At 51.0% G+C, this 67,396-nt stretch overlaps 4 protein-coding genes and 1 long non-coding RNA gene across 14 annotated transcripts; 4 read left to right on the forward strand and 1 right to left on the reverse strand.

Moving 5' to 3' along the window:
- Positions 1–2,190: 2,190 nt before the first annotated feature.
- Positions 2,191–12,904, reverse strand: MFAP3 (microfibril associated protein 3). Of its 3 annotated transcripts, XM_067304990.1 has the most exons (5): positions 12,820–12,904; positions 12,137–12,287; positions 7,733–8,194; positions 5,153–6,304; positions 2,191–2,442 (listed from the first exon to the last, which is right to left on the reverse strand). In XM_067304990.1, exons 3-4 carry the CDS (start codon positions 8,010–8,012, stop codon positions 5,559–5,561), a joined length of 1,026 nt encoding a protein of 341 aa, XP_067161091.1. In that variant the 5' UTR covers positions 8,013–8,194; positions 12,137–12,287; positions 12,820–12,904; the 3' UTR covers positions 2,191–2,442; positions 5,153–5,558. The 3 variants fall into 3 exon arrangements, with proteins under 3 accessions (XP_067161091.1, XP_067161092.1, XP_067161090.1); XM_067304991.1 differs by lacking the exon at positions 12,137–12,287 and having other exon boundaries at positions 12,820–12,851; XM_067304989.1 differs by lacking the exon at positions 12,820–12,904 and having other exon boundaries at positions 12,137–12,740.
- Positions 12,905–12,914: 10 nt separating this feature from the next.
- FAM114A2 (family with sequence similarity 114 member A2) lies at positions 12,915–24,343 on the forward strand. 3 transcript variants are annotated; one of them, XM_067304988.1, is made up of 15 exons: positions 12,915–12,930; positions 13,587–13,899; positions 14,459–14,670; positions 14,896–14,995; positions 15,464–15,559; positions 15,855–15,967; positions 16,928–17,062; positions 17,229–17,387; positions 18,010–18,133; positions 19,114–19,193; positions 20,001–20,126; positions 20,348–20,487; positions 21,270–21,342; positions 21,911–21,964; positions 22,707–24,343. In XM_067304988.1, exons 3-15 carry the CDS (start codon positions 14,461–14,463, stop codon positions 22,806–22,808), a joined length of 1,512 nt encoding a protein of 503 aa, XP_067161089.1. In that variant the 5' UTR covers positions 12,915–12,930; positions 13,587–13,899; positions 14,459–14,460; the 3' UTR covers positions 22,809–24,343. The 3 variants fall into 3 exon arrangements, with proteins under 3 accessions (XP_067161089.1, XP_067161087.1, XP_067161088.1); XM_067304986.1 differs by having other exon boundaries at positions 12,926–13,007; XM_067304987.1 differs by lacking the exon at positions 12,915–12,930 and adding an exon at positions 12,936–12,993.
- Positions 24,344–27,334: 2,991 nt separating this feature from the next.
- On the forward strand, positions 27,335–31,355 carry LOC106493612 (high mobility group nucleosome-binding domain-containing protein 5-like). 4 transcript variants are annotated; one of them, XM_067304995.1, is made up of 5 exons: positions 27,335–27,691; positions 29,524–29,583; positions 29,721–29,863; positions 30,619–30,675; positions 31,202–31,355. In XM_067304995.1, the coding sequence occupies exons 2-5, from the start codon at positions 29,565–29,567 to the stop codon at positions 31,244–31,246; spliced, it is 264 nt and encodes an 87-aa protein (XP_067161096.1). In that variant the 5' UTR covers positions 27,335–27,691; positions 29,524–29,564; the 3' UTR covers positions 31,247–31,355. The 4 variants fall into 4 exon arrangements, with proteins under 4 accessions (XP_067161096.1, XP_067161094.1, XP_067161093.1 ...); XM_067304993.1 differs by lacking the exon at positions 27,335–27,691 and adding an exon at positions 28,689–28,914; XM_067304992.1 differs by lacking the exon at positions 27,335–27,691 and adding an exon at positions 28,922–29,094.
- Positions 31,356–31,661: 306 nt separating this feature from the next.
- LOC136993346 (uncharacterized) lies at positions 31,662–34,174 on the forward strand. Of its 3 annotated transcripts, XR_010885642.1 has the most exons (4): positions 31,662–31,724; positions 32,502–33,068; positions 33,477–33,593; positions 33,999–34,174. It is a non-coding gene; the product is annotated as an uncharacterized lncRNA (long non-coding RNA). The 3 variants fall into 3 exon arrangements; XR_010885641.1 differs by lacking the exon at positions 31,662–31,724 and having other exon boundaries at positions 32,136–33,235; XR_010885640.1 differs by lacking the exon at positions 31,662–31,724 and having other exon boundaries at positions 32,136–33,068.
- Positions 34,175–41,732: 7,558 nt separating this feature from the next.
- On the forward strand, positions 41,733–58,802 carry LOC106493578 (LON peptidase N-terminal domain and RING finger protein 1-like). The gene is made up of 12 exons (XM_067304692.1): positions 41,733–42,096; positions 46,411–46,529; positions 48,366–48,488; positions 49,303–49,446; positions 50,118–50,253; positions 50,812–50,911; positions 52,624–52,738; positions 53,393–53,514; positions 53,900–54,058; positions 55,254–55,416; positions 55,915–56,061; positions 58,020–58,802. The coding sequence occupies exons 1-12, from the start codon at positions 41,733–41,735 to the stop codon at positions 58,215–58,217; spliced, it is 1,890 nt and encodes a 629-aa protein (XP_067160793.1). The 3' UTR covers positions 58,218–58,802.
- Positions 58,803–67,396: the final 8,594 nt, after the last annotated feature.

The following is a 67,396-nucleotide window of genomic DNA, read 5'->3' on the forward strand; positions in this document are numbered from 1 at the left end:
ACATGGAACAACAACACCAGCCTCTTTGCAGACTCATTGACATGCAGCAGAAACCCCGGATACCGTATGGAGCATCCAGGCAGATGGATGGACATATGTATAATCTGTGTGCATCTCTGCTGATGTAAATGTCCCAGCGCAAGCATTAACACTCAAGTATATGGTTTGCATTTGGGGCACTAGAGAATTTTTCTCCCATAAAATAAATAAAATACATTCTGAGCATCTTGGGATAAGTATAAGGCCATTCTAATCGTTTTATTCTTTCCAAAGGAAAATGATTCCATATTCCGGGCACTGTACAAACAATTAATTAGCCTAATGAAAATGAAAGGTCTAATTGCTCAGTGTTATTACGATCATTGGCAGCCAGGCGTGACCAAAGAATAGGTACTGTCCTACCAGTGATAAAGCTCAACTTTCTGGCTTTTCAGGCTTTCTTGACTTAGGAATATCCAGCCAAAAAAAAATTTTTTTGGAATGATGATGTAACTCTCCCTTCCATCTGCTCAGAAACTGGCAGTATTTGAAGACATCTGAATGAGCTGTCATATAATAAAAAAATGATACCCAGCTGGTGTGAGATGACCTGGCTAAACAGAAGTGAATAAAGCTGCAAGTTGCCTGAGTTGAATGGTATGGTGTTTTCTCCACTGTGTGTCTCCTGCTGGAGACCTGACTCACAAGATGAGAGTGCTGCAACATAAAAGTTGTCTTTTGCAAAGAACAAAGTATGATCATCCTTAATGCAGCTTCCTCTTCAAAGATCTGTTGTTATCCAAATAGAAAAATGCTTTAAATTTATGCAGAGGAATTTGTTCACTGTGGTTAGGATCACGAAGAGTCAGATTAAAGCAGTGTAAGGAACAGAACGAGCATCATTCCTGCATACCCTGTAGCAGGGAGATAGAAAGCAGATGCTGACTGAACACTGACCTAGCCCAAGAAGTATGGGTCCAATCACTCTTCCTTTAAGCAGCTGATTCTCTCAGGAAAATCCCCTGCTGGGGAGAAAAAGATTCAGCTTTAATGCTATTATCTTCCTTGCACAGAGACCGGCAACTGAAGACTATTGTTTAAAAACAATGTGGGTGACATCTGCTCTCATTTATGCCCACACAACCCCCTGACTGTATCATAGAGGGTTTCTCAGGAAGCCACGACAGCAAATATTTTGGGGGGGATTAAAGTTTAAACTTTATTAGGGGCACTTCTACCCTGTGCTCCAGGCTAGCACCCAGAGCTTCAGGACATGCCCACACAGAAACCAGTCCTTACCATCCAACAGCAGGCATTCACATGGGAAATATGGCTTAATGGTAAACCAGGGCTGGTAGGTAAGTTCCTAGCTTAGGGGCTCTGGATCCTCTTCTGGCAGAGTTTAGTACCCTGAATTGACAGCAAAGGGATCAGGAACCCAAACCTGGTGACCTAAGCGAGGGGGGATAGCCCCCCCCCCCCACTCTTAGTATGCCAGCTGTACAGCACTCCAGGGATTTTACTCCCTCCCTGTGTAATTTAATAAACTGCTGGCTAGCAAAGAGCAAGGGTGGGGTTAGACCTGTTTCCTCCAGCCCCAGGGATGCGGAGTGAGAGCAGCCCACAGGCTTCCCCAGGGGCAGGAGTGGAAGCTTCTTTACGCCATCGCAGCAACTCACTGGAAAAACAGCAACACAGACTCAGCCACTTGAAGGTTTTATATACTCCAAATTCATGCTGTGTTAATTGGGTGTTGCCTTTCCAGAGATAAGATGTAAATACACTGGATTTTGAGGGAAATAAAAAAAGAGCAGATTACAATATACGATCCTGTAAAAAAGCTAAGACCAGAAAATACAGACTGGTGGCTGAGGGTCGCTGCACTGTACAATCATCTTAGCTGCAAAAGCGAAATGAAGAAGAGTGCATAAGCCTTACTGAAACCATTTCGGGTTTATAACCATTCGTTTATGCAGCTGGTAAGAATTATTACGGATGCTGCTGAGGACTTTGAGACATTAAATATGACAAACCCAAAGATGGCATAGCATGAGCTGTCTCTCAGACAACTCAGTGTCCCAGTAGCCTTTATCGGGGTGGCTAACAACGTTCTGCTTATTTGAATACAGCTTCTCTTTAACCTTCGATAGACTGCTACTCATCAACCCTTACTGATAAAAAAGAAAACCCTAACAAAACAAGTTTTTTTTTTTTAAATTTATTCTGCAAATCTACCAACTCATTTTATGAAAGTATGAAATCCTACGTGGTTACATTAAACAGTTACAATACAACCTATATAATACAAACATCCACTACAAAGTTATTTTTAGATACTCTCTTGAATAACAAGTAGACTTTGCATTATTTAAAAAAAAAAGTTATAAAGAAGAGATAAAATAGCCTTGTGATTGTCAAAGACTTTAGTTTAAACCAGGAAAACCTCTGTACAACCTTCTTGTCCTACAAAAAGTTAGAGAGAAACAATGACATTTGCATAATTGTTCCATGTTAATTTTCAATTAGTTGCATCAAACAAATTTAAGCGCACGTGTCTATTCAATACAACAAGAATAGTTCACAAATTGTTTAGAAATCAGTGTCAGGTTTCATTCTCTGGAAATTACACTTACCGTATAACATCACCATCATCCTTGCTTTCAGATGCATAAAAATTCTGTAATATAGTTTGTAAAATGCACCAGAGCTTCAGATCTGCTCTAATTGAATTCAGTGGGAGTAGGATCAGTTCCTACATTTAATAAGTACTACTGATTTACTGAAATCCTTACAAAACAGCCTCCTTCCCAGGAATGAAATTAATTTAGCAAACAAAATAGTATATTAATTCAGTAAAATTCATAGTTTTACTATACAGCAGTTGACACAGCAACTGCATTTTTGAGGATCTTTATGCATGACCATTCTTTCCTCTCAAACAGAAGAAAACTGGACACATGAAGACACAGTAACTGTGCTTAGTTAGAACTCAGAGCTGTGTAAATAAAATGTAAAAATCAAAGAACAGATTGAATTACTCTAGAAACTGTTCTCCCGACACCCATCTGACACACCTCTAGTGTCATTTTGCTGCATGTAAGCTGCCATTTCTGATGAGACATCTGTCAATCTCTATTGCATAACTGCTTCTCAGGAAGCATTTAAAAGGAGCTCTGATTTTGTAGCTGCATCTCCAAATTGCATATGTCACATGGGGGCAAAATGTCAAAGATGCTATTGCCGCATGCAATGTGACAGTTTCCCAGAAGCCAAGACAGCTGTTTAGAGGGAAAAAAGGCATGAGCAGGTACAACCCTGATGGCTGGTGGTGCAAAGAGATCACAACAGACCATAATCTCTTGCAGCCTTTGTCTCTCTGAACTAGGACATTCAAAATGGTATAAACCCCCAAATCTCCACTCATCCATGTGCAACAAACCTGTAGAGCTCACTGCAGCACACAAGTGAGGCCAGGAGCATCTCAGCAGAGCTTCTAAGAGAACTAGGCATTTATCCACAAGAGTATCTTTTAACACTGAACATCAAAAAAAAATTAAAAGAAACCCGAGAGGTAACACAGAAATACACAAACTTTTCACCTGGACATAAAGTGCCATCTAACTGCGGAGGCTAAAAAGAAGTTACGGTTGAGGGCAGTATCTAGTGTAAGTGTCTACAGCAGGCTTTACTCCCCTGAAGCAGATAATGCTGGCTACGTCTTGGAAATGGTACCAAGCCGGTCAGAGCATTCCTATGACCAAGGCTGGCAATTTTTCCTCTTCTGGACAAACATGGCTCTTATCAGATGTGCCAAAGTCTAGTAGACTGCATTTACTGGTGGCTGACTACAGAACCTTCCCCAAAAGGTATTTTAAAATGGTAATGGATGCTTCAGCTTCCTGTTCTCTGATACAATATGATAAATATAATTTGTTCAGACCCTTCATTACGAGGATGCATTACCACAGAAGGCCCCACCCTGTTATTACCACTATGCCTTGTTTTCCATTTCATGTAAACGTAATGTCAAATCCTCTTAACAATCTTGAGCAGCCTTCCAGAATCACTTGTTCAACTGACATTTTTGTAATAATAAGGAAAAGAAAAAAGAGTTGTGGGAAATTGAATGGTGCTCCTGTTGCCAAGTTGTTAAAATTATATGGCAATATGCTTCCAGTAGTTGTACGAAATTAATTTGTGGAGTGCTTACAAGCCTTACGTCTACTAAATCTCAACAGGATATAAAATGCTATTTAAGTGATACAACTTATAAATGTCAAGGAGAAAAAAAATCAGCACCAAGGAGTGAAAGAGGAGACTAGATTCTTTTCTGCACTCTGATTCCTTGAGGCTGGATCTCTACAGCTGAGGAGCCTGCGTGGGAGAATCCTTGGTTAAGAACGTATGGATGTGTGTCAGCACCTGCGCCTCTCCTTTCTGCCGCTCCTCTTCAGCGGATGGGAGAGGGTATGTTCGGAGAGTGACTCCGCTCCTGTAAACAATGGCTGGCAAACAGCAGAACCGGGGGCTCAGGCAGCCCCTCTGCGAAGCCCTCTCTCTTCCACTGCTTTCTGAAAGTACTAGCCAGAGCTAAGTGAGTAAGTGTCATTACTTTTCCTCTATTATTTTTTTCAGAAAGAACTGCCTGAGATTTCTAATCCGTAGATTACTTAATTCATTTTTAAACCTTGCCACTGCATGACCACTGTGTCATTCCTTTCTCACAACAACGTAAAATACAATACAATACTTTGGATTTTCAATAGTGCGTAAAATCAGCAGTCAAAAGACAGTATCAGCAATACTGACTTACTGTTCCATTCTGTAAGACAGAACCAGGGTAAGGCGCTTTGGCAATCAGCACCAAGTTTAAGTGACAAACTCTGCAACAGCAATTTGCTTTCCACACACTAGAGTATACACAAGTTTTCTGCAGGTGTGTGGAAAACTGAGACCCCCTGGTTGTTCTCTGAGCTGCTTTGAAACTACAACAATTCATTTAATTCAGCAGCAGACCCTGGTACTATTCTTTTTCTAAGCACAGTATATTTTGATAGCAACACAGAAGCACACTACACAAAACAGATTTGTTCAAGCTCACCATGGTTCTGATGGGCTACACACATCAAGAGGCAATTCAGAAAGAGCACACAATTCATCAGGACAACATTACCTAAAAGGAATTCAGGTTTCACTTTGCGAAGGAAGAAAGAGTTCACAAAGGAAAAGATCTTATTGCAAGTTGTTTTGCTCAGGTTGGCCACTTCTAATATAGTATGAGAAGCTACCAAGGAGTTGAGGACAAAGAATTCCTGTTTGTAAATATTTTCAGTATACTATGCTTTAAAAAAAGCCACTGCACAATATTCCAAATGGCCTTTCCTAACAGACTTGAAATCATCAGATCAACACTGAGAAAAACTGACGGAAAATACAGATTTCAGTAGTAGTTCTGGCACCTTGTATTTTGGAAAAGAAAATTTTTGTGCATATGGGACTGAGGCAGCTTTTTTGCAGATCTCTTTCTTGCAGTATCCTAGAGTCACCTGCACTTCTTTCACCACAGCGTATCACCGGACTCAGCAGGTGCCTTCCTCAGAAGGAGCAAACTGGCAGCTGTCATGAGAGACTGTGTCAATGCTCTGTACTTCTGACTGCAGGTGAATGGACACCTGAACGGCTATCTCTTGGCCTTGTTCATTCATGGACCCATCATCTGAATCCCCAGCTGGTGAATCGCTGCGCTTGATCTCCGGGTTGATGGGATATATTGCAGCTTGGGCACCACAGGCTTGGGTTTGTTTCACCTCCTCACCAACTTCATCGGGATCATCAACTCGCACTGCCTCAAAGATCTCTTCCATGAATGCCCTGCAGTTAAGGATCAGTGGTGGAAGGGGAATACTTCTGGCAAGCTCTTCAATGTATCGAGCAAACTCCATGGTCTTAAACTGAGTGACTTTGGCCAACTCTAGTGTTTTGGCAGATGTAATGATAGGAATACGCTTGGCTATCTCAAAAGCCTTCTGAAGTTTCTCAGCCCCCTCTGTCCTGAAGAACTCATTAATAGCCTTCTCTGTTTTGCGGAGGTGACTGCTCATCATGCACAGACGGGTAATGTTTAAAATGAGGGTGATGGCGAAGGCAACTAGGCATACAATCATGTAGTAGATACTCATGTCTCCTGAGGTGAAGATAACCCTCAGGGTGACTGTGTAAAACAAGGTGTCATTACGATTAACAGCTGCACATGTATATCGCCCCCGGTCAGCAAAGTTGACCTTTGTGATGTTAAGGGAATTATCAGCAATCCACCACCGTCCACCTAGAGATTCAAAAGAAATAAATTGAGCTAACAAAACCAAAATAACTAGGTAAACATGATGCATGGTGTTTGTTCCATCATTAGCAGGCAGAACTTGGAAGCAAGCAGTCCATTTCTAGCACAAAACAAAGAGTCCACCCAAGGATGGAATCTTCCTTTTCATGCTTATGGTACAGAAAAGTACAACAGAAAAGTACAACTCAGATACCAATCCTACTGCTTTACGGTAAAGATTTCTGTGCACATGCTACTCTCTTTATTCTGCTTTCTATCATCTCTGCTTTTCTTGTGAGTTTCTTGTTTTGGACTGCCAATTCTTTCTGACAGAGAATCTAATTCTTAGCTACCATGTTTCACCCATTGTATAACACTATGTTAGAAGACTCTCCTCTATAAAGTCTAATTTTCCATATGTTCTGATGCAGCAGTCAAGTGACCCATGAAAAGATCACTCTGTAAACGGTTCAGCTGGCAAAAGAACCTAGGATTTTCTTGAGACATAGCCTTCTGCTGAGCACACAGTGCTGATATACAAAACTCATGTAAAAAGAAATCAATAAAAGAAGCTAGCTGTATGAAGTATTTCCTATTTGTTTATAACTTAGGAGAAAAACTGCTTCCATAGCTTGCACTTCTAATTACTGTACTTCGAACTAATTTCCAGATGGCATTTTATCTACAAAAAGGTTACTGAATACTCTTAAAGCAGTAAGATGGCCTCTGAGAAGATCCTACCAGTTAGCTCAATGACTTCATTAATATTCCTATAGTAAAGGATACTCTATGGAACCTCTAAAAGACATTATTTTCTGAAAATTAAAAACTAGATGGACAGAACTGTAAGAGCCAATAGCTAAGAAAATACATTCTCCCTCTGTATGAAAGGGTTAAATAGAATGTATTTCATCCTTGCCCATTACAAATCGAGTTGGTTTCCATGCTGGCATTGGTGCATAAACCAGGAAACAAATGTAATCAAGTCACCTCAAGCTTTTAAAAATTCTGTAACGAAATTAGAGCACTAACTGCCAGCTAGAAAAGGGCACAAGTTGTGGAGAATTGTGTTTAACATATGTGTTTGGAAAGATAAAATATTAATCAGATCACTAATAAATAAAAACATCAATTAGTGTCTGGTAGGATGCAGATTCAGTTCTTCCATATTGAATAATGTGATTTTGCTTGAACAAAACAATTCTCTAGGGCACTGTAACAGCGAGGATGGGTTAGTGACAGACAAACTCAGGTACAATTCCTGCTCCACCAGATGCCACATGTCTGTGGGAAAAGTGCTTGGTCTTGCTCTCTCCCAATTTCCCAACTGTAAAAAAGGGAGGATAGGAGGAAAAAGACAATAAAGTCTCAGAGGTTTTCAGAAACTATATAAAAGGGAAATGCTGAAGTACCTAAAATAGCAGGAAAGCTCACCTTCATCTTTTTGTTCAAGCAGGTGTCCTCTGGAGTTATACCAAAAAATATACTCATATTGGCTGGTGTTCACTTTACATTCAATTAAAACACTGGTCCCCTCCTTGGCTATGATATCATGGTGTGCTGGAGAGCTCACTAGAGCTTGAAATACTGGATGAAGTGATGTATTGAAGGAGCCCAAAACAACTGTCCTGTTAGAAACTACATTTTCCACGGTAAATCCAATCGCAAGACCAACACTAACAGTCAAAATTAACAGACAGTAGCTGAGCTTCATGGAAGGCTAGAAAAAATTCTTTTTTCATTTAATTTGAAGAAATGAGGTCATATGACATTAAGCTGTCTGTATTACTCTGGGATAGGACAGGAGGCTCTTGATACGTTCAGCGACAGAAAATGTCTTGGATCCAAATGCACTTTCAAGATCATCAATATTAAGCATGGAAACTGGAAATCCAACTGAAAAAAAAAGAATTAAGTTTATTAATAATAGCAAGCTTACGGCATATTCAAATTTCATTTCCAGTAAACAGATCTTGATTAGCATAATATAAACTGTCAGCCAAGAGGTTCCAAATCAGAGCTTTGCTCAGAGCACAGTAACGAAACGAGGGTAAGAAGGCATTAGCACAACCCTCAGTGCTCTAGATGTTCATCTTCCCATCCAAAATAAATAATCTCAGGAACAATAACCACTAAGGGAAAAAGGATTTAAAAAAAGAAGAGAGAGTTCACATTACTTGAAATGCATAACTACCTCTAGTCAGAAAGTGAGTTTTGCATTTGTTAATTGAGCAAAAGTATTTTATAATACAGGAAGAAAAGCAAGAAAGAGGATATAATTTCTGCCTCCCTCCCCACCAATATCAAAGTACTTTTAAGTCCTGCTTTTCCAGTGTTAGTCCTTCATTTAGCATCTAGAAAAAATAAAGCACTCATGCACCTGATTTTTAGCATTTATACTTTTTTTTTTTTTTTGATTTTAAGGCAAAATCAGTGTTAGATGTCTAAATAATGTATAATGTGCTTATAGGTATTTATGTTAGGAAAATTCTATTGGCAGTTATCTACAAGCACAAAGGAGAAGTCCCTTTCTGAATATCAGGACCTTGATGTCTAAATATCCTTTTTTGCAATCTCTCTTGCTGCTGCTGCATTATCTGCCCCTTTTTTTTCTTTTTTTTTTTTAATTATTTTTGGTAGGCTCCTATTGAAAATCTATTACCTTCTGCTGCCACATCTCAGTGATCATATCTTATCATCTTCACTATGCCAAAATCTGCCCCATATTTCACAGCAATTTGAAAAATTGTTTTGTTTAGAGACAGGATCCAGACTCTTAAAATTAATGTGTGCACAAGATTTTTAAGACATTAGGATAAAGCCCTTATTTTGATGTTCTTTGCACACAAGGATTTTTCTGCTTTAAAATCCAGACTAAAACCAACTTGTAACAAGAATAAGATGACACCGATAAGAGAAAATATGTAATCAATTTTCCTGGAAGCCTGACTCAACAAAATTTCTAATCCAATATGCATTCCCTGAAGTTATGATTCCATCTATACTGCTCCAGAGCCATAAAAAGCAATTTACAAAGTATAGAAGCCACAGTCTAAAACAGTTATTTTAAAGTGTATCTTACGTCACCCCATTGACTATGTGACTTCAAATTTATCATCTTTTCTTCTACCAATAACAAATGCTAGAGGAGTTGCATTTCATAAATATCACAATACAAAGGAACAATTTTTGTTAATAAAAAATGCAGACATTTCTTCCAGAATCACTAATTGACACTGCCTAAAGCAGAGAGATATCTAATCACTCAACAAAAATAATTTACTATGAATACATATAGCTGATTTACACTAACTCTCTTTTTAGCAGAGGCAAATTAAGCCTATTCAGGAACGGGAAAATTTGCTGATAACACACTACCCGGACTATGAATTTCTTCAGTTAAAGATAATCTGTCCAAGGACAAACCAGACTGCAAATTTGACATCTGAAGAGAATATACATATGACCCATTTTTGTTGCAGCTACTGCCAAAATCAGTTTAATGAAAAAGGGAAAGAATATAGCTGTGTCCAATGTCCAACTTTCCTTCAAGCTTGACTAACCAACTCACCCACGAAAACCTGCAAGGAAAACTTGAAAACAGGTCCTGCACTTTTTCTTTGTAAACAACAATCCCTTCATCTGTTTTTTTTTTGTGTGTGTCCCTACCCTTTTTTTCTATCTTGCTTCTTGCCTTTTCCTTTAAGATGAACTCAGCACAGAGAAGAACTCAGTTGTACCACTCTGTTGAATAAGCTGTCTTCCCTTAGCTAAACAGGTAAAAGAGTACTAAGTTTTCTCGTGTTCTTGTTCTCCACCAGTTATACTTTGGGGAAAGTGTTACTGAGTTCTGCCGCCTCTGGAGAAGAGCATCCCAGCCGCATCAAGTGCCTAAGTCTGAAAAAATAATATTAAGTTTGCTGCTGACCAACAATTATTATTTTGTTTGCAGCACTGGTTTTAATTTTTTTTTGACCCCTTGTATTTTCAGAGCGAGATACAGACATTTTTATAATAAATTCAAGGCTGCTGACAACAGATTTGCTTTTCTTGGTAACCTTTTGCAGATTTCTTAAAAACAGGCTGTGGATTGCTAGTGGTTTGTGGACCACTACTTGAAAACTCTGACATTTGGACTACTAGAGCTGTCATTTGAGCATCCATCATGGCTTGTGTCATGTCATGTCAGGGCAAGTGAGGAGCTGTGCTTCTCAAATCTTCAACATACATCACTCAAAAACCCACTGTCTTGAGTTAAAAGTGCCACTGACTCCAGTTAATGTTTCTTTGTATGCAGTCAGGGCTTGATTTTACAGTGTTTAATGCAGTTATAACAATGATAGCTCTGAAGTGAAGACAAATCGTCATCCTCATTATTGAATCAAACACACAAAATAACTTCCAATCTTCCAAAACAATAATCTCCTAACTAATAATGTTTTAGATTTATTAGAGAATAATTCCAGTACCTCCTGTACTTTGTCTGTGTTATTTTTGTCACTTTAAATTATTAAATTTAAATTATTAGATTTCCAAGTGTCCGTGATACTCCTTCTAAAATGACCTTAGAAACCTCAGCCAATTATTTAATGCAAGAAATACTGAGCAATGTTTTCCTTCATAACAATAAGACAATTATCTTTAGTAATTGCATATGCTCTCCACGATATTTGCACCAAGTGCATAATGTATAAAACAGTGGTGGTGATGGGTCATTGCATTTTACCATTAAACTCTTCAAGGTCTGATTTATTATAAATTGTTTGTCACATTTTGCTTTTGGAAAACCCATTATTGTTAAGCAGACAATGATCTCTCATTGCTGAATGCTGGAAAAGATAATGATCTGCAAAACACATATTATTCAACCATCACACTTATGCAAAACAGCTGCTGGAGCTGATAAAGGATCAAGAAGGATAAAGCGTGAGCAGTGCCAGCATTACAGATTTTTCAAGAAGGTATTAAATTCAAGCAAGATGAAATGTGCAGAATAGAAACTGGCTATTTTACAACTAAACCTGAAGTTGAGCTCAATATATTTAACCTTTATTAAACCATAAGTTGTAACAACAAATAGTGGTGGAAAGATAAAAATACATGATGCATACGCTTCTGTGAGTCATCTTTGGCTCTTACCCTGAAAACCGTACGTGTGTTTAACTTAAAGCACTATAAGTAGTCCCACTGAGGTCAACAGAAGTACTGATAGTACTTAAAATCACACACATTTATACGCCATTGCAAAACTGGGGCCCAAGAGGTTGCAAATTATATAGCTCTACATTCACTGGCTATAACATCATTTCATATCCGCAGAAACGGAAAGCAATAAACCAAGATACACCTCACAAACCATAGACTGTTCTGACTAACTGCTACTTCTGACAAACAATGCGGAAATGTATTCTGGCATTTGTAATGATTTCAAAACAAGCTAATCTGTAGTAATGTGCATATTAGTTCTATTTGATCAATACTTTTTGCCTGCAGCCCACCAGCCTATTTGTAGTTTGGATCCTTGCAGAAATGATCATCTTGCGAGTCCCCATCTTTCAAACCTGGGGACAGATCTCAACAGCATTTAACAGAGTCCTGAAGGCCTTAAGTCCTGGCAAGTTTGCAAGAGCAGGCAGCGTGGTGTTAAAGGCAGACATTACGAGTGATCCCAGCACAGGACAAGCTGCAGAGAGATTCCACCCTCCCTTGGGCACCAGAGACCGCTCTGCAGCAGGAGCAGCTTCAGTCAGAGTTCAAATTACATAGTTCTACATTCATTCACTGGCTCTGACATCATTTCGCACCAGGAGGAAGGGAAAGCGACAAACCCAGACACACCTCAAACGGCAGATGCAAACCTGCGGCTCCCAGGGCCACAGCAGCACGGTGCTTTGCCTCTGTACTCGAAAGTAGTCTTTTGCTCTATACACGGTGCTTCGTCTGTCTGAGCCACCTTCCAGGGATAACGGATGCAGGGTGACGGAACTAGCTGCATGTGAAAACGGCTGTTTTTCCTCAAATGCTAGAAACGATTATGCACAAAAACTGACGAGGCAGCCCAGGGAAACTGACCCCTGCCCGTGGACAGGCCTCAACCCTACCTGTGCTTAGGGCCACCGGGGACAAGACCCGACTGAATCGGGGCTGCTGGAGTCAGTGAAAAGAGGAAACGCATGAACGCTGCCAATGCTGTGACCCAGGAAACCCAGGCAACATGACGTCACGCAGGCGTGACGTCACGCCCCCCCCCCGACAGTGCTTCCATGCCAGAACACCGAGCTACGACACGGGTCCCCGGAGCCTCCCGGGGGAGCGCGGAGGGGCTGCGCGCAGCTGCGCCATTCCCACTCTACGTCACGCCACTGACGCCACCAAAGCAAAGCTGGCGTCATCACCACGCAGTGACATCAGAGCGCACCGCTCCAGGCCCGAGGAGCGATCCCGCCCCGCCGCCATCCGCCCGCCCCGCCGCAGCCTCCCTGCGGTCCCCCCGCAGCCCCGCCGCCCGGGCACCGACATACCCCCGCCGCCGGCCGCCGCCACCCGGACGTGCTTCTCCTCGCGGCCCTTCCGGGCTGGCGCCGCGCTTCCGGGGTCAGCGGGCCGGGGCCGCTCTGCCCCGCGCCTCGATGGTGCGCTCCGCCTAGCGGGGTGTTGGCGGGGGGAGCGCGGCGCTGACGGGGCGGCGCGGCCCGGTGCGGCCCGGCGGGTGAGGCGGGGGGGCCCGGCGGGGGCGAGCGGCCCGCGAGGGGGGCAGGGAGTCCCTCGGGGGTTGTGGGCCCAAGGAAGTCCTCTGTGGGGCAGGGAGTCCCGAGGGGGGGGGGGGCCCAAGGGGGCCCGGGACCTCCTGGGGGAGCAGGGGCGCGGGGGGCTCCTCGGGCGGGGGATGTCCCCGAAGGGTGCCCCGGGCGGGGGGGCCGAGGGAGCCCGGGGCCTCCTGGGAGAGCAGGGACGCGGGGGGCTCCTCGGGCAGGGGATGTCCCCGAAGGGTGCCCCGGGGGGGGGGGCAGGGCCGCGAGGTCCCGGGGGCGGCCCGGCTCGCCCAGGGCCTGGCCTGCCCAGTTGCTCCGGGGTGAGCCCCCCCCCCCCGGGTCCTCCCCCTCCATCCCCCAGGGCTCCCCATCCCCCCCGGGCTCCCCCAGGGCTTCCCCCCCCCCCCCCGGGCTCCCCACTAACCCCTGCGAGGGGCCGCAGGGAAGCAGGGTGGGGGGTCCCTGGCCGCTGCCGCAGAGCTGCCCTCGCAGCAGGGGCTGGTTTCATCGTCCTTAAACACGTAACTGCCCTTTAGGTGACAGGAGCTGCCCTGATTGCGACTGCGTCAGCAGCCACTCCTGGGGCTGCACGGCTAGCCAGGCCGCGCAGCCACGCTGGACCGCGAGGCCGTGTCCGCGGTGTGTAGCGACTGTCCGCAGTGTGCAGCGCGCCGTCGCCCTGCCTGCCTTCGCCTCTGCGCTTCTCCTTCCTGGCGCAGAGCTGGTGAAAACTCCCGCCGAGGAGCCAGCGGGAGGGAGAAAAACCTCCCCTGCGTGGAGCCACGCGCAGGCCTCGGCCTGGCAGCCGTGTTTGTGTGCATCCCGTCGGCTCCAGATGTGTGGTGCCAGGTATGGTTGCTGTGGCAACCTGAGCATGTTTCAAATTCCAGATGGTTTGAATGCCCTGAAGAAGCTTGTCCCTAAAAATAGAAGCAAACCAGTCGCTGCCTCTGTACCTGCCCAGCTTTCCAATAGCTATCCCTGTTGGTATCTGACATCCTTCAAAGCAGCCATTCCAAACAATTTGTTTTTGCTTTTTTTTTTTTTTGTGAAGCAAGCTATGGGTTAAATTATCCAAAGACCTTTTGTACCTTCAGTTTGCTTTTCAGAATTATCAGTCTGTTTGTCTCCTGTGCAGAGGGTGTGCTAGTTAGATAAAGCCACATGTTTCTGTGGGACTTTAAACTTCCAAGTGTGACACTTCTAGTTAGGTATAACTCATTGTACAAACTCACTTAAAAATATGACCTGTTTATGCAGGAATAGGGAATATGAGTCACAAGAAGAAGGGATTTCTGTCTTATTTGTGTTTAATTATTCAAAACACAAATATGATGGTTTTGAACTAATGTTAATGAGTACAAGGGAGTGATTATTTTATCTGCTTTGCTTTATTTGAATGTTGTAGTCATGTCTGAAAAAGACAGTAGCGAAAATCTGAAAGAGGAAGCCTCTCATGAAGATGAAAATGAACAGAAACCTGAGGAACTTGGCTCCACTGAGAGTAGTGAACGGGGAGAGCAAGAGCGTGGACCTGTGCCTATGACTCGGAAAAGACCTGAACCTAAACCCCCAAGTCAGCCTGCTGCCACAGAGAAAGCAGCAGCTGAAACACTCAAGGTACATTTCTGTGCTAGCTCTGAACCACATGACTTCAAGTTTCACGGTTTTATGCACAGAATTCTGACTGTAAGCCTTGCTCCCCTCTGAAAATTCACACTTCTGTTTATCTGAGGGGGAAAAAAAAAAGCTTCAGAAAAATCACACGTCACAGACTGCCTGTGTTCCCCTTCTCGCCTCACCATACATACATGGATCTCTGTTTTCTGCTTTTCTTCATTAAAGGTCTCGGATTCTCCTGCTGCAGCTCAGACAGGGTGGGGATACTGGGGAAGCTGGGGGAAATCACTTCTCTCCACTGCATCTGCTACTGTTGCTACTGTAGGTAAGGCTCTTTCTGGTACTTGATAAATATTTTATCTATACTTCAGGTCTCCAGCTAGTGCTTTTGAGCTTGTTTCAAGACAATGGGATTTCTGCTATATAAGCAAGCGCTGGAAAATTTCAAGAGACCTGCCTAAGTAATGGGGAAAATCAGTACTAAATAGTAAAATGAGACTAAGGAGATGTATACAACAAAAATTACTTTTAAGATTTTAAGATGTTTGTGTAATTTTCAGATGACATTTAAAAACTCTTGCAACTTGATGTAAAAGCTGAGATGAAACCTGAATTCATTACACTGCTGGACAGCAGTAAGTTTTAGTGCTGGCCAACTGTGCTTTGAACAGGGGGAGGCCAGAATAGTAAAAATGGATATACAGCCGTGATCATCCTCTTGTTCTGCTGAGGGATTAAAAAAAAAAAATACAGTTGTATCTAATGATTAAAGTAATATTACTGTTCTCTCTAGGTCAAGGCATTTCAAATGTCATAGAAAAAGCAGAAACATCCCTTGGGATCCCTAGTCCTAGTGAAATCTCTTCAGAGACTAGAGATGCTACAAAAGGTCAGTTTTTATTATGCAAGAACAATACTGGAATGTTTCTCACAACATATCACCCCCCCAAACAGCACCATCTTACTCTGCTTCTTGCATATTGAGGTAGATACCTCTTTATGTGCTAATATGATATTCCATTGCTTACTTCTGCTAGCCCTGAAAAGTCTTGCGGATAGGAAAGCAATCCCAATTCTAGCGCTGCCCCTGGCTGACATGTGATGTTTGTTAATTTTCTCCACTCTGCAGCTGAGAGGATCTTTCTTGGGGAGTGAGGAGGTTAACTTTCTTCCTTCTGATGCAGGAAGCGAGAATCCTGGTGACAGCAGCACAGATGCAGTTGATGATGGCACTTCCTTTCCTATTGCTGGGGCTCTTGGAGTTTTATCAACCATCTCTACTGCTGTCCAAAGCACAGTGAGTGAGTTGGGAAGGGAGGAGCAACAGGGTTAAGAGAGCTTTGGGTTTTTTTGCCTTGTTTGAAGCCTCATAACAGGAAACCTTTAATTCTGGCTTTTGTGGGATGATTGGTGAGAGGCTCTCTGAGCCTTCAGACACTCTTCATTCTGTGTCTTGCTTCTAACTGGCACCTTATGTGTAAATTGTCTTGAATTTTGGTAATTTTGAACTAAATAACAAAGAAGGCCAACAGAAGAGAGTGTGATGTTGTGTGTATTTTCACGCAAGTCACCTCTGTACTCTCTTATCTCTGACCTTTTCCTTTAACATATTAGCCCAAGTGCAGAGTCAGACTAATTCTTGGAATAATTCCGCTGACTTCCACAGAGCTGTCTAGCAATAACATCCATTCTCCTGTTCAAAAACTTCTGTGAAACTAGTCCAAATTGCTTGAAAATCGGCTTGCTTCTGTGACCATGGGAAATGCACTTCAAAGGAACCCATTATCCATAGAAACTGCACTTTTGTGATCTGCTCTCTTGTCAATTTGCCCGTGAATCTGAAAGAGATACAGATGGAAAGCTTGCTTCTGTTTCTAGGGCTTGAAGAAGAGTTTAGCAAGCAAAGTCCACAGGTCTAGTGTTTTTTCATTGAATTGTGTGTAAATTTAGGATGACTCATATTGCTGTGCTGAGAACCAGCTTGTTCAGAAAATAAAATGTATTTCCTATCAAATTGCTGCAGCTGTCTGAGTGCTACATTAAACTGTTAGATGATTGTGTATTGTAGCTCTTTTCATGTTCTCCTGCTCTCTTTGTAGTGATTAGGGTTGAATTTGGGGGTGACGAGGTCTGATTTGACTTCTGTGTGAGTCTCTGGCCTATAGCACTGCCAATATAAATCCCCCAATTTAATTTCTTCAGCTGTATAGTCTTCTGTGACTTATATGCACTGTCTGTATCCAAATCTACTTCCTAGGGAAAAAGCGTTATTAGCGGAGGTCTAGATGCCTTGGAATTCATTGGGAAAAAGACAATGGATGTGATAGCTGAGGGAGACCCAGGTTTCAAAAAAACAAAGGGCCTAATGAACAGGACCTCTACGCTATCTCAGGTATGGCAGTTCCATATCAGCTCTTCATTGGTATCTATCACTTCTTCTTTCTTCTCTTGTGGTCCTGTTATTAATCAACCATTTCTTATTGTTGTGCCAAAAGCCTTGTCCTCCCTTATTCTGTATCTTCAGGCACTGACCTAAGTCCTTTGCTTTTCTTTTTCAGGTCTTACGAGAGGCAAAGGAGAAAGAAGAGCAGCAGACAGCTGCTGAGGTTACCATGGCTACTGAGAAGAAAGCCCATTATGGGTTACTGTTTGATGAGTTTCAGGGTCTTTCGCATCTGGAGGCCTTAGAGATGCTTTCCAGAGAGAGTGAATCAAAGGTAATGGCCTTGAGCAATTTTCTCTCTATTTTGAGTTCAGCTGAGCAGGAATAAAAGAGAAGTATATGTACATACATGCAAAATCAAATACTGAGAAGTCAGGACTTGCTACAAAATGATTGATTACACAACTTTACTTTGGCCCCTACATTATGATCCACTTGGCAGCATTATGTCCTGTTTTCAGCACATAGAGCCATTCTTTTTAACCAGCCAGCCTTACTTCCTGCATTTCTTCAACAACTTGTCCCAAGTTACCCTCTCCTCATACCCACTTATTTGCTGCCTTGAACAGGGGAAGAGGAGAGCATCGCAGGTACAACAGAAACTGTCCCCTCTGTCCTGGGGCAGAGAGGAGGGCAGATCAGCACACAATCTCAGAAATAATTCCATTTTTCATAAAAGAAATTATTTGAATAACTGCTTAAGAATCCATTTTTACCTGAAGAAACTTTGCAAGTAAGTTTCCCCCCTTCTTCCTTACCATAGAAAAATGCCCCTTTTTCACTAGTATGAGTCTTGATATTTTTACATGTGATGTAAACCAGTGCTGCATCTTCAATCTTGTTTTCCTTTCATGTTAGATTTATGATTCTCTCTTTGGCTGTCCTGCCCTGACTAGGTAAAATTGGTTCTAAATGCCCTCTCTGGGGAAGAGTTGGACACATTGAAGGAGGAAATGGAGCAGCTCAGAGAAGCATTTTCATTAGCTGAATTCTCTGAAGAAGAGGAGGAGGAAAAGAGGGGTAAGAGTCCAGGCTCCAACTGAAATTCTCAGTGCAGAACCAGCCAGCCCTGAGATCACTAGCAGTGGGCATGATGCCATGGTTAAATTATTCTTTAGCTGTGTGCTTAATCCCAAAGCCATCTGTGGCCAGGAGCATGACAGGTAGCAAAGACCTTCTTCTCTGGAAAGCTGCAATGTATTAATTCTGTAGCAGGGACTTTTCTTTGCCAGAGCAGAATTAGAATTGCTTAGCCCCTGGACAATTCATACGATGAACCTTACGCCCAGCGGCAAGTGCAAAGATTTGCTGAGCTTCCCTGACCGTAAGGGAAAGCCTGTGAATAGAGTTGTCCAACCTGCGGGAGAGGGAGAGTGATCTTATTTCTTTAAATAAGCATTAGCCACACAGACCAAAAGACTCAGAGGTGCCTCCATGTGCAAGAGCCATCTGATTCTTGAGGATTATGCAAATTTAAATGTAAATCTCTTGCATTGCTTTTACCTAAATGGCTCATCAGGGAGGGCTCACACACCTGCACTTGCTACCGTTTAACGTTTAATGTATCTTTTATATTTGCACATGATGGATCTCACAGCCTTCCCCCCACTGTTAACATCTGCCCTGTCATATATAACGAAAACCATTGGCTTTAAGTGATGTTTCAGACCCTCCAAGGTGATGTGCAAGTTAGTGCATTATAAAATACAGGGTTTGTTTGGGTTATAGACTACCTGTAAAAATGGAATTACCTTAGCTAAAAAAACAGGATTGAGAAAGTAAAGGCCAATCTTCTGGCACTGGTGTCTCCACCTTTTCAGAATTTGCCTTATAAATTGTATTAAAAAGACCAGATTTGATGTATCCTTGCCTGAGTGAATAATTTAAAGTAGAATATGAAACAGTTGGTAGACTTGTGCATTGCTAGTTGTGCATTAAAGTGTCACTTATTTCCTGTATCTGTCCATTGTATGTATTCTTTAAACTTTCCTTTCCTTTAGGAGATGAGGAGTTCACAAAGGAAGTAACAGAGCTGTTTTCAGAATTGCATGTCTCCACAAAGCCGGACAAGCTGATCATGGTGAGTTATTTCCCATCTTCTAAAAGGTGGAGAGCTTCCTTGTGGGAACTGCTTCTCAGTCCTGCTTTGCTTATGAAAGTGTGAGAGGCATGAAGACAAGCTATGTCTTGGAGACTAATACCCAAAGGGATGGGTCCTTTCCTTTGGCCTTACAGGGGCAAATTCATGTTCTCTAAAGTATCTGGCTCTGAATCAGTAAGCACCAGTGTGTCTCTGCCTTGTCAGAGAGCAGTAATGTCCAGTGACAAAGACAGCTAGGAGCAGTAAGCCTTCAGCCACCACAGTGAAATCATGCTACAGTCATTAATTGAAGCCCTGGTCTTGGTTCAAGGCAGCTGATTCTTCACTGAATCACAGAACAGTTGAGGTTGGAAGGGAGCTTTAGAGATCATCTAGTCCAACCCCTCTGCTCAGGCAGGGTCACCTAGAGCAGATTGTCCAGGACCCTGTGTTCAGAAATTGGTATGAGGAAGCATTCCCTTCTTGTCTTTTTTCCACTACCCTTCAGATCCACCAAGTGGCAGCAGCATTCTGCAGACACATTTTTAAAGTGCTGCTGCTAGTCATGGCCTTGCCGGTAAACCCCAGTATGTGGTGCTACAGAAATGATTGCATTCAAGTACGTGAGAGCAGCAGCCAACCCTCCACAAAGTTCTGAAGGCGCTAGGATCGTTTGTCCTGGTTCTTCTCTCCAGCACAGGAGTAGTAGTTATCTCCTTCCTCGAGGCAGATCCAGTACTCCATGCTTTGTGGTGAGCAGGAGGGATTCATTCCAGGCATTAAATACTATGGCACATCCTCATACAGGTGAGGACATCTGCTCGTGAATGGATAGCACAATTCAACATTGATCCTTCTAAAGAAGAAGACGAGAGTGAAGAAAACCAAGCAGAATCCAGAGATGGTGACCATGATGCTAAAAAATCAGTAGAGGTAAGTGAGCAATGGAAGAAGAGGATATCTAAGAGCAGATTGTTTGTCTGGCTGCTAAATTATAGTTATGATCTCAAGAGTTTATGGTTTTCCATTTCTGAATGTAGATTCTGAGGTCTGAAAGAGCAGTGTGGTGGTAGTATATTGTGCAATTTATTTGTTTTAAATAGTAAAAGCTGCTGGATTTTGTGTGGCATGGGGGATCTTTTTAACTCTTGCAGGATATTCATGCATTTGCCATTAGAAGTCTGGCTGAACTGACAGCATACTCCATTGAAATGTTTCACAAAACTGCGGCTTTGTTCCTGCATGGTCAGAAGAAAGAGGTGACAGCCACAGACCGAGCCAAGTCCCTTTCACAGTAAGTTCATCTTTTAACTAATACATAGCATATACTTATGCAGAACTCTTGAAATTCTCAGGACTCTTGAATTCTGCATGCATGTTCTCAGTCACTATGTGTGGCATCACTGTTTTCCAGCAGAATTCAGCTGTCCATTTCTCTTTCCAACATAAAGACATTTCATCATGAGAAAGAGGAAACTGAGTTGAAAACTCTCATATATCCAAGAAGAATATTTTTTTTGCCCTAAGCTTGTGCTAGTTAGTCAGATATACAATATTTAAAATGTTAGAAAACATTTGTATACAAGTGATTCTTAATTACCTCTTTACTAATCGTTTAGCATATTAGGTAGGTAATATTGTGAAATTATTGGACTAGTTAGTGGACTAATATTACCAGTAATGCGTGACAGAAGAGGTTTTTCTCTATGTCAGGAGATACTTGGCAAGTATATGAAATAGCTAATACTTTCTAATTCAGAAAATGACACTTATCAGTAATAAAGCAAGTTAGTACTGTTCCTTCTTGAATGGATGTTTGTATCCTCTGAACAGTGTTTCCTATCTTCAGCTTCAATTATTACTATGTTTTATTTTTTTGCCACCTTTCCCCCCTGTAATTTATTTTGGGAACTTCAAGATCCTCATACACTGTTTAAATGTTATACATCAGTTTTCACTTGATTTTAGCTTTATATTCTTGGAAACAAGGTATTTGTGTTTTAGAGGAACACCAAAAGAAAGTGACTCTCTGTAGAAGGTGTTTTACTATGTAGTTTTTCTAATTTTCTTCCACAGAATAACAATTGTGCTGTGTAAAGAGCTATCAGCTTTCTCTAAAGAGTTTACTACATGCTTAACGACTGCAGGGGTAAGAGTTACATCATAGTTCTTACAGATGTTAGCTGACCACAGCCTTGGGATTTTCACCACAAAGTGCTTTTTGTGCTTACTCATTTATACATGCAGATTTTTGCTCTGTGAACTCATCTTCTAGGTCAGTGTTCCCCAAACTGTGGCAGCTGAATGTATCTTGAGCTGAATGCATCCTGTTGTGTTCAGTCTGGCTCAGAAATGGGGTGGGGACTGGTGCTGACAGTGTTCATGAGACAAACGAAAATAAGATTTGTGTTCCTGGTAGATCTTTACAAAACACTCAGGTGTTATTGAAGATAATCACTATCTCTAAATCCTCCAACTGTCCACAGTTCATTTGAAGATGCAATGTGTGTATTCATATAGGTCCTGCTTTGGGCTTATGTGGGTTACTTTGTGCTTATTTGCATGCTAGGGGGCAGATTCTCTGCAGCTTGTGACTCGGCTTTTCTGGCATCAAGGGAGCAATAGTGATTTTAAACGTGCTGAGGATTTAGCTCAATCTTGCTTGAAGAAATGTGATCAAATTTTCAATCAGGATAATGTATGTCTGATCTCTGCAGGTCAAAGAGAAAGCAGATGTGCTTAATCCCTTAATCACTGGAGTCTTTTTGGAGGTCAGTTATGCTAATTTTAAAACTTTAAGCTAATACTTAGATATACTAGTTCTTCCACTTCAATATCCTTATGCATACCAAGTTCTCTAACTCAGATCTAAGGTTTAGCTTACCTGTCTGATAACCTACCACTCTTAGTAAATGCCTAAGAATAAATTTGCACAAGACATGAGTTGTTTAGTGAAGAGTGAGCTGTATTGTGGTCACAGCTGACAGTTATAGGTCAGAAGATAGATTAGCTGTTCAGCAGTCTAGATTTCCAGCATTTTAGTGGGAATTTAGATGCCTGAAGTCAAACCTTAGACAAGGTCATAAATTACTGTGTAGAAGTCCCAACACTTCCCAGCTGTTCTCTTGCCTCTCAATGCTTATAAACTTCTGAGATATGGTGGGAAAGCAATGTTTCCTGTTGGTCTCTTCTTCCTTCCTGCCACAGAATGTCTGTGCTTCCCTTTGAAATAAATAGTTTTCATCTGTTATCCAAAATAGTATCCTACATTTGGACTGCAATGGATCTCGTATAGCAGCTTTAAATCAGCTGCTTTTTTTGTCTAGTGGGACAAAGCCCCTCAAAAAATTTTACTAGAAAATTCGTTACTAGAATGAAGCCTAAAAGATGCAACAAGCAAGGCTTCTGTTTCTTATGTACATTAATCAATGTTGTCTGAAATGAATATATGATTAGTAAAGCTGATTTGGTAGCATAATTATTCATGTATGTGTTTTGATTTTGTTTTCATAGGCTTCAAACAGTGCTTCATATATCCAGGATGCCTTCCAGCTCTTGCTGCCTGTACTGCAGATCTCTCTTATTGAGGCTAGAACGGAATTATTGCAGCAATAAATAATCCTTCTAATTAAGAACTTTCTGACCTTCCAACTTCATAGTTTCCATGCTGGAGAATGGTATAATGGCTGATATTAAGGGGAAAAGTTAACTCTGATCATTGCTACTACAAGAATGGTGATTAAATGCAGACTAGCAATGACAGCTCTGCAGCTCACTGAGAGATGAGATTAGCATAGTTCAGACTGGTGGACAATGTGAGAGACTTAAAGTGCAGACTGCTTCCCTGTTTTCATGGACTGTCTGTATCTTTTCACTGAAATCCCTCTGCTGTATGTGTTAATAAGCTCTTGGAGAAGCTCTCTGGACTGTGAAGACAATGCTGGAGAAAAAGAGTAGCAGCTGGCTGGTTAAAGACTTAGCTAAAATGATGGTGTGATTTTTAAGTTAGACGTAATTAGGTTCCTAATAGCTCTGTGTTGGTGTTGAAATGAATATTGAATGGGAGATGCAAAAAAAGTAAATACTTATGATTATGAACCTTGCAATTCCTAGGTTTGAGAGACTAGAACAGAGAGAATTCCGTATGCTTTATCGAAGCATTGTTGCTAAAGAGAAGCTCCAGCTACTTGAAAATGTCTGTTAGTGACTCACGGATGTGGGATGGGGACTTTGGCAAGGCCCTGTTTCTCCTCCTCTTGCAGAATGTTGTTTCAGCAAGAGCTGGGAAAATGCTGGTCTGGCCCTAAGAATGTGGTAGCTTTGCTTTATAGCAATAAATAAGAAGTGGTTAAAAGGGGTTGATTCCTGTTTGGGCAATTTAATGAGATAATTTAGCATGAGGGTTCCCTTCTTTTAATGCAACTCGACATGTCAGTGACGGAATGTGTTCACAAACTCAGGTACCACTTTTCTTCCATTTCTGTGTAAAAACACTATAATGCAATTCTCCTTCTTCTTGGAAGATGTATTGAAGTGAGGGGTGGGGGAAGCAATTTGACTCTGTTAGTGGGAGTCCTAATTTGTCTCAGAAGCTGCTCTGCATATGGTGTCTTTTTCTTTGTGCTGTGAAAAGTTCCCTGCTTTGTTCCTTTTCACAGTTTTTATCTTTTGAGCTTCCCCTTTGGGAGGGAACAACCTCTGTTGGAATCACAAGAGCAGAAATGTACAGCTTAAATGGGACTTAAAGAAGTCCAGAATAGCTAACCATAGGTGGCTGACTATCACACCTTCCTCTGTATTTGCTCATTGGTAACAGTGATGCTCAGATCTCTTTTTTTAAAATCCTCTGGGTTTTAGTACGTCTTGCAAACTTCTGCTATACTGAAGGCTTAATGCTCCTCTGCTCGATTTGTGCAGGAGGGAAGTGTTCTTATTATTGGAATACCTTTTGGCTAAAGCTTTTCTGATATGGAAAAACCTTTGCTTTAGTCCTGGTTAGGTTGAACAGATCTCTGAGAGCCTTTTTTTGTTTTGTTTTTAAAGAAAACTCGGCTTGAAAGAAGTGTGACTGGGGAAAAAACTCTGCACTACAATGAACTATATTTTCTGTCTTGTTTATGTTGATAACATTATTAAATCTGTTTTGACAACTCTTTTGGTTAAGAGCAATCAGGATATTTCTGGGGAGAAGGGGAAAAGAAGGAAAGAGTGTCCCTTTGTTGTTTGTGGTGTGAGTTTGTGGAATTTTGTTGTTGTTTTGGGGGCTTTTTTTTTGTTTGCTTCCCGCCCCTAGCCGTGGCTTTTAAGGTAGGGCTCAGTGCTGCTCTGGGGTAGGTTCTACCAGGCCCTTTCTCATGGCAGGGTAACATCTCATAGAAGAGAGGACTCTAAACCCAGGCTGGGAAGCGAGAGGTGAACAACAGTTACTGCTGAGCTCTGAATTCCTGCATCAGTGCAAAATGTCGACTTTGCTGCTTCTACTGCAAGCTGAAAAATACAGAAATGTCTGAAGAGAGGAAATAAAGATAAAGGATTTTTATAAAGGAGCAGCTGCTTTTTCACAGGTAGTGTCTACTCAAGCTAACCTGTTGTCCTTAAGGGTAGAGTAGCCTAATAATTAAGGGGAAAAATCATTTCCTTTAAGGATGCGGGTGGTAGTTCTCTCAGTCATATGCTCAGCTGGATTTTGTTATCGCAGCAAATAACCAAACGTGCACCAGCTTCCCTTGTGCCAGTACAAGGAATGCAGTAGATTACCAACAAAAACAGTTACACAGTTGCTGAAATCTTCCTACCCAAAGGATTCATCAGAATTTACCATCCAACTGACTGGAAGCCTTATTGTTTGGCCCTGCCTTGTGCATGAACCTAATGAGAGCTGGCAGTAATTTGAGCACTTCTCCTATTGTCTGGGGAGGTGAGAGGTGGCTGAGAATAGATAAGAGTTAGCTAAGATGCTGCCAGTGACTGGGAAGGGATAAAAGCCTGCTACAGTTATTTCCTTTGGAGAGAATCTGTAACTTGCAGCTGTAAAAGCTGCTTCCTGGCAGCTGCTGTGGATAGGTGCAAGAACAAAAAAAGGCTGGGACCTCCCCGTGACAGTTAGGGACTTGTTCCCTGCACTTGCCCAGCCAGATTTCAAGGGACTCTTTTTTTATTATTATTAAAACACATGTGGAGCAGCAGCAAAACCTTTGACACAGGCTGGATGAGCAGTTGTCCAGCTCATTCTGAAGAGGCAGCAGCCACATAGCCAGGGAAGCTGGTGGTGCCGAGCGAGGGGGCAGCTGTACCAGTTGCCCCCAGTATGAACGAAACAGTCCGTCTCCAAAGCAGGAAAGGCAAAAACTTGTGGCGGGAGGCAGCAGAAAAGCTGGTATTTCACAGGTGCACACTGAGTGGCGAATAAGCAGCGGTCTACAGCGATGTGATTTAAGCAGAAAGATTTGTCTTCTGTAGCCAAAGGCTCCTTGGCACAAAAATCAGTCTAGCGTGGGAGGGTGTAAATGTCCAATGCTGTGCTAATTAATGGTTTGGGGGAGTGTCAGTGGGTTCCTTGCACCTCGGCACTTTGTCAGCAGCTCAGATGTAGCTGTGTGCGCTGGTGTTTTGGGTGCTGGCTGGCAGGTCGCCTTCTCCAGCTTTGGGCCCGTGACCAGTGCTGCAGGGGAGAGATGACGGCATGCATGTAGCCAGGAGTGGGGTCCGTGGCCCCAGACCCAAGCGTGGTCCTTCCCCCCCGCCCTGCCGAGTGGGGGAAACCAGCGTGATGCTGTAAAACACCCGTGGTCGCAGCCCGGCCTCGCGCATGGGGCCTGCCAGCTCCCTGGGGCCACCCGCTTTGCGGCACCGTGCTCCGGGGAGCGACGGCACCTTGCCAGGGCTGGCACCTTGGCTGCGCTAACAGGAGGATGCTGAAGCTGTGACGCCCTCGCTGAAGCATTTTGAGAGCCTGGCCGGAGCTGTCAGGGAGCGAGGGCTGCTGTAATGAGGTCACCGCTTTAAAGGGAGGAAAAAAAAGCGAGTGCTGTGCTGGGCAGGAGGATCCCGGCACAGAGGCGGCAGGAGCTGCGCGGCCGAGGGGAGCTGGACACCGGCAGTCCCGAGGCCAAGCCTGCTCCGGACCCCCTGCGTCCCGCTGGGACGGCGTTAGAGGGAGCCGCCACGCGTCCCCGTGTCCTGAGGGACCCCGTGCCGCCCCGGCAGCGGCCCTCCCTGCTTGCGGGCTCACAGCAGCTCCCGCACCGTGCCCAGTGTTCACCTCCCGCTTCGGTCCCATGGCGGCTGCGTCCCCGGGGTCGGGATTGCTGCAATCATTTACTCCGAGCCCAGCCGCTGGCCGCCAGCAGTTCCCCCAATGATGTGTGGGTGAGCTAGAGCATCTCCCCAGAAAACACAGCCGCTACTGACTCGCCACTGCCCTGGCTGGGCTGCTCCGGGTTTATCTCCCCGTGCTGTTGAAAACACCTGCCTTATTTCTGATCTAGGCTCGCCGAGGCAACTCTCTCTCGCTCTGTGCATTTTTGGGGCCAGCGTGGGGGCAGGCAGGGCTGCGTTCAGCTCTGAGTCGGGACGTGATTTGCACCGAATGACTTGTGCTCAGCTGCCGCCTTCTCGCACGAGTTATCCGGAGCTAGTCTCGCTCCAAGGGAGGCGACTCCACCAGTGCTGCAATTACAGCTGTAAAATTGCTGTGGGAGCAACTTAGTTGTACAGTTGAAGGGTTTAAATGGGGCAAATCTTGTGGGAGAGGTAATACCTTTCATTAGGCGGAGAAAACAAATTAGCTTTCGGGTACACAAGCCCTTCTTAACACTATTGTGACGGTTATTATCCCGTATTGGTGCTATTAGAAACGAGGACATTGCATTAGAGGGAAGCACGTTCTGCAAGTGTTTCGACCTGCTGGTAACTGCTCTCTGCTGACAAGTATTTGTTTAATGATATGTTGGAGCGAAAGCCAGCAGCAAGGACGAGCGCGGAGGGCGCTGCGAGTGCTGAGCACTGACTTGCGCTGGGCCACCTTGCCCGCGTGGCGCAGCCTGCAGGGAGCTGCTGCTGGCCTGGTGCCTGCCCACAAGGCAGGGGACAAGGACCTGGTGGAGATTTGTCCCCTCGTGGTTTTTAAGGACACCCCCAAATCCTCTCATCTCTATTTCAGACAGGGTCCTGACCAAAGGATGTTCCTAGACTCAGCCTCAGGTGCCCTCCCTGGTCCCCATGGGTGTCTCCTGGCCATGAGAGTTGCCCCAACGTGTTTGCAGAGGGTCAGGAGATCCTGCTGCTCCTGCCCACGCTGGAGGCAGCAATGTCCGTGAGGTTCCTGTGGGTGCGAACGCGACTGGTCATGTTGCCGGGGCCATGCGCTGTCTGCGGCGGGCTGTAGAGCCAGTTCTTCTGCTCCGAAAGTGGGACTGGGGAGGAGACCGCAACACTCAAATACCCAGAACCGCGGGCAGCAAGGCACCGAGGAGGCCACCTGCCCTCTCCCGCTCCAGGTAAGGCGCTTTCCTGCCCCCTTCGTGTCGCTGAGGGGATTTACAGCCTCGCTTATCAACTTCACGGGCTGCCGAGCAGAGCAGAAATGCGGGAGCACCTCCCGGGACAGCGGCTGCTCCGCACACCCGCTGGACGGAGACCCCTTCGTTGGGAAGGACGGCGGGAACGCCAGCCAGTCCTCCCCGGCGAGGCGGGAGCGGCACCAGTGTCGTGGCTTTAAGCCCGTTGTGCCTGGGGGGAAAGAAGGAAATCTGCGCTATCACGTTTGGTTCGGTTACGAATATGCAAATCCGCTTCGTTAGCCAGCATGGTCCCATGCACACCTCGCTTGGCTCGTCCTCAAAGAACAGCCGTGGCGGCGCAGCGAGGACCACAGCGCTGCTGCCCAGGCGTGCTGGTTTGTCCGCCCGAGCTTCAGCAGCCTGCTCGCCTGCAATGCCTTGGCGGCGGACGGGGTCACTGAGGCTCGGGAAGAGGAACAGGCAAAACGGGATCTGCCAGGCTGGCTTCGGAAAGCGTCGGCAGCGACCGTCTCGGCCAGCACCCAGAGCGGGCGCTGCGAGCGGCGTGCCGGGCCGCGGGAATCGGTGCCCTTTCTGGGGAATCTGCCGAGCTGGTCCCCGGGGACAGGGCTACCAGCAGGGTGGGAAATTCAAGGTGGCGTTTCTCAACGCGTGCTGGGGCGGTGTTGCCCCCTCGCAGGCCGGGCGGCTGCGGCTTTGGTCGGGTCGTCCATCTCGCAGCGCTAAGGCCGGTCCGTGTCCGTACGTACTCTGGGTAGGTCTGTGCCTTTCTATCTGCTCACCTCCAGGCAGCAAAGGCATAAGCCGGGGGCGTTCTTTTGTTCGTGTTTGATTATTTTTAGTGATTTTAGATTTAAAAAGTAATCATTTCAAATTAGTAGTTGCCCTTCTTAATTACGGAGATGAATTAGGTTACTATTCATTATTAATTAGATTTTAACTTTGCACTGATGACGCCTTCCATCAGCCACTCGGCGCGCTCCCGCCCTCCCCGGGAGCCGGGCTGCTCGCTGCCCTCCCCGAGCACCCTGCCCCTCCTCGCCGACGCTGCCTTCCGCCCCCCGGAGCAGCCCGGGGCTCTGCGTTGCGTTTAGAAAATACAAATCGCTGTTACCGGCGCGGGCACTACAACCAGCCCTTCTAAGAGCACAAATACCATCCACAGATCATGTCATCTTGTGGGCTTTAAAACACGACTCGTAAGCACTGACGCCCTGCCTCCATCCATCGGCGCTGGAGCAGAAGCTGTTTAATTACCGCCTCCGGAGGGGGAGGAATGACCCCGCTTCCCCCGCGCACGAAGCAGCCTCCTTTCCTAGAGCCTGCTTCCTTCCCTCGGCCGCAACTGGCAATTTTGCCATTTGTGTATGACGGCGAAGGTTTGACCTGCCTGTGCTATTGCTTGGACTTTGCTCCTGCTATTTTTAAAGAAAGCCGTCGTCTTTCCTTCAAGATTCTTTTTTTCCCCCATCTGGCGCCTTTTCAGGCCCTCAGTCAATGCTCCGAGGTTTCCTGCTGTTGCTCCCGGCTTCCTCTCGCCCTTGCTTGCTGCTGCCTCTGCCTCCCTCCCTGCCAGCCACCCTCTCCCCGAAGGAGGTCTCCTTTCTGCTGCGGCTTCCCGAGAGCCCCAGAGCTCCTTCTTCACCGATTTGCCCTCATTTCATTCAAAAGATTTCTGTAATTTTCACCCGCTCACAGCTGAGTTTGGAAGTGGGCTCTGAGGCACCTGTACCCCCGCGCACGTTTGCCCACCCACGTTTGCGCGTTGTCCCGTCTCCGGTCGCTTGGCTGATTTCTCTTTGTTGTAGGTGTGACGGTCTCGTGCCCGGGAGCCGGCGGCTGCTGCGAAATGTCGACGATCCTGAAATGTGAGTGTGCGGTGGGAGCCCCCGGGCTGTGGGGGGACAGGGACCCCCCTCGGTCGCTGCAGCAGGACCCAGCCGGGGGTCTGCACCTGCTGGCTGCTGCACGACAGCAACTAGCCTTGCTCTGTGCCCTGGTGTAGGGTTTGGACGGGAAGATAAAGACAACGGAGAGAGGGAAAAGGACAACGGAGAGAGGGAAAAGGACAAGGAGGAGGAGAAAGAAAAAGAGGAGAAAGAAAAAGAGGAGGACAAGAAGAAAAGGAAGAAGAAGAAGCAGGAAAAGGTAGGGGAATAATGGGATTTTCTGCAGATCAGCTGGTGAACCGCTTGCCAGAGGGCTGTCAGCCCCGAAGTCCCCAGCACCTTGCTCAGGATGAGCCTGGCGCTTCCCAAACCAGCCAACATGGGGGCCGTGCCGGAGAGCCCCGGTCCGAGCGTGCGCCTGGCCACGGGGCGCCCAGCACCCCGAGCACCGCTGCCGGCGTGGCGGGACGTGAGCGGCGCAGCGCTCCCAGGCGGCTGCCGCTCGGCACGGGGGGGACAGCCAGGCTCTGCAAGCTGTTAGGAAGCACCTGCCTGAACTGATTTACGTCCTGGCCGGGACAGGAAGCAGTGTGTGACTCCGGGTGACCCCCCACCTCCAGCAGCTGGTACCGCACCAGCCGCAGCCTAGAAATCGCACCATGCGCGTGCGTGGCTTTTCCACGCAGGGACGGCTTTCTTTGCTCCTGCTGTTCCCAGTTAATCCCCGCTCCTTTTCCTCCCATTTCAACCCCAACGGGACTGTGGCCAGCAACGCTGTGCCTGGCGGGGCGCACCGCGCGCAGCTGCAGAGGCCTCCGCAAAGCGACGGGCGCTCGCGGGGCCATGGCAGCCGGTGGCAATGGAGGCATGAAGGCTGCCTCTGCGACAGCCCCAAGACCCAGCGCCTCTGACTCCAGCTCTGGCCCCAAATGCAAACGGGATCCTGCGTGCCGGGGTGCCCGGTGAGGCTTGGCTGTCCCACTGTAACGTGTCCTTCCCTCTTCACCCCCGCAGGGAGACAGGGAGGCGGCGGGCAGGAGCAGCAGCAGCTCCGGCAGCGATTCGGAGGAGGTAACTCAACAACGAGCTCCCTGCTGGGTGATGGGCTTGAGCCTGGGCTCCTCGCTCCAGCCCCAGCCCGGGCTCCCCGCTCCAGCCTGGGCCACGACCTTCCGGCGGCAGGAGAGACCCCCTCTTCTCTGCGGTATCTCCTGCTTGCGGCCAGCCTGGGCAGTGAGCGGCACCCGAGAGAAAATCAGAGCACGTGTTTCTGGCTAGCCCGGGCTGCTTTGCTCTCCTCCTCCGGGCGTTCGCTGTGCTGGGCGCAGGCAGGGTTCAAGCCGCGTGCAGGGCGCCGCAGCGCGAGCTCGGCCTCCCTGGGCGCGCTGTGGGGTTTTGCGGGGCTGTGAAATGCTGGCACAGAGATCCCGGCTGGCATTCCCCGCTCCACAGCCCAGCTATCCCGTTGCGCGTGGATCCCCTAGGGTCTCTGTGCATTAACCCTCGTATGGGTGCTATTAATACCCAGAGGATGGGACACAAAACACCCAGCACCCCCCTTCACGCGGGGCTGCTTTTCTTTTCCCTCCTCCCCCAGGACCGTGGCAGCGACAAGGAGGATGAGAAGGAAGATGAAGATTAGCCTTTCCGTGCTGGAGTGACGGTGTGTGGCCTGAGCACGCCGGGGAGGGGGATGTAGGCAGCAGCGCGTCGCAGCGGGACCCGGGCCGCTTCCAGTCAAATAAAGGTGTTTTGGGTGCCAAAGAGAGATGCGGTTTATTCCTCCAGTGAGGCTGCGTCCCTGGTGCTCTCCATCCCCGCGGCAGGCCCTGCGCTCCGCCTGTCCGAGCAGCCGCCCGGCGCCCGGGCTGCGCTCAGCTGCTGCAGCCGCCCGCGACCCCCAATTTATCAAAAACGCAACAGAAGAAGCTGGGGGGGGGGGGAGCTCCGCTCCTCAGCCGCTGCCCGCGGGCGCGCTCAGGCGGAGGCTGGGCTCCTCCTGGGGCCGGAGCCGGGGAAAACGGGAAAAATGAGCCGTCACCGCCATCTACCGGGGCCGGGGCCGTGCGGCAGCAGGGCCCTTGTGTGAGGCTGCCTCGGCGCCTCAGGCCGCAGCGGGCGTAAGCGAAGGGCGGGCTGCGGGGTGCTGCGCGCGGGGTGCGAGTTGCAGGGCGCGGGGTGCAGGGCGCGGGGTGCTGGGCGCGGGGCGCAGGACGTGGGGTGCTGGGTGCGGGGTGCTGGGCGCGGGGTGCTGGGTGCGGGGTGCTGGGCGCGGGGTGCAGGGCGCGGGGTGCAGGACGTGGGGTGCTGGGTGCGGGGTGCTGGGCGCGGGGCGCAGGACGTGGGGTGCTGGGTGCGGGGTGCTGGGTGCGGGGTGCTGGGCGCGGGGTGCAGGGCGCGGGGTGCTGGGCGCGGGGTGCTGGGTGCGGGGTGCAGGGCGCGGGGTGCTGGGTGCGGGGTGCTGGGCGCGGGGTGCAGGGCGCGGGGTGCAGGACGCGCTGCCCTTCGTCGCTGGGACGGGCATCGCGCCGGGCCGTGAAGCGGCGTCTGCTCCCCTCCGCAAGCAGCGAGCGATGCCTCCGGGCGCCCCAACCCGCGCAGCCCGGGGTCCCCGGCCCCCCGCTCCGACTGCCTTTGCAGTCCGGCCCCGGCAGCAAGCAGGGCCCGCAGAGGAGGTTCGGTGCAGCGCCAGAACCTCGACTTGTTACGGATGCTGGCAGCACTGAAACAACCCAGATACTATTGCCGTAAATAAAAACTGCAAAGCAAACTTTAAGCAAGAGCTCTTGCCACTGCGTTGCTGCCTCGATTCGTTTTTTGGCAAGAGTCTAGGTGTTTTTAAGGGTATTTTGCTGAGCAAAGCGGGAAGGCAGAGCTTTGCTGTTGACACGTTTCAGACAAACTTCTGCTTAAAAGTCAGCGTCACGGAGGATTTTACTTGAAACCTCAGAACATGGCTTCAAGATATCGTTTTCATGGAACAAATGCAGTTCTTGTGTAATCACAGCAAGCGGCAGGAAAGATGCTGAGGAACGTTGGCCTAATTATCCAGCGCAGAGATTAAAGGGAAAACACAAAGCCAGAAAAAACAAGCAAACCCCAAAGCTGAACTGGGTTTCAATACATCGGTTTGGCTGCAGCAGGGGAACAGCAGTGAAGTGAGCAAGGACGCCTTCATGTAAAATACTGCTGTGCAGCCACCCCACGTCCCCTTCGGTGCCGCACACAGGACTCTTGTGCAAGGCACAACCTACTTCCAAACATGTTCTCGTTTTATAGCGCCCTTGGGCCAGACTCCCACAGGATGGAAAGTTGTGGGAATACATGAAAGGGGAGGCCCTGCCTTTGCTTTTTAAGTTAAAAGTTGGAAGCTTTTTAAGGGTGCTGTGCCAGGTCGTATTTTCTGAGATTGAACATGCCTGCAGATGCTCAGCCGGCGTGGAGAGGCGTTGCATCGCAGCGGGGTGAGCACCTGCTGTTCGGCTGATGGCGGGTATCTTGCCCGGGGACGAGCGAAGGAGCCAGGCTAAAACTGCGCTCTGCACCCGTGCCCAGCCGCCAGCTCCCCAAGCGGGCGACGCTACGTGCGGCTCATGCGGCCCCAGCACCTGGGTGTCCTCCGAGCCCGCGGGTGAGCGTGGGGCCGGGGCAGGCGTGCTGTTTGCTGCGTTTCACGGTCCTGCTTCAGGCCACTGCCCTGAGCTCTGCAGCTAGAAAACGGGCAGCCAGATCCCTGCGGCGCCAGAGCAAAATGCGAAATAAGCCCAGGGACTAGCTAACAGCCGAGCGCTCGCACCGGGAGCGGAGGGATTCGCCTCCCCGTGTCCTGCTCTTCGTCCCAGGTGCAGCTCTCTCCCCTTTTGTGTCCCCAGGCTGCCGCAGTTCAAACCGATGAGGTTTCCTCCGAAAGCTGCGGGCAGGAGTGATAACTGCCTCAAACCATCCGGAGCCCCGATTCTCCTTGCCTTTTGGCGCTGGCTTGCATCCAGGTGATGCAAACAAGCTTTGCGTCCGCCACGTGGGTTAGGGCTTTAAAAACACTTAGCGGAGGAGGCAAAAGGCGGGCAAAACCCTTGGCTTTGGGGGCTCCGGAGGATGCTCGGCTCTGCCACGGGGGCTGGCAGGGGGCCGGGCGCCCTCCGCGGGGCCGGGAGCCGTGGCACCCGCGCGAGGGGCACCCGGGAGCTTCCCCGGCGCCCGCCGGCAGGAGGGCGACCTTTATCGGGGTGTTCAACCGTGTAATTTGCTTGAAGTGCCGGCGAGGCCCGGCGTGGGGACGGAGCCGTGCCGGCAGCCCGTTGCGTAAGGCTTGCGGAGGGGTGGAGTAGGGAAACTGGCAGCCTTGGAGTTACTTAAGCCTTGTTTACATGCGTTTACTCCTCTTTATATAACAGCCTCGTCTTCTCCGGGAGCAGGAGGGCTTGCGCTGCCCCCGCTCACGCTGTCCCGGGGTCGCTGCAGCCGCCAGGAGCCTGGATGGCACCGCACAGCGCTCAGCTCGGAGGGGTGGAGAAGGAGCTGATTTCCATGCCATTTCATGCAGAAATGCCCCCGAGTGCAGTTATTTTATATAAATACTGACGATGCTGGAACAAAAAAGTTGGCTCTTTATTTTGATATGAAATTATTCATCTCGCATCCAGGGGCTGCATTCGGTAAACCTCAGTGTTTTATGACATAAACTGTCCTATTACGGAAACACATTTGCAAGCTTCTCTAAGGTAGAGATGAAAATGAAACCTTTCCTTGTTCCCAAGTGACCTTCTCTGTGGAAAATTTCAAGCCGTTTTTTTTTTTTTCATTCCACTAGAAAATGGAAACAGTTAGAAATCCTGACTTTCCCAGGAAAGCTGATTCCTGCAGCCCTGCTTATGACCTGCTAATTGCCACAGAGCACCAGGCAGAGATTTCCTATAAGCCAACTCTTCTATTTTTGAGCTAAATAATAAGAGCAAAACCAAAACAGAACATGCATCTTGCAACCAAATGGTGTTTTTGGAAGGTCAAATCTCTGCTTCCCCTTTTGCTTCCTGAAGAGCGCGCAGACTCTCTCTTCTCTACACTGAGTCCTTCTGCAACTTTCTCTCATTCTGAAAATCTGGAAATTCTGCTTTTTGCTATGCTGATTAGCACCTAAAAGTTATATCAGAGCTTTACTCACTGAACTGCTCGGGATTCATTTTCATAGGAATGATCCTGAAGCAGTAAATGCTACACTTTTTTACAACACCCTTTTCTCCCCTACAAGCCCCTTCTTCTAGGATTCCTGCATTTGTTCTTTCAGAAGAGCACAGATGGGTCTTCACTCCCAAAATGTAACCACAATACATTTATAAAATCCACAAAGAAACGGTGGCAGGCTGATCGTGAAGGCAAACTCGCAGTTTGCTCCAGGAGATTCGCCCGGGACAGGGTTCTGGGTGACAGATCTTCCCCGAGCTAATGACACTAACTGGACTCCTTTAAGGGCCGTGCCACCCGTCCGTGCGTGGTGGAGGCAAAGGCCACGCTGGCTCGGCAGCCTGGCGGCAGAGCACGCGATTCACCCGCAGGCCAAAGCGCGCAGAGAGGTGGCGGCAAACCGCGCGCAGAAAAGGCACCGCCAGGTACTCGTCCGCCCCCGGAGCCGGGCAGCTGTGCCGCTGCCGCAAGCCGGGCGGCCCACGATTTACGCTCCCCTTGCCCCAAACCCCCCCTAGTCCCTGTGCTTGGCGGGAAGGGGGGCAGCTCCGCACCGAAGCCCCCCGCATCGCTCCTCGAGTCTTCGAGGTGCTTCGCTCTCCCCCTTCCTCAGGTCTCGGCTGCAGTTTGGGTGGCTGGAAGAGGTTCCTGCTGGCCCTGCAAGAGCTCTTGTCCTTGCGCAAGAAGGACATCGAATTATCAGGCCAGACGTAGCGATAGAAATGCTGGAGTTGAAGGAAGAAGGACCAGGTTAGAGGAAGAGGAAGATATGCCCGTGAAAGCTCATCTGGGAAAAAAAGATCTGCGCAGAAGTAGACAACGGCAGAGAGAGGGGGAGCGACGAGCCGCCCCGCTGGGCAGCACGGCCTGGGGCAGCGTGCTGGTCCTGGCGGCTCTGGGCTGCTGGGCAGGGCATGTTCCCCGCAGGAGCACCCAGCCGTAGCCCCTCGCAGCCCTGCGCGCCCTCGCTGGGCACCGCCGCGCTCTGACGCCCCGACAGCCCCGCTGATCCCAGCAGAGTTGCTCCCAGATGGCGCCTGGTGAATTAGGAGCTGGGCTCCTCCGACATTTAGCACCCTCCTTTGACTCCTTCGGGCAGGGAATGAGCAGGACGAGCTGGGCACTGGACCAGACCCGGCCAGGGCAGGGTTAGAGGGTAGATAAGAGGGCAGGATAGAGACATCACTGCAGACGAGGGCCCTGCCATCCGCAGCCGCCCTGTCCCCTGCTCGTCCTCATTTGCAGTTTCCTCTGCGGTGCCTTTGACAGGTGGGTGGGAGCGAAACGGGAAAAGCAAAAAGGGAAGAGATGAGGGAGGCAGCACCTACTCTTCCTGCTGGGGCAAGGAGCCAAGAGCAAGGGCTGGCACGGGAGCGGGGCGGCGCAGCCTGGCGAGTCCCCACGCGGCAGTGACGGCGTCACCCCCGGCCGCGCTTGCTCAGGCATGCGGCTGTACAGTAGCTTGTGAACACCAAGATTTGGCTGAGCCCAGCGTAACAGCCGATTACAAACGAAACACAAGATGGTAGAGTTCCTGAACGGGCCCCACTCCCACATGCTCACCGGTCTCGCAGTGTTATCGGAGCAGCTGTTGCATTTCTCAGTCATACTCAGGCCATGGCTTGCCTGCTCGGGAACAGCAGGTGACAGGGCTGCAAGGCTGGGCTGGTACACCCTGTGCTCTGCGCGCCCACGGCGATGGAGGCTACCTGGCTCTCAGAGCAAAGAAATGCAAGCAACAGTGCTGAAACAGCTGGAATAGTTGCAGCTGCGTTTAGTGCAGGGATGAAGAGCACAACCGCATCACACTTGCTTCCAGGAACAACCCTCAAGGGGGAAGGTAAGTGGTTTTTCCAGGGTGTCTCGCAGGGGATGTGAGAGGCTTGCAGACTCCCTGTGGCTGGCCCAGGAGTGTCTCAGAGAAGCTATGAGCTCTCCTCATCTGGGAGAGGGACTGGGTGATGGGACCCCCACAAAGACACGGCCCTCACGTTGCCATGTTACCTGACACCAAACCCCTTGGAAGTGATGGAGCTTGCAGCAACATAGAAGTGGAATCATGTCCTGAGAGTGGGGCCCTATGGCTCTTCCATCTCTGACTACTTGGGTATGTCACCGGTGGCCACACGCAGCCTACTCACTTCTCGCAAGGAGAGGATGTTGACTTTGCCTCCCCTCCATGGGATCTCTTGCCAAAAGGGGATATTCGGCTGCCTTTGAAACACCGATGAAGCACCTGTGAAGCACTGAGGCAAGCTTATAGCATCCTTCACCGAAGATGACAGTCTCATCACCCATCCTGGTGCTACCCCACTGACAATGGGGACAAATCTGACCTTGCTTTTAGCTGTGCTCCCTTCTCAGAAGTGTGTGGCTCATACATGAACACCCATGGAAAAGGAGATCTCCAAGTATTTTATGTGGGACTTGCTCCCAAGACTGAGTGACAATGTTCTGCCAACCTCTTAGCCAAGGTGTTTGGCTCCAGAGAGTAAAATGAGCCAGATACTGATCTGGGTTCTCCCCCCTCATCTCTCCAGTTTCCAGGTCTTCAGGCATAAGCACAGTTACGTGAGCAATGAGATAACATTACATTTCAGCTCTGTGTCCAGCCAATCCATGTGATGATAGTCAACTCATTTCTCTAGGAATGACGTTGTCTCCAGCAAAGCCTGCATGACTCAGAAAGGAAAATATTAAAGTTTTCTTTAAAGGAAAATACTAAAGTTTTCTTTAGTTCCCTAACCCTCTTTACATCTGATCCTCCTTTCTGAGAGAGTCAGGGCTTCTGTGAGCTCTCAACCAGCTGAGTTTCAGGACTCAAAAATGACACCACGTAATTTATGTGCTTGCTCCCTGCCCAACGCCTAGTCAGCACAGCTCAGACCTCGAACACCGGACATCAAGGAGCAGTGAGGCAATCTGCTTGCACCTGTTGGAGAGAAAACCAGGCACAGGGCAGCTCCCTTGCTGGATACAGAGACCTGACCCTTCTGAAAGAGAAGGTGCTTATTATAAAAGACAAGCTGTGACTACAGACAAAACGTCTCCCGCATCACCTGCTTCCCCTTCCTTTTGCTTCATTTACCAGGACTGGCTTTGAACTGTATGTGGCAAATGGAGAAACCTAGTGGTTGAATATTATTTCAATAATATAATATTGATATATTACTGAAATATATATATATAATAGAGAAATATGATATAGAAATATATATAGATATAGAAATATTACAGTGCAAAGAAGGCAGAAATTCCAGGAAGCCGATGTGTTTGTTGACGTGCTGGGAGGGGTATGATGCAAATGACTCCCTGCATGTTATTTGCACGTACTGAAGAGTAAAAATAATTGGTTGGGCCAAGTCTTAAAGACAGTGGTTGCAGACAAGCCTGGATCCAGCCACGTCACTGCTAAAAGGGTGCTGTAAATGATGGGGGCAGGAGCAGGACTGCACAGACGCCGAGGCTGGATCTGGTCCTGGCTCTTTGCCTGGTCACCAAAGCAAACAACCAAACAACAACAACAGCAACAGCAAACAAAAGAAAACAGGGCCTTATCCTGTTCAGGCTGCACCTGCTCGTATAAATGTGTGCCCCTGTCAGCCCAGCCTGGCCCTTGCTGACGCATTTCTACTTCTGGTCTTTTGAAACAGGGAAAGTGGTTTGTCCCTCTGTGCAGCAGGACTTGCAGGTCCAGCGGAGGCTGCCGCCGCGGTGCACAGGCAGGCTGGTGGGAGGAGCAGGGATATCTGCCTGTAAAAGAGGGCATGACACTCGCGGTGTATATTCCTGTTTAGCAAGTGCTTGTGGTGCCTCTGAAGATATCCTAACAGCACTCAGGTCGCTTACGTCTGCACAGAGAAGGCAATGCCCACATGTAGGTGCTGTCACCTCTGTGTCACTCCTTAATCCCAAATGTGTCAAATATGAATGCCAACATTGGCAGCAAATATTTACTAAAACGGATCAAATTAATCACTGATATGAAATCACTGATTCCCATGATATGTTGCGCTGTTAACAAGCTGGACCACATTAACGAGGCTGTACAAGAGCCCAAACACAACCAGAGTGTGCGGATGAGAGCCACAGGAGGAAGAGCTGAATTCTATCGTAACGATACCTGGAATTCCCCACCCTAAACTGCCCCTGGGCTGCTTCCCACTTTAAAGTAATAGAAAAAAAAATCTATTGCGCTTTGCAAATAGTGGCTAAAGTCAATGTGATCTGTTCTGCATTATGCAAAACACGAAGTCCTCCTCTGGCCAGCCAAATGGTTCGCATTAAGCATTTAAAGCTTTCTTCTTTTTTTCTTTTTTCTTCCCCCCCCCCCCCCCAGTATATGCCGAGTCAGCACAAACACATCAGCAGCAAGCGAAAGTGTTCGGAGTTCAGAAATAGCTCAGCTCTCTATGGAATGAAGAAAACAAATCGTTCTTGCACTGGCAGTAATGAAGCCTGGCTTCCAATGGATTTGCGTGTCGTGGCTGATTGATTTTTAACTGCGTTATGCAAAGGCAGCAGCATGTCCTCACTGTTTACGAGGTGCTGGAGAACCCACACGTGCGAGGAGGCTTGCTCAGTGAGCCAGGAGGTGAAGAACAGAACAAGGCAGCTCCTCCAGGGAGCAGCCCAGTATCTCCCTGAGGATCTGGCTGGGGCAATGTAGGACATTACTCTCCTCACCCAACATTAACTCCCTGTGGCAGAGCGTTGCTGCTCCCAAGGTGAGCCACACAACCAGGTTATGGAGCACTCTTCATGCATGTCATTGCGAAGTCAGCCACGTTAGCTAAAATCACCCTCATTTTATGGCTCAGGGACCATAAATGTGTTCTTCTTGAACCCTCTGGGTGTCCTACAGCCTGTTTCCACCACAGCTGGGCAGGGAATCCGGGGTAACAGACTGGAGACAACTCCCTGGTGGCAATTGCACCTCCAGTACGCATGCACCACTGGCCCCAGGGAGGGTCCTAAATGCTCGCATGGAAAAGCAGAGGGCTGTGAAGTCTGGGGGCCCACAGTTCATGTCCTCTCTCAACCTGCAGCTTTGTGTTACCCTGGCTGTCCTGGTTCTAGCACTGGCAAGAACTAGAACATGAGAGGACTGGGTCTGGTGTAAATGAGCCTTGGACATCTGAGACATGCCCATGGGAGAACTCCTAGGGCAAGAGATGTGGCTGGCCCCTCTGGGAGGGTGGCTAAAGGTTGATCTGGCACTGAAGCAGATGGGGAAGCTGGAGAACGTCCCCCGCAGGGCAGCGTCCTGCACAGCCCCGCAATGCTCCCAGCGGCGACTGTAGTCCCTGGAGCTGCGCTCAGACACCATGAAGGGATCCAGCGCTGGGGAAGGAAGCCCTTGGGGCTGCGCTGCTAACCCGCGCTGGAGCTTTCACCACTCTGAAGGGATGATTTAAAGACACTGAGCAAATTGTGAGTCCTCCAAAGGCCACAGAAAATATTTACTTTTCAAGCTTTTGAAACTATTCGTGACCTGTTTAATGAAATCATAGCAGATTTTGAAACAAGCCCTGCTCCATACTCCAAACCCCCGTGGACCACTCCCTTACTGGGGCATGGGTTTCACCAGCACTCCTTTCTGGTGATCTCCCACCCTGTGCATCCCTTCCACTGTGTGGGGGGGATTTGCTTTTGGGGACAGAAAAGAGCCTTTGGGATATGTGGATCTCCCTCACATGAAGTTTGATCTACTGAGCTGGAGAGTTACCAGCTTTCAGCTATTCCTCCCAGCACCTACAGAGCTGCTGGCCTCTCAGCGTTACCGCTGTCCAGCGAGGGATGCATCGCCCTTGTGCCACGGAGCCCGTGCTGGGGCTCTGTGAGTGGGAAGCGGATTTTCCCCGCACTGGTCCAGCTCTGGATACACAGAGCGCCGGTGGGAGATGCTCTTCATGGCACCATGCCTCAGTTTCCCACCCGGATTGGAGGGAAACCGCTTTCCCCCCAAACACTCTGCCAGTGATGGGTCTGTATGGCGGGGTCTGCAAAGTGGCGCGCCCCAGCCTCACCAGCCCCGGCTGGTCTGGAGCACCCTAAACACCCCCTGTGCCTCAGCTCTGCTCTGCAGCCCCCAAACACCCGCAGCGCCCCATGCCCCGGAGCACCCCGTGCCCCGCACCCCGGCCCTGCCCTGGGGAGCCCCAGGTACCCCCAGCATGCTGCACCCCAGGCTGGCTCCAAAACACCCCGGCTCTGCCCCGGAGCGCTCCACACCCCACAGACACCGCGGGCTGGCTCCGAAGTGTCCCAGCCCCACTCTGGAGCATCCCGAATCCCCCGGCCCCCCACGTCCGGTGCTGCTCCGGGGCGCCCCGCATCCCCCCGCCCCGCTGCTCCGGGGCGCCCCGCATCCCCCCGCCCCGCTGCTCCGGGGCGCCCCGCATCCCCCCGCCCCGCTGCTCCGAGGCGCCCAGCATCCCCCCGCCCCGCTGCTCCGGGGCGCCCCGCATCCCCCCGCCCCGCTGCTCCGGGGAGCCCCGCATCCCCCGGCCCCGCTGCTCCGGGGAGCCCCGCATCCCCCCGCCCCGCTGCTCCGGGGCGCCCCGCATCCCCCCGCCCCGCTGCTCCGGGGAGCCCCGCATCCCCCGGCCCCGCTGCTCCGGGGAGCCCCGCATCCCCCCGCCCCGCTGCTCCGGGGCGCCCCGCATCCCCCCGCCCCGCAGCTCCGGGGCGCCCCACATCCCCCCGCCGGGGCCCCGCGGCGGCTCCCCGTTACGAAACGCGGCCGGGGCGGGGCGGGGCGGGGCGGGGCGGGGCGGGCGGCAGCCAATGGGGCCCCGGCGCCGCCGCCGCCGCCGCCGGTTGCGTCGGGGGGCCCCGGCGGGGCGGGAGCAGCGCTCGGAGCCGCCCCGCGCAGCGCAGCCCCGCAGCCGCCGGGCCGATGGGCTGAGCCGGGCCGGGCCGCAGGCAGCGCCGGCCCGAGGGCGATGCGCCGCCGCCCGCCCGCGCCGGGCTGCCCCCGCCGGGGCCGCAGCCCCCCGCGGCCGCCCGCCCTCCTTCGCCCGGCGGCGGGCGGCGGCGCGGACGTGCTGCGCTGCCCCTGCTGCCGCCTGCTGCTCTGGGAGCCGGTGACCGTGTCCTGCGGGCACTCCTTCTGCGAGCCCTGCCTGGGGGCGGCCCTGCCCGCCCGCTGCCCCCTGTGCCGGCAGCGCCTGCGGCTGCTGGGCGTCGGGGCGCCGCGGCGCGACGTGCTGCTCTGCGGCCTCCTGGCCAAGTGCGCGCCCGGCGAGCGGCGCCCGCGGCGGGCGGCCCGTGCGCGGCTGCGGGCGGCCCGCGAAGCCGTCGAGCTGGGTAAGCGCGCGGGGCTGCGCGGCCGGGGCGTCCCGGCGTGTCCCAGCCCGGCGCGGGGACGGGGATGCGCGGCGGGCGCCGGCGGGGACCGGGGCGGGCCGCGTTGGCCCGGCGGCGCGCTGCCCGCCCCGTCTGCGCAGCCCGCAGCCGGGGCACCTGGGGAGCTTGTCAGGACTGCGGGGAAGTGCTGGAAAGGGAGGTGGAGGGGTTTCCCGGCTGCTGGGTATTTTTCCCGCGTCCGCAGGTGCGAGGGGCTCATCCCCAGCCTGTCCCGAGAGCAATGGGACTTTGTAGGAAGATCTGCAGAAGTGGGACGCAGAGGCTGGGAGCTCTCCCTCTGCTTGGAGTGGCCAGCTCTTCTCTGCCCGCACTGTGGGGCATGTTCCCAGGCACAGGCTGCTCTCCTTCGTGTGCTCTGCCTTTCTGCTAGGCTTTCTGGAGCTGTTGGAGGGGATGGATGGTGGGGGCAAGCCCCGCTGCTCATAGCCAGCGACTGGGTTGCGGACAGGGCAGAGCGAGCAGTGCGCCCCATCACCCGCATGCACGGGGCATGAAGCAGGCACCTGGAGAGGAATAGCTGCATGTTTAAAGCCAAGAGCTCAGCTGCTTCCTGGGAGCGTCCAGCAATATTTCAGGGCCAGAGGAAGAGCTTGGCCCAGCCGGGCCCCAGGACGGTGTGGCAATCATGTAAAATGGTTGGGACTTTTCCAGTGCAGGACAGATGTGCCTGAGCCACCAGAGCCTGGCAAGAACCCAACCTGGGCCGGGCTCTGGGGCCAGCCTGCTCACCCTGCGTGTGGCAGGGCCTCCCCGGCCCCTTCTGGGACAGGCTCCTGCCAGACATTTGCCTGCATGGTCAGGATTGGGCGCAGGGAGCTTGGTCTGCTTTAACGTGGGGCTGCAAGTGGGTTTTTTGGAATGTTCTGGTTAAATAAAAGGGGTTACACAACGTGCCTGGAGGAACAGGGAGCTGGGGCCGTGGAGGCAAAAGGTCCTTTCTAGACATGCGTTTCTATGGCAGCAGCGAGCTTGCGTTGCAGGGTGCAGACACTTAATTCTCGGTTGCTGCATGACGAGCACTGGAGGTAAGGCTGCGTCTGAAACCGAGGGGCCGAGCGGGCTGGCCGTTTCTGATGCTGGGAGCAGGGCGCTTTACGCAACACCCCAAAGCATTCACTTTACATGCTGTGCACTTTGTTCAAAACAAATACACTGCAAGGTTGTCTGTTGCTCTTCTCACTATTGCCACTCTCACTTTTTTTGTCTTATTGGGGTGTACAATTGTATATCTCCTTTAAAACAGCCTCTGTTACTATAGAGCAAAATTTTGCAAGTTCTTTCCTTAGTCTTTCTCCACTACATGCACAGTTCTCTCCAGGACAGGGGAGTCGGGGTTAGGGCAAAGAGGAAATGGGAATTACAGCCGCAGTTCCTATAAACGTGTGCTCACTGGTATTGCTTGAACTCTGCCATGTGGGTGGTGCTTTTGGGATGTGATTTTTCAACTTTTGTGGTCTAGAGACAAGTTTCAGGCTTCACAGCTTCTTTTGGGCTGCCCTTCACTCTTCTCTTCATGCTTTAACATTGATAAACGCTGCACCCACAAGAACATGTGTTTTTGGTGTAGCTCTGTGGACCAGCTTGCGGTGTCCTGTTGAGCAATCCCCTGTCAGGAGCTGTTACTTCTGGCTTTGTACAAAACCCACAGCCAGCCTGCAAGTCCTGCCCAAAGAGCAGCTCCCCTCCCTTGGGAGACTGCATGTCTAAAATTGCCAACTTTTTATCTTCTGTTTTTTCTAAGCGAACAAAAAAGTGCACTGTAACGAGTAACACAGGAGGACTTCTAGCGTGCTGGGAGTCTGGAGAGCGCTATCAATCAGTCGTCAGCTGCCAGGTCTGCCAGCTGGCTGACGTCCCTAGTGTCTAATGATATCATAGATCAAAAATAGCTGCGGCAGAAGAGAAATGCAGAATTTGTAGCCCAGTTTTACACATCTTATTTTCACCAAATCCGTCGCTTTATTGCGAGGCTGTGCAAATGTCTCGAGCGCACACTTGCTCATGTGGAAAATAAGCCTCTAGCCTTTGTACCTGTTTGTTTGTCTCTACCTATCGTTAAGTGCTGGAGTATTTTGTCTCTAGGTCTGTGCCTGCGGGATGGGGGGCAGTGTAGGAAGTTCCCAGCTTTCCTGAACTAAGCCCTAAGCTCCCAGCTAAGATCGTAAGTGAAAATAAGCTCTGCGTGAGCATGGCTTGCTCTGCTGTGTGGCTCAGCGTGGCCAGCCGCAGCCCTGGCTCAGCGAGCAAGAGCGGGTGCTGCTGTCCAAATGGCGATGCCGCCTTCGACTGCCGGCAGAGAGCAAGCTCTCGCCGTGCTCCACGCCACGCAGGGGAGCAAAAGGAGGCAATAGCTGGGCAGAGCCTTCTTGTGCTGTGGTAAGACGCAGCAGGTGGCTGAGCAGGCTGTAGGGAGCCTGGGCATGGTGACAGCAAAGGTGGGTTTGGGGAAGCGGGGAACGTTGCCTGCAAAGCTGTGTCTGGTGCTGGCTGGTCTGTATGGGCCCAACTCTTGCCCAGATAGGAGCTGCCAACCATTCAGCAAGGCGTTTCTGCAAAACCCTTTGCAACAGTAAATGAAGTGCCAATGCCTGAAAATGGTTCCTCGCTTATGATGCAAGTTTGGCCTCAGATTTTCAGAAAGGGGGAGAGGAGGGTTTTCTGGCTGCAGCCTGTGCCTTGGCTCCTCTTCTCTGAGAAGAGAGGATGGGGAAGCGTTTAACACTTCCATCACGATGCCTGCACAGCTTCCCTTGTTCTTGGGTTTTGAGTCTTCACAAGGTAAAATGAGCTGCATTTCAACCTTGAAATAGGTCACTGGGGAGGATCTATGGCACAGCTTGGGTCTGATCGTGGCACCCCGGCCACGCTGCTCCCGGCTGAATCAGGGGTCTCGGCAGTGCTGCCCCGGCGCATGGCTAAGGTGTCCGTGCACGCTGCCTGAGCTGCCCTGGCCCTCCTGGAGAAAGCCAGGAGCTGGCAGGAGCATGAAGCCCTTCTCCCCAAGGGGCTGGGAGTCACGGCTGTGTTTTCTCCCCCAGAAGCAGGTACCTGCACCGTAGCCCTTGGCAGCCGCCTGCCTCTGCAACTTGCTCAGCACTGGGGGAGATGCAGCACCAGGTTTAGGGACCTGTTGCCTTAGCTGGGAAAGTCAGGAGTACATTGGATATAGGTTGTCTCCACAGCAAACTGTGATATAACAGGGTGGGTCTGTGAATCTTCCACAGCTCAAACCCACAAACATGACCACACCTGGCTTCTTCCGTAAGCTGTACTGCATGGGTGTTGAGGGTGCCGATTTAATTAGTGGTTGACTGTTTACTTGGCCTCACTAGCACCCTGCATCCCCCAAACCCCACACTGATGGTGCAGGTGGAAAGGAAGGTCCTAATGGGGCTTCTGTGAGGTGGGAGAAAAAGAAAAAGCAGCGCCCACAGGAGGTGGTTCCCCCTTGCCATGGAGATCGCATGCAAGATCAGCAAGAGCTTGCTCCCTGCGAGCCGGATGAGTAAGAACTGCGTGCCAAGTTCCCTATCTACATTTTGGGAAATCTCAGCCTTTTCTTCTACTTGGAAACATCCTCAGGTCTTGCACTGGGAGGTGTTGATCCATCAGCTTTGCCTTCTTCCCAGCAGCCAGCCCACAGGGTGCTGGGGCAGATCTGGAGCCCTCCTTGTAGCTCCCCTGGCTTTCCCTCTGCCCTGGGATAGAGAAGGCAAATCGCTGGGTCCAGCAGGCTCTCTAGCTTTTGTGAATGCAGGTCTCCACAGCTGCTGGCTTGTTTTGTAACTTGTTATTGTGGATCTGCAGAGTGAATCATGTTGCAGAGCCTCCCGTGGCAACAGCCACCGTTGGGAGGATGTACGTGATACACCCTTTCTCCAGCAGCTGCGTCCCAAAAGGATGGATGTGAGCACAGATCCCATCACAGGCGAACAAGTAGATGCTGAAAGAGAGCTCCAAGGCAGCAATGGGACCCTGTGGCTGAGAGCTTTCCGGGGAGATGGGGAATAATGAGGGGGAAATAAAGAGAAATTTAAAGATAGATATTTAAGGGAAATGACCACCCTTGCAGAAGGTTATGAGGCCACCAACTTCTGCCTGAAGAGGAGCTCAGGAGCTGTGTTTAGCTTGTGTTAGCAGCAGCAGGAGATGTCCCACCATGGCAAGGTCTCTCCAGGTCTTGTCCAGCTGTGGCAGCTCGGTGCGTGGCTCTGTGGAGACTCGTGGCACAAGTAATGACATTTCTGTTTCCAGCCCCAGATGACACTTCCCTGCGGCTGCGCCGGGCAGAGGCGTACGTGACCCTGGGGCAGTATCCAGAGGCGCTGGAGGACCTGGATGCGGTGTGCAGGGCTGAGCCTGGAGATGGTAAGGTGAGCAGAGGGAGTGCTGCGGGGTGTGAGCACCCGCTGTCCATACTTCTTGCTCTGACAACGGGAGAATTTGGGGGAGAAGACTTGGAGAAAGAGGACCTCTGGGATGTCAGAGGCTGCCCGCAGCAAGGTGTGAGCGAGAGCAGCTGCCCTGCTGCTCTGTTCTCTGAACCCAGAAGGGATTTTTGCCCCCATTTTGAGCATGGCCCGGCTGGATGGTGCTGTGTGGTGGTAATGGATATATCCTCCAGCCACAGAGGAGACTTTCCCTTTGGATGTCACAAATCCTGGAGCTGTCAGACCTTCCCTGAACGTGAACATCTCCTGCCCCTAGTATTACAGTCCTACTTACAGCCAAAGCTTACCATATAGGAGGAATTTCCCCCTTTCAGCCCCAAACGGTTTCTTCTAGCTGTCCTGGCATGGTTCAGAAAGCTCGCTTCTCTGTCCCCGTGCCAGGGAGGGAGGAGAAGGCAGAAGTCTGGGGAAATCTTAGCTCCAGAGAGGGATGTGGATATTTTACCTGTCTTCCAAAGGTCCTAATCCCAATCTCCTGTTAGCCACTGATTGCAGGGCCCGGCTCGTGGTTCACTGACGATCGTGAATTCACATAGTCATTGGATTCATCCTGCTTGGGAATACGCTATCCAAATCCAGTAATGATGTGTTAAGTTGCAAATACAGGATGTAAATGCTCTGTCCCACTGATGGACCCATCCATCAGTAGAGGTCCGGAGCTGCCTGGTGTCTTCACTTGCACACACACACAGCGAGTGCACGTAGCTGTGCTGGTGATGGGAGGAGCAGCCTGGGATGGGTCGCAGAGCCCGGGGCTCTGGGGAAGTTTTGGCTGAGCTGCCCTCCAAAAAAAAACAGGCGTGGGAGCTCGCTTGCTGATTTGAGCAACACTTTCTGGCAACAGTTTCTCAGCATTCAAAGGCAAAGCCCTTGACCCCTTCTCTAGGCCTCTGTAGGGTTTATTTACTTGGCTTTTGCAATTGTCGCATTTTGGGAAACTCCTGTTTTGTGCGGTATGTGGCTGTGCTGACACCGGTTTCTCTCTGAGGTTGGATCTGGTAGGCAAAAAAGACAAGCCTGAGCATGGGAGCAGCAAACTGTCCGGATACTTCAGCTTTGGCTGGGGGCAGGCAGGACGATGGAGGGAGGCTCCCTCCAGACTCGACGCTCACCCAGGAGCTGAAGGGCAGCGTTCTCAGCTGGCAGCAGGCCCAGTGGGCTACAAACAAGACCAGCCGTGTGGTGATGTGCCCATTTAATCAGAGGGCTGGGGAACAGCAACAGGAGCTCGCCTGAGGCAGGGAAGAAAGAGTAACCTCTTACCTTCCTTTTTGGTGAGATTTGCACCAGCCTTAACCCCAAACCAGGCCTTGGGTCTGCAAGGCCAAGCCTGGGGCTCTCTGTGCCACCATCCAGGTGCTTGCTGGGGCACGCGTTCCCCTCTCACTGGGTGCTTTGGCTGCATTCAGGGCAAGAGAGGCGAGGGCTGCTGGAGGGATGCTCAGGCCTGTGTTACTAGTCGGGATCCCCAGCTAAACTCCTGGGACCAGCTGGAGGAGCGCTGACACTGCTGCATTGCTTCCCGAGCTGTCTCTCTAGGCCGGGGTAGGAGGAAGCTGTGCTTTGGGTCGGATACTTCATCCGAGCCTCTGATTGAAAAAACATGTCTTCAGAGCTGCCAGTCTAGGCACCGTTCACCTCCCTTCTGGAACAAGGCTGCCTTTGATCCTCTGGACCAGCTGGCAGGCAGTCCTGATAGATTAAGAAAAAAAGTTGCCTCTGTGTCTTGTAGTCAGCACATGTCTTTTTGCTCTGCAGGGCTTCTTCAGGAAAGGGAAGGTGCTTCTGGAGATGGGGCGGAGAGCTGAAGCCCTGCTGGAGTTTGAACGCTGCCTTGCGCTGAGTGCCCCTTTCCCCGCCGCTCGGAGCGAGCTGGAGAAGGTGCGTGGGAAGGGCTCGTCCCGAGGCCGAGCTCTGCTCTGAGCTGTAGCGTGGTGTTCCCGTGCCCTCGCGCCGGCCTGTGAGATGCGCTTTGCCTCCGAAGGACTCGCGCCTGGCCCAGTCTTGCTGCTCTGGCTGGTTTCGGGAGCACAGAGAGCTGGCTCCCAGCGGCAGCTGGCACTGGTGCCCCACACGAGTTCACCCATGAAGAAAACTGCCCTCCCGTCTGCAAGTCTCTGGTTCTTGCAGGGGTTAGCTGGTGACGTGGGCAAGCAGCCAGGCAGGAGGGGGCCTCTAGGCAGTGTCGGTGGCAACCAGCACCAAAGCAGCCAGCCAGCAGCTGTCACTGGAGGCTTGGGGTCTTTTCTGCAGATGATTTTGGGCCAGCACCCAACCCAGTACTGAAATCACTGTCACCACCTCTGTCGATCTCCCTGGCACAGAGATTTCATGCCGTGAGGGGACACTTGTCCTCCAGGAGGGAAAGGGCAGGGGATTGAGGAATGACCATGTGCCCCTGACCACTCGCTCCTTTCTGCTCCTTTTGGGTGGCAGAGAACATGAGTCCCAGCCCTTAAAACATGCCTTTTTATTCACTGCCTCATGCCACTGTCTTCCTTAGTCTGGCTCAGGCATTGGTTTGACAGAGGGCTCAGCTAGTGTTGAAACGAGAAGCCCATACTGTGCCTGTGCGAGGCTGCAGAGAGCAAGAGGCTTGGTTTTAGGGCTCGTGAGGGATGGAGCGTGGCAGGCTGCGCATCTTCCCGATCCCTTCTCCGAGGCATCACATCTGAGCCGTGTCCTCTCCTTGCAGATCCTCGCGTGGGATGACTCTCCTCGGCCAAGCCCGGCTGCAGAGCTCCCAGCTGCTGCCTGCCAGAGCTCATCCAGCCCCCAAGCCAGGGAAGAAGGATCGAGCGCTGGGCTCACATCCTCCCCTGCACAAGAGCATGCTCAGGTGAGAAAGCCTGCGATGATCTGAGACAGTGATGGGACCTACTGGTAAGATTTCAGACTCCCATTGTGTTTGAAACATAAGTCACATTACATTCAGCAGGAGAGTAGAAAATGTTGGTGTTAATAGTGTTTTTTCATTAGAAATGTGCATTTGAGGACAGTTCAGACCACTAGGAGCTATTAAGGAAAGATCACCTTCTACTCTTTACCTTCTAAGGAGAAATTTGGCATGTTTAGAGGGAGGGAAAAATTGGAGAAATCGGGTTAAATATACTCAAGTACCAGGTGGTACATTTGGATAGGGTAAACCCCTGTTTAAACTGCAAGATCAGCTATCCCATGAGTGCATGCTGTAGGCAGTAAAAATTGCCCAAATCTCTCTCCCGCAGAGTGTTGCTTTTCAGGTGTTTTCCCCTGCACCCCACTTCTGGGGTGGTTTGTGTTTCACCCTAAAAAAAGGTAAAATTGTGGCTCCCAGATGCCATTGCAGGAGTGAGCAAAGGATGTCTTTCAAGACCTCGCTTTCCTAGAGTCCAGCAGATCCAACAGGTTAATATATAATAGCACACAGAAAAACCTCCTGGTCCCATAGGGCTTGGTCGGGTGGATGGGGCTGGGTGAAGTGCAGAGGGAGTGGGGACATCAGGTTTGATTTTTCTTTGCTGTGTCCAGGATCAGGAGGGAGCAACAGAGAATGGCAGAGGGGAAGCTGTGCCTGGGGGTGGCCAGATGATGCCCACCCTTTCCCCACCGGGGAAACAGCAAGACTCGGACTCTTCGACAGAGAGCCAGGAAGGGCAGTTGTCGGGTGAGTGCCGTCAGAGGTACAAAAATCTCATCTAATGCAAGATGCCTGTTTGAAATACATTTTGGTGCTGAAATCTCAGTGTTTGCAACATGTGCCAGACCAGTGAGTGGAGATCCCAGGGATGCGTGACGGGGCAGCTCCAGCCATCGCGCTTACTGCACACAGATGTGAAGGGATCCGATATCCCTTTATTGAGCTGGTGGAAGTATACCAAACCTTTGAGTCTGGTTTGAAAAATTCTAGCTAAAACCAGATATCATTTGTTCCCTTTGCTACGTGGAGTCACAGGGAGACTTCCTTTGAATTGCTGTGCCCAAAGCCTGCGGGGGCTCAGTGGCCGAGCAGAGATGCAAACAGTCGCTTCACTGGTGTGCCTTGTCCCCTAGGCTGCCCTGCCGGCTTAGCGTGTCCTGGTGGGATGAACGGGGTGAAATCCTACAGCCTGTGTGAGGCAGGAGATCAGTCCATGTCATGGTTCCTGCTTGTCTCAACACTGAGGAAAGCCTCAGCATGTTTCCTAGGGGATGTTACTTTTTCCCTCTTTTTTTCTCCCACCAGACAGTGAAGAGGAAACAGCAGCAGCAGCAGCAGCAGGAGACCAGCTGTACCTGGGGGACCTGCTGAGCATATCTGACCTGGAGTGTTCCCTTTGCATACGGTGAGTTTTCCAGCCAGCGAGCTTTCAGGATGTAGAATAGGCACCTGCCAGAGTTTGTTTCCTAGTCTGGAGCTTTCTTCACACCCTAGTAGCAAACTCGGTCCCCAGTGCTGCAGAAACACAGGTTAAAGGATAAGAGAAGTGAGGAAGAAGGTACAGAGGCGGGCTTTCCCCTGTAAAGCTCGGAAGAGCTTAGATCACTCTCTCGGACCCAACATGTCACGAGCGATACAGATGTAGACATCGGTGAAGAGGTGGGGATATTCAGTGGCGTCAAAGATCTTAAGTGGTGATTGCCCTTTGTAGCTGCAGCCCAGAACAGGAAGGTTTTGCCTCAGGGAAATGCCATCTAACACCGCCATTGCGAACCCAGAGAGGGGAATCGGACGAGCTCTGTGCACACAGGAGGTGGGAGAGGAGACCGGGGTAGAGCATGTGTCCGTCTGCCAGGCCAGGAGAGGGCTGGGTGCCTGTGAGTGAGCACATGCTGCCGAAGGGCACGTTGAAATCAGGTGGTTATTTCCGGCGTGTCCCAGGACCTTGGGCAGTTGTGCAAATACACTCTTGCCAGAGGGCTGGGCGTTTCACTGCCGTACGTGCAGGATGGTCAAGGTCTCCTGTGCAGCAGTGTCTTCCGGGTCTGGGCATGGCATGGGGGAATGACTGCCTGTGAGTGAACTGCAGAGCAGGGGCCAGACCAAAGTCACATCTGGTCTGAATTAGGTGAATTTAGATCTCTTGTTCCATCTGAGAGTAGGGAAGTGTTATGCTCAGGAGGAATCGGGATTCAGTAGGCAAATGAAGAGGGAAGTAACAATTTGTGCCTCCAGTAGGTGACTTTCACTGGTCTCTTAACATCTCCTCCAAGCAGAGCTTTCCGGAGTCCTTCATTTCATTTCTGATCCTGGAGCCATCTGTGAGCAACCTGAGTGACTTGCAGTCCGCTCTGCTCTTGGAGCTAGGGGAGAAGGAAGCACTTGATGTGGCTTACAGCATTGTGCAAGTCCAACAGTCTGATCCCAGACTTCTGATTAAAAGAATAAACCAGTTAGGAACCTTTTAATTAACAGGAGCTATAAGCAAAGCCTAGCTGATGCAGCTTTAGTGAAGGCAAGTTTCGTAGCTGTGTATTGCTTGAGCATGGAAAACATGGCATGAAATAGCTTTCAGTGGTGTCTTACCATGCAGCACTGTTGTCTTTAGTGAAGAAGACTGGTTAAAGTCAACATATTTCCCTTGAAATGGTAGCAGGAGACATGGGAAATGCCTCATTGCTTCAAGAAGCAAAATCCCACAGGACTGTAAGTTTGAGACCTGTTTTCCTCTTGCTCTCAGCAGGGCATTTCAAAAGAGAAGGAGCAGGTACTAGACTAGGGATAGCCTGAAGCTGCACCCACAGCTTTGCCTGCCCTAATCTGCTGAAGTCCTGCAGGGCCAACCTCAGCCTCTGCCAAGCAAATATGCCTGACTGCTTTGCGGGAGCACTACGCAAAGGGGCCCAGACCAGCCTGGGGTTTCCAAACCAGCGTGCTGGGCCAGATCTGGGGGGAGTGACAGCTTCAAGAGTACCCAGCGCTTTTAACAGAGGCTATGCTGGGTGTCTGTCTCCTGGTCTCGTGGTCCTCCCTTGCAGGAGCCCAGATTGGTGCAACATGTGCTCCTTCTCCCCCCATCTGGCTCTCTTCAATCTGTTGATTTTGGTTGCTTTGCAGGATGTTCTTCGAGCCGGTGACGACGCCATGTGGGCATACCTTCTGCAAGGAGTGCCTCGAACGCTGCCTGGACCACAGGCCCAACTGCCCCCTCTGCAAACAGAGCCTGAGAGAGGTGAGGGCACGCGGTCCGTTGGGATGGAGCCCGAGGGAGAGCTGGGGTGTGCTGGCTCCGGCTGCGATCAGTGTGCTGGGGCTGGAGTGGGAAGCTGTGATGCTTGCTTGCAAACAGCTATCTGGTGGAGGGGTATCAGCTTCATTCACATGGGAAGGACCACACAGTTTGTAATTAAGACTGAGGGATTCATTTCCACAGGATGTCACGGTGATTTAGTGAGATTGTAAACAGGACTGAGAGTTAAAGAGAGAAAGAAGTTAATGCTGCTAGCCTTTAAAAATGGAAATGGATGGAAAACCTCCTAGCCTGGAGATTTGGTTTAATCTTTAATGAGAACAGATTCAGACGAGACCATCAGGGAAATTAGGTTGTCATACAAGGACTGCATCTCTGTCAGAGCCAGGACATTGCGTTAGATGGACCCTAAGTCTGAACCAGATCAGTTCCCTGTGCCTGGAGGTCTTGGTGGATCTGACCTCTAGCCCTGCTGGATGGCTGGAGAGTGTCACATCAGTCGCTTTTATCCGTGACATTTTGATCTAAAGTTACTCTCAGCTCCTCTAAAAGTGAGCATGACTGGGAGCCTGGGAAGGCCTTAGCAGCTCCCCTCCCACTCTTACACAACCTTTTTCTGGGTTTCATTTCTTTCAGTACCTAAAGGCTGGAAGTTACAACCCCACTGTGCTGCTGCAGGAGATCATGCTGGCCACCTTCCCCTCCCAACTGGCTGAGCGGAGAGAGATGCACCAGGCCGAGATGGCAGAGCTCTCCAAGTAAGCAGGAAACCTTCTCTGGTGCATGTGTGCACACAGAGAGGCAGGGAGGGGGCTGCCCGCACCATGTAGCATTGCTCTGGCCTGGGTCTGCTCGAGCTGCATCTGTCCTGCCTCCAGGACTGTGGCACAGCACTGCTGGGAGGGTCCAGATGTGCCTGGGGGGCATGTGGGAATGAGGGAGCTGTTCTGTGGGCAGAGCCTGTCCTCGGGCTCTTGGTGAGCCAAACGGAGGCTTTAGTGTTGGTCTGAGCCAGAGTATCCCTTCCTGGAGCAAAGTACCTGCAGATCTGCTTCAGGAGGGTGGCCAGGGTCCAAGCTGGGGCTCAGTGGGATTTGTTTCTGAAAGTCTCAGAGGTCTCAAGTCCTTCCTCTTCTCCTTCAGTCTGACCAAGAACATCCCCATCTTTGTATGCACGATGTCCTTCCCGGGCATCTCGTGCCCTCTGCACGTCTTTGAGCCCCGCTACCGCCTCATGATACGGCGGTGCCAGGAGACCGGTACGAGGAGGTTCGGCATGTGCATCTACGAGAATGGAAAAAGGTGAGCCCCAGGGCAAGGCATCTCCCTCCTGCCCTTCCCACGCACTACTGGTTTGCCCCTCTCTGTGTCAGTCCCGGCATCTTTGCCCTCCAGGAGCACGCAGAAAGCTGCATAGTTGGTGTTGTCTCAGAGGTACTGATGTAGAGAGAGAAGGGAAGATAGCCCAGTGCTACACTGGACCATGGAGCAGGCGTTGAGCTTGCAGCTCTGTGCGGGGCTCCTGATAACTCGGCCAGTGGTCACCCACCTCACTTGGTGCATTTTTAGAGGTGCTAAGTCACTCCACCCCCTTCAGAAGGACTCCAGCTCAGAGGAGGAGTTAGCTGGAAGTCTCTCAAATCCTGAGTAGTATGGAGAGGAGGAACAGGGCACAATTTCATATCCCGCTGCACCCCCGCAGACAAAATCAACAGGGAGGTGGTGTTTTTCCCACACAGTACGAAGTGAAACTGGAGCTCACTGCCTCCTGATGTCCTACAGGCCAGACAATAAACGGGGCCAAAAGTGGACGGGGCAGAGCCATCAGTGACTTAAATATGATGGTCTAGCAGCAACTTGGGAAGTCTCTGACCTGCATGATTGTCTAGCTGTGTCTGCCAGCTTCTGTCAGTGATCACTTTAAAGTTGTCTTATATCTTATACTCTGCCCTTAACAAGCTGCAACTGGTCATTATGAGAAAACAGGACACTGAGCTAAATGGGCTTCTGTTCAGTGCCGTGTAGCAATATTTGCATTTGTAGTGACACCTCCAGGTCTCAGGTGGGCTGAATCTCTAGGCTGCTAACCCAAGTACTCTGAATACGTATCTTTACATGGGCAAATCTTCCCTGTGATCTAGTCCTCCTCTAGTGAAATGAGATTGATAGCATTTTCTGGCCTCTGGGCTTTGGGAAGATGCCTCAGCAAGAGGTGGTTTGTTCAGGACCTCTGGATGTCAGGGCAGAATGAAGATCTGAGTCACTTCGGTGTAAGGCAAATCCAAGGGAGTTGTGTGCATGTGCAGGCAGTGTGCTCTCTATTCCCTACCCTCTTAGCAGCGAGTGGTAACTCAGAGTTGTTCTCTGAATCTGCACCCTCCCAGCCCCCTTGTTGCTGGGGCTTCTCCTTTGTGGAGGTGGTGTAATCGGGAAAAGCAGCTCTCCCAGCACTGGCACCCCTGTTCATGCCTTCTTTTATCTCCCTTGCTCACCCCAGTTTTGCTGACTATGGCTGCATGCTGGAGATTCAGCAGATTGAGTTTCTGGCAGATGGAAGATCCCTGGTGGACACGATAGGGAGGCAGCGGTTCCGGGTGCTGAGACGAGGACACAGGGATGGCTACAACACTGCCGATATTGAGTATCTGGAGGACAAGAAGGTGAGGGCAGGACCAAGGCCTAAGTCCCCACTGCAGGGGGACAAAGCCAGAGGAGGCAAGTCTGCCTCATGGGAACACCCTTGGTGGGCATGTTTTTGGGGCACAGGGTGGCCGTCCATCTCTGCTGATGGCATCCTTCAATACCAAATCACAGCTAAACCCAAGCATGGACTCCAGTCACGTTAACTTTGCTGGCCTCCTTGCACCGGAGTTAAATGCAAAGCTGGATGTGGAGTGCAGGCCACCTAGACTGCAAAAACCTGGGAGCTCCTGGTTATGGATAGTGAAGTCAGGTTATGGTGTGTGAATCCTCCCCTTGCTCCGTGCTGTGGCTAGCTCAGGCTCAGCAAACACTCTAGAGAGCAGACAAGATGCTGAAGCTGGGTGCGATGGGAATAAGTTTGCTCTTTGCCCCATGGCCTCTCCTCTGTCAGGTGTGAGCTGCCGTCTTCCTCCTCCCCACGCACCCCCCTTTCTGCTTTCCTTTCCTCCACGCAGGTGGCCGGGGAGGAGCTGGAGGAACTACAGTGCCTTCACGAGAGCACCTACCATTTGGCTCAGAGGTTTTGTGAGCACGGAGATGTTGCCTCCAGACACATTTTGATGCAGCATGGACCCCTGCCGGAGAAGGAGGAGGACATCCAGGTAACACCTGAAGGAAGGGATGCCCTAAACAGGGAGGGTGCTTAGGGAACCTTTGAATCAGAGCTGTTCCTGCACTGACCACCATGTCTTCAGAGGCATTTAGGAACCTAATGGCAGAAGCTGTCACAGGAAGGAGCTTGGAGGATCTGGAAGCACTTTGCTAAGCTAGCAGAGCAAGCTCCTATGCAGCCTCATTGTAGGTGTGCTTTCCAGTGTACTGATTGCTCCCATCCCTCCTCTTCCTCGGCTTCCTGTGTCAGTGGAAATCTTGTGCCTGTGGGATGCAAGGCAGCAGGTGGGGCAGCATGAGGAGATGCAGAGGGGCTGAGCTGCCCAGGACTGCAAGTGTGTGTATGTGCACATGTGCACACGTGTGTGAGAGCCAGATGGGCCAAACCAGGAGGGTGTCGGGACTGGAGAGCAGGAGAGACTGCTGCAAGGGGAGGCTTGCCTTGCCTTGCATGCGGCTGGGAAGAAAGGACATGGGATGCTTTTTGGCTTCATGTTTGAGATCTCCCCGCACATGCATCCCAGTGGGAGAGGAAAGCAAAGCTGTGTGTGTGCCAGGAGCCCGGTGCTTCCCCAGGAGAGGCTGCTCAAGCTCTGCCGGGTGGTGGGGCCAAGCTCGCCGTGCCAGCGCTGAGGCTTCTCTCCGTGCCTGGGCGCGCTCGCGCTGGCCTGGCAGTGCTCCAGCTGCGGGTCCGGCTCAGCGCCACAGCGCGTGCTGCCCAGGAGTGTGTGCTTCCCTGCAAGGCTCTTGCTGGGTCCCAAAAGCCCTGGAGGTGAAAGATGGGAAAAAACAGTCCCTGTTTTTTACTTTTTACTGTTTACTGCACTTCTTACTCAGAGGTATTTTAGGACTTGTTTGTTAAAACAGTTTAACGTTTCTCTGTGTTTTTTAAACTGTTCTTGGAAACCAAGCACTGAGTTTTATAAGCTTTCCCTGAGTTCTTTTGTCAAACTAGAAACTGAACTGCCTGGATTTGAAAACACTTGGGGGTGGTGGTGGGGGGGAAACCCAGACAACCAACCAACCTCACAACTCAGTGAGTCTGTGGTCTCCTTTCTTCTCATCTTCTCATTGGAGAAAGAGCCGTGGCTGGCCTGAGAAGAGATGCTAAAGAAGACAGAATCCAATTTACTTAGTAGCTTGCTTTGACAAATTCAAATTTGGAATGTCATTTATTTTGAAGAACATGTTTCCTGCCCGGACCATTGCAGATATGCTCCTTCTGCATGCGCCTGGCCTGTCCCCCGGTTAGAGCTGTCCTGGCAGCAGTCATGCCAATGCCGTGCTCAGAACTACAAAATGACTCTGCCTCACGCGTCTGAATAGAATATTTCCCTCTTAAACTGGCTCACATTTTGAAGGAGCATTTTCCAAAAGCCTTGCCCAGCTCTTGTGCCTGTCTGGCCTGTACTTTCTTGCCCTTGTTAGAGCAGTTGAGTAACGCTGAAGCAAACGCCCAGAAAGACAAGCTCCCTGGGGGAGGCTCCCCTTGCCTCCGGTGCCGGCTAGAGCCCGAGTCCCGTCGCAGGGCCGGGGCTGGCGGGGGGGGTGCGAGTGCTGCCACGTCGAGGTGCCGGTAGGGCTGTGCAGCCTGGGCTGAGAGGAGAGTTTGGCCCGTGCTTAGCAAAGCAATTGTCTTGAGACAAGCAAAGGCGCAAGATATTTCTCTGTCTCTTTAGTATAGACTCTTTCCTGGTTACAGCAGTGTCTGGAGACTCCCTGGGGTATGTTTGTCTGGAAATTGAATTCCTTTATCCAGCAGTCTCGAGCCTGGACAGACAAAAGGGCTGTTCAGATGAATACCTTAGCAAAGCTGGCACTGCTGCAGCAGCCGCCTTACTGACAAGAGTGCATTTTTCCTATTGGACATGCCGCCCAAAGACTGTGTATTTGTCTGCCTTGCTGTTGCCTGACGTGGGCGTTTCTCTCTCCTCTCTCTCCCTGCTAGGCTTCTGCTGATGGACCAGGCTGGTGCTGGTGGCTCATCTCCATCCTGCCCCTCGACCCGTCCTACCAGCTGACGCTCTTCTCCACCACGTCTCTGCGGGCCCGCCTGGCCCAGCTGCAGCGCATCCTCACGGCGCTGCTGCACGCCCACCCCGGCGGGCCCCCACCGCCCCTGCACGGCCCCCGTGGCCAGGTCTGAGGAGCCTGCTGGGCACCCGGTGCCATCTGCGCCAGGGAGAGCTCCACCCAGCTGGTTTCCTTATGCGTTTCTTCATGGTTTTAGCACGCTGGATTCCCCCAAAGCAACCTCAGCAACAAGCTGGGCACCTGCCTCGCTAGGAGTGCGGAGGCAGCCAGCAGCGATACCGTGCTGTCCACATAAGCTGCTTCGGTGCCATGGGCAAGCTGCGCCACCGGCAGGGAAGGCGAGTCCCACAGCGGGGACCAGGCCAGAGAACTGGGTTGTGTCCCGGGAACCAAAATCTCTTGCTGAGCTGCTTTGGCGCCAAGGAGGTCTCTCCATAGGGCGCAGGAATGAGCACCAGGATGCCCTTGGGTTGGGCTCTTCCTCTTTGAAGAGCAACATAGCTTTTTAGTAAAAGGGCCTGCCCTGCACAGCAGGGGAGGGGGCATTTAGATGCTTGGGAGAGGCTATGCTGGGATGCGGAGAGGTCCGTACGGCTTTTCCAGACCTTGGGAGCTGAAGGTTCAGCCTCCATTTACGAGTCTGACTCGATCATCCTTCAAACCAGAAGAAAGGGTAAATTAAACAATCTGAATCTCACAGTTCTGCTTCTGATGGTCTCCTTGGCCACACGGCAAAAAGACGTGGCTCTCCAAGCACATCTCTCTCTGCATGTCCCTTCCTCTGGGTCCGCTCAGCTCCCTGCCTGCCTTCGCCGTGCTGGACTTGCCGCGAGCATCCCTGGTACGGAGCTGTGCGGGGATGCTGCGGCTGCCTGGCCTGATGGCCGAGGAGACCGCTCTCCTGAAACGTGGTGTGGGAAGGGAGGAGTTTGGTGGTGTTAGTGCTGTCTCCTAACTCAAAGATGGCAGTTCTGGATCCTGGTTGGGCTCAGACTGCAGTTTCTGACCTGGTCGCAGGGTGTGGGCTTGAAGGAACCAGCCATGCAGGAGCGCTAGGCCCGGCAGCGTTTTTGGGAGACTTTCTGCTCCTTCAATAGTGCAGTTCTGTGTTCAGTGTTTCCTGGGAACTTTCTGCCTCCTCAGGAGGAAATCGATCTGAGCAGCAGCTGTGCCTGGTCAGGGACCTCCAGAACAATTCAGACAGATATAAGTCAAGGGGGCCAAATCTCCGGGAGGCCCGGGAAGGGCAGTACGCAGGGGTCGCGGCTGTGAACCCCGCATCGGGGGGGGGGGGGGGGGAAGTGCTGGCTGCATGTGCCTGGCTGCTGCTCGTTGCTGAATACAGGGGGAAGAGTAACGCCTGCCCATGCAGGCTGGGCCTCTCCTCCATAGAAATCCTGAAGGTTTGGGATTTTTGTCTCCCATTGATAATTTCAGTGGGTTTGAGTTGAAATTTAGGAATAATATCCACTTAGTGAGTTGTTGGATTAAATTTTTTCCAGACTCTTATCTCTGCCTTTCCCATATGCTCCACACACCCTCTGGGGGCTCTGTGAGCTGTTATATGTGTGTGGGAGAGAAAATCAGGTTGGGGCTACAGTGCTCTTTACTGCGTGTGAATCGTCTCAGCATCCGTCTGTGCCCTGCAAGCGCTGGGTCCTGCTCCTGCCTGGGTTAGTCTGCCCTGACCTCTGGGGTAGGGGGCTCCGCTCAGGTGGGGACCTGCTCCCGATGGCCACCTTTTCACTTCCCGCTCTCTCCAGGATCCAGAGGTTTCACTCCCTGCTCTCCAACAAAGTGCCTCCCTGGAGTGAGGGTCGGGCTGAGCTCTTGCTCCTGAGGGACCGCAAGGAGAGCAGAGTGGCTGAGGGCAACGTGAAGCTGGATTTGCTCCTCTGCCTTCAAGCTGTGTCCTCCCCTGCTTTGCTGCTGTTTCTCTGGAGCAGCGTGACTCCCCGAAGGGGCTGCAGGCTCCTCAGGAGCTGCCGGGCTGTCTGACCGGAGCAAGCAGGAGAGGCGAAGGCAGGACTCCCTGCAGCTGTCCCAGGGCGGCTGCGCACGGGTGGTAGAGCATGCTGCTTCCTCACCACTGAATTTTGGGAAGTGCCTTTCTTTTCTGTAGGGTAGGTGTGAGCTCAGGGGGAAGCGTGTGACCGTCCCATGCCGGGAGGGCTCCAGGTTAGCATTTGGAGAGAGCCAGGGCCCGGAGCCACTTCTGCCTGGCCTGTTCCAGGAAGGGACTTGTGCAAATCACTTCAGTTTGCTTGGAGTGTCTCTGGGATTTGTATTAGTATTTTCTCTCTTTGAATTAAGTTTTCTTGCTGGTCATTGAAATAAAGGCCTATTTTTTTTTGTTGGTGGTGGTGGTCGACCTTTTGGTTGCACTTTGAGCACAAGGCTCCTGATGAAACTGCTTGTGCATCACCAGGGAGCTTCAGGGGCACATGGAGAAGTGATGTGCTGGCCCACAGATGGCACCTGAGAAGCACCCAGTGAACACAGTCTGGCAAGGGCGGACAGCAGCAAGGAGAGAGAAAAAGAAAAAAAAAAACAGATGGTTTGGCCCAGAGAAAGAGGTCGTGTGAAAATGAGCCAAGAGGACTGGTTCCTGCCCGTTGCTGCAGTTAGAGACTTTGGGGAAGGACGGAAAGTGGGGCAGACCTGGCTGGTGGAGATGCCAACTGACGGTCCTCCATGGTGACGTTTGTTCCTGCCTCCAGGAACGGGGCTGAGTGGGACGGCCATCCTCCGCACCGCGCTGCGCTGCGTTGTGCTGAGGAGCCTGGAGCAGCGCAGGCGATGCCCCGGGGAAGCCCGGCTCTCCCCCACCTCGGGCCCGCAGCATCCTGGGGCCGGGCCCCAGGCTTTCTCCAAACCCAATGAAGAAAGAGGAAAGAAGTTTGTTGTGGGAACAGCCCAGCTGCCAGCTTCCTCCCACTCTGCGGAGTGGGGGGGGGGGGGGGGCGGGGGGGAGTGTGAAAGGAGCCACTGTCGTTTACAGAAAAGGGTTTAAAAATAAAACAAACCACAATCCTCTCGAGGAGGAGAGGATCTGCCGAGCTGCTGTGGGCCCGGATCCATCGTCCTGCTGGGGTTTAGCTGCGGTGGCTGAAGACGATGCCACGTCCTCCGGAGCTCGGGGCATAAACTGTCGCTGCGGCTCAACCCGGCGCTGGGCACGACTGAGCACCAGGGTGTCGCAGCAGGTAAACGCACCGCGCTGGCCAGAGGCGCCTCTCGGGACCAGACAGTGCAGATGCACCGCGCAGCCTCGTCGTTCAGCCCAACACGTCCTGGCAGAGCTTGTCAAGCTAGAGCGATGCCTTCCCTCCTTATTTTGGTGGGGGGACCTTCCTCTTTTGCCCCCCTCTCCCTCCCAGCCCCTGCCCTCCCCGCTGGCTCTTGCAGCCCAGGTTTTGGGCCCTGCCGTGCAGCTGGCGTGTGCCCGTGTGCGCAGGAGGCTGGAGCTGGCACCGGCTCCCTTTGCCGTGTTGTCCTGCTCCCACTAGATGTCAGGAAGAGGCTGAGCGTGGGCGAGGGGGACGGCACGGCGCGGGGACCAGGCGCAGGCATCAGCCGGGAGAGGAGGCACCCCCTTGTCCCAGCATGCAGCCGGGGCGCAGCGGCGTCCTACGACCCCTCGCGCACGCAGACCCGGCGTGTGGGGCCGTCTCAGCCGAACTGGGACGACGGGTTGTTGCGCTGAACACAAATGCAGTCGGGGGGACCAGCTGTGTCCTCGCTCTGTACTGCACCGGGGGACAGGGCAGGGCTGCAGCCCTGCTAGTCCTGCCCCAAAGCTCTGCCCAGACATGGGGACATCAGCGTTGCCACCACCCGCCGGGACCATGAGGTGGACGTTGGACTTGCCACTGCCTCCCACCAAACGTTTGCCTGGGATCAGATGCTCAGGGGTCCGTCTGGCGCTGGTGGAGGCTGGCAGCTACGGGGAGCGCCAGCACCTCCATGCCGGGCTCAGTGGTGCCGCACATGGCTCCTTTGCCTCCCCGACAGCAGCAAGAGCCGCGGGGAGGTGGGCCCAGTGCGACAAGTGCTCTGGCCTGCCTGCGCCTCCATGCACTGCTTTCTGCTGCTCGCATCCTCTGTCCTCCCTGTATTTTTCCATCTCTGCATACGCTCCTCCCCGGCTCATCCCAACAATAACTAGTAATGATTTCTGGCCTTTATATAACACTTGTCATCAGTGCTTTTCAAAAGGAAGCCAATACCCTTATCTGGGTTTTACAGATGGGGAACCAAGGAAGGAAAGAGGCAGTATAACGCCCAAGGTCACCCAAACCCCTAGAAGTCCCAGGGCTCTCCGAACATCCCCCTTCCCGCCTGTTCAGCTCTCCCAGGCCAGAGAGATGTCTCCACGGCTGGGCTTCGCCTCTCCGGGCCAGCTGGAGGATCCGCTGGGAGGTGGCCCCATCCCACTGCCCAGCCGCCTCCTCCAGCTCCCCTGCCCTCGTCGCCAGCAATTTCGGTCCTTCCTGCTTGGCACTTTCAACTTGCCTCACCTAATAGGGTGGGCAAGCAATTAGCTAAAGTGGCAAGTAATTAATGCAGCAGATGTCAGGCTGTGCCTCGTGTTTCTTTAACAAATGGCGTCACTCCAAACCAATTAAACCAGCCAGTACTTGAGATAGCAGAAAATCAACACGAGGTTGTTAGCGCTAAGATCTTTTTCTCTAGTCAGGCGTGCTCATGCAGAAAGCAGAGCGCATTGCGTTTTATGGTTAATGAAGGCGGAAAGAAAGGGGGGAAAATTTCAGCACCTAATTTTTCCACACTTTAGGAAAGACTAGTTGGTGCAAAGAAAGCATGATCATATTGTGCCTGCTTTTTCAGAAAAATAAGGAAAAAAAAACAATGAAGTCAGATCACAGAATCACAGAATCGCTGAGGTTGGAAGGGACCTCTGGAGATCATCTAGTCCAACCCCCCTGCTCAAGCAGGGTCACCTAGAGCACATTGCACAGGATTGCATCCAGGCGTGTTTTGAATATCTCCAGAGAAGGAGACTCCACCACCTCTCTGGGCAACCTGTTCCAGTGCTCTGTCACCCTCACAGTGAAAAAGTTTTTCCTCATGTTCAGATGGAAGTGTCTGTGTTTCAGTTTGTGCCCGTTGCCTTGCGTCCTGTCGCTCGGCACCACTGAAAAGAGTCTGGTCCCATCCTCTCGACACCCTCCCTTCAGATACTTGTACACGTTGATAAGATCTCCTCTCAGCCTTCTCTTCTCCAGGCTAAACAGGCCCAGCTCTCTCAGCCTTTCCTCATAAGAGAGATGCTCCAGTCCCCTAATCATCTTTGTGGCCCTTCGCTGGACTTGCTCCAGTAGTGCCACATCCCTCTTGTACTGGGGAGCCCAGAACTGGACACAGTACTCCAGATGTGGCCTCACCAGGGCTGCGTAGAGGGGGAGAATCACCTCCCTCGACCTGCTGGCAACACTCCTCCTGATGCACCCCAGGATACCATTGGCCTTCTTTGCCACAAGGGCACATTGCTGCCTCATGCTTAACTTGGTGTCCACCAGCACTCCCAGGTCCTTCTCCACAGAGCTGCTTTCCAGCAGGTCAACCCCCAACCTGTACTGGTGCATGGGGTTATTCCTCCCCAGGTGCAGGACCCTGCACTTGCCTTTGTTGAACTTCATGAGGTTCCTCTCCGCCCACCTCTCCAGCCTGTCCAGGTCCCTCTGAATGGCAGCACAGCCCTCTGGCGTATCCGCCACTCCTCCCAGTTTTGTATCATCAGCAAACTTGCTGAGGGTGCACTCTATCCCTTCATCCAGGTCATTGATGAAGAAGTTGAACAAGACTGGACCCAGGACTGACCCCTGGGGGACACCGCTAGCTACAGGCCTCCAGCTAGACTCTGCGCCGCTGATCACAACTCTCTGAGCTCTGCCATTCAGCCAGTTCTCAATCCACCTCACTGTCCACTCATCTAACCCACACTTCCTGAGCTTACTTATGAGGATGCTATGGGAGACAGTGTCAAAAGCCTTGCTGAAGTCTAGGTAGACAACATCCACTGCTCTCCCCTCATCTACCCAGGCAGCCATTCCATCATAGAAGGCTATCAGATTGGTTAGGCATGATTTCCCCTTGGTGAAGCCATGCTGACTACTCCTGATCACCTTCTTTTCCTCCACATGCTTGGAGATAGCCTCCAGGATGAGCTGCTACATCACCTTTCCAGGGATGCAGGTGAGGCTGACTGGCCTGTAGTTCTCTGGGTCCTCCTTCTTGCCCTTTTTGAAGACTGGGGTGACATTGGCTTTCTTCCAGTCTTCAGGCACCTCTCCTGTCCTCCATGACCTTTCAAAGATGATGGAGAGTGGCTTAGCAATGACATCCGCCAGCTCCCTCAGCACTCGTGGGTGCATCCCATCAGGGCCCATGGATTTGTGGGTGTCAAGTTTGCTTAAATGATCTCTAACCCACTCCTCCTCCACCAAGGGAAAGTCTTCCTTTCTCCAGACTTTCTCTCTTGTCTCCAGGGTCTGGGGTTCCTGAGGGCTGGCCTGAGCAGTAAAGACTGAATGCAGCTTCTCTTTCGAGAGAACCCACCCATGGGATATATTCAAAGCCAGAAAATGACCAGTGCTGAAAAAAGTGCTTTCAAGCCACTGCTGGCGTGGTCTGAGTGGGACCTGCTGGTCGCCCTGGAGAAACAGCCCTGTTGTTTCCTCCAGATGGACCATGCGTAGCATGAAATCAATTGCTGTTGTTTACGGAGTAGAGCGATTGCCGGGTGCGTGCGGAAGGCGACCCAGAGCAGAGATCGGGTGGCAGCCGGCCACACGCTCTTGTGCAGCCGCCCTGTTTCCCTGCTGAGCAGAGGAGTTATCCAAGCCTGCCCCCGTGTAAAGAGTGAGAAACACCCGCTGCTTTAATAATACATTTTAATAAATAGATTTACTGGAACAGGCTTTTCTTAATAGCTTTTCAAAACCCATATGGGTCCCTGGCAGTGGTGTTGCCCCCAGCCCTCCTGCGCTGCCTGGCTCAGAGCTGTCTTTTGACCTGCCCTCGGGAAGCACCCGAGGGAGGAATTAATCCCCCCAACATGTCCCTCATGCCAACAGCCCCGAGGATCCCAGCTCTTATTCCCAACACATGCCAGAGCCAGGCAGACAGTAACAGCTTGGTGTGCTTGATCACTTCTCTGTAATTACAGAGCAACCTCCTCCTCCTCCTCCTGCTTCTCCCCCACCAAATGACACATCTGGGCCAGGCACCACAGATGGGCAGATGAGAGCAGAAAACCAGGCATGGTTTGTCCAAAGGACAGAGAAGGGGAAGGGAGGGAAGGATGTATCCCTAATCAGGTGGGCCGCAGCACAGCAAGGCTGTGCACCTGCCAGCACAAACTTGAGGCTGAGCACCCAGGTGGGGGATGTGGGATTACCATTCTGCATAGACCCGGCACAACGGAGACCAGATGTGACCATGTCCTTGGATGCCACAGCAACACAGACAGCCACCGCTGATGCTAACACCTCACTTGGAGGCTAAGTTGCAATGAACACCAATTTGCTTCAGGCCAGATGTGCAGGACTGTAAGGGATGTCATCTGGAGTTGGCAGTCTGGGAACAGGGGAGTTGTTTGCTGTGGCTGGTGGGACCAATAGCCACTCTCCATTCAGGCACGGTCTTCTTGGAGTAGGTAACCAAAGTGACCACTACCACCAAACCATGACCATGACTATAACCATGATCATCGCTATCACCATCACCAAAGCTCGGTGAGACAGTGCCAGGGTGCAGAGAGGGAGGGAGGTTAACAGAAAGTTGAGTGCTTATAGGTGAGGGTGAAGAGCACAGGCAGCTGGGGTCAAGCCGAAGGGGAAAACAAGTCTTGGACCATCGCATGAGGACGCTGCCCGCACTATTTGGTCCTGTCATGATGAGGAAAACAGGACTCTGCATATGTTCCTAATAGCGACAAGTATCTATCAAAGAAATACCCGGCTGCAACAACAGCAGCAGACCAGAGTGCCCAGCGCAGGCAAATTGCCTTTACTCCAGCCTGACAGGAGTCCTGTCCCTCAGTCCCAAAATACATACCAGTTGGGAATCTGTCTGTGCATGTTTCTTTGCCCTGAGAGCCCCCAGTTCTGGGCAGTGAGCAGGAAACAAGTTAACCCCGTGGTATATGTTCCTGAAAGCTCTGGTTTCCCTCTACGCACTGCCCTCCCCTTCTGGCTCAAAGGACAAAGTGGCCGAGTCTCTGCCCACCGCCCACATTCCCCCAAAAGTCCACCAGCAATTCGGTTTCTCCCTGCCTCAAGGCCCTTGGTGTTGATTTATGATTACATGAAACCATTCCAGCTGAGGCAAAATATTTACAGGACTGATTAAACACCGAGAAAATGGGAAACTTGTTAAAAGTGTGGAAGTTATATAAATAGAGCATTATTAAAATAAAATGTGACTTTTAGCAAGGACAGCTCTCTCAGCTGTTCTCTGTTTACCTTAATTGTTTCCCTCCATTAATTACAATCTGAGAAGGAGACTTGTGCAAATTGAAATAAATTAATCGAATTTGTTTGGAGTTTTGTGTGGCTGGCTTATGGGGAATGCAATTAAGCCAGCATGTTTGGGGTATTAAATTACATCTCCTAGCTCTGTTCCTCCCTTTGTAAGCGCTGGGAACGTGAAAAGGCAGGAGCCAGCGACAATTAGAAGATAAACAAGCGTCATGATCAATTGTCATTTTAGTTCCTGTGCCTCAGGAATTTCACTCCTTGCAAAATTACCGCTTATCCCTTAATAAATGCAGTCCAGCTCAGCGCAAGGAAAGGTAAAGGGGAGATGTGGAGGACTCGGTGAACGACATTTGATGGAGCTGATCTGCACTGCAGCAGTCCCACACCCCAGCACAAAGGCAGAGAGCCGAGGCCGCTTGCTGCCGGTGCTTCCCAGCTCTACCGTGGCAGTGGGAATGCTGGTGTGGGAGTTTAGTCCAATTCACCGGGAAAATTAAGCTGCGTGACTCAGCTGCCTGGGTGAGTTCTTGCTGGTTCCCACTAGCAGCTGACCAGTGCCACCCACATTTGACACAGCAGTAGAGGTTTCCACAAGCGCTGGTGGACCCGTGCCTGCTCCGTCCATCCTGGGGAGAGCCACCCGTCCCCGCAGTCCTCGGCTGCTCCCGGGCATCACACGGATGGTGGGAGGACAGCAGCCCCCTGTGACACCGTGGCCATAAATACAGGGTGGGCAGAGGTGGCAGGGACAAGTGGTGGCATCAAGTCATCGTGCAGATATGTTTTC

The sequence above is a fragment of the Apteryx mantelli genome, chromosome 14 (assembly GCF_036417845.1).
Source record: "Apteryx mantelli isolate bAptMan1 chromosome 14, bAptMan1.hap1, whole genome shotgun sequence".
Taxonomy (NCBI): domain Eukaryota; kingdom Metazoa; phylum Chordata; class Aves; order Apterygiformes; family Apterygidae; genus Apteryx; species Apteryx mantelli.

Bases quoted from the DNA above. Each gene is read 5' to 3' on its own strand.
- MFAP3 (XM_067304990.1), bottom strand. From the start codon at position 8,012: ATGAAGCTCAGCTACTGTCTGTTAATTTTGACTGTTAGTGTTGGTCTT. The intron at 6,305-7,732 runs GTGAGCTTTCCT...TTGAATCTCTAG, and splicing joins GCTTGAACAAAAAGATGAAG to GTGGACGGTGGTGGATTGCT.
- FAM114A2 (XM_067304988.1), top strand. From the start codon at position 14,461: ATGTCTGAAAAAGACAGTAGCGAAAATCTGAAAGAGGAAGCCTCTCAT. The intron at 14,996-15,463 runs GTAAGGCTCTTT...TGTTCTCTCTAG, and splicing joins TGCTACTGTTGCTACTGTAG to GTCAAGGCATTTCAAATGTC. The intron at 20,488-21,269 runs GTAAGTTCATCT...TTTCTTCCACAG, and splicing joins CGAGCCAAGTCCCTTTCACA to AATAACAATTGTGCTGTGTA.
- LOC106493612 (XM_067304992.1), top strand. From the start codon at position 28,992: ATGACCCCGCTTCCCCCGCGCACGAAGCAGCCTCCTTTCCTAGAGCCT. The intron at 29,584-29,720 runs GTGAGTGTGCGG...GCCCTGGTGTAG, and splicing joins AATGTCGACGATCCTGAAAT to GGTTTGGACGGGAAGATAAA. The intron at 30,676-31,201 runs GTAACTCAACAA...CTCCTCCCCCAG, and splicing joins CCGGCAGCGATTCGGAGGAG to GACCGTGGCAGCGACAAGGA.
- LOC106493578 (XM_067304692.1), top strand. From the start codon at position 41,733: ATGCGCCGCCGCCCGCCCGCGCCGGGCTGCCCCCGCCGGGGCCGCAGC. The intron at 48,489-49,302 runs GTGCGTGGGAAG...CTCTCCTTGCAG, and splicing joins CTCGGAGCGAGCTGGAGAAG to ATCCTCGCGTGGGATGACTC. The intron at 56,062-58,019 runs GTAACACCTGAA...TCTCCCTGCTAG, and splicing joins AGAAGGAGGAGGACATCCAG to GCTTCTGCTGATGGACCAGG.